Source organism: Rhinopithecus bieti, unplaced genomic scaffold, assembly GCF_001698545.2.
Source record: "Rhinopithecus bieti isolate Rb0 unplaced genomic scaffold, ASM169854v2 scaffold_6945, whole genome shotgun sequence".
In the NCBI taxonomy this organism is placed as follows: Eukaryota; Metazoa; Chordata; class Mammalia; order Primates; family Cercopithecidae; genus Rhinopithecus; species Rhinopithecus bieti.
The window spans coordinates 4,230,164-4,292,194 of record NW_016805531.1 but is presented as its reverse complement, the minus strand read 5'-3'; the positions used below and the strand labels follow the sequence as shown (position 1 = coordinate 4,292,194).

Here is a 62,031-nt window from a genome sequence, read left to right as displayed (position 1 = left end):
TTTTTTTTTTTTTTTTTTGAGACGGAGTTACCGCTCTTGTTGCCCAGGCTGGGGTGCAATGGTGCAATCTCAGCTCACTGCAACCTCTGCCTTCCGGGTTCAAGTGATTTTCCTGCCTCAACCTCCTGAGTACCTGGGATTACAGGCACCTGCCAGCACACCCTGCTAATTTTTGTACTTTTTTCTTTCTTTTTTTTTTTTTTGAGACGGAGTCTCGCTCTGTCGCCCAGGCTAGAGTGCAGTGGCCAGATCTCAGCTCACTGCAAGCTCCGCCTCCCGGGTTCACGCCATTCTCCTGCCTCAGCCTCCCGAGTAGCTGGGACTACCGGCGCCAGCCACCTCGCCCGGCTAGTTTTTTGTATTTTTTTTTTTTTAGTAGAGACGGGGTTTCACCGTGTTAACCAGGATGGTCTCGATTTCCTGACCTCGTGATCCGCCCGTCTCGGCCTCCCAAAGTGCTAGGATTACAGGCCTAAGCCACTGTGCCCGGCCCTTCTGAGAATTCTTTATCTTTTCTACTTACCGTCTCTCCTTCTTATACCTTGCAGGGCCCTCCCCGACAAGCTGTGCCATAGAGAGCTCTGGGAGGAAAGATTGCCTCCAGAACACCTGTGAGGCCACCTCAGTCCTTGCTAAGCTAAACTGGTAACCCAGACAGCACTATGGGCAGAGAGTACTGGTCATGTGCTCAGTTCTAGAGCTTCAGTATCTACCACAACCTCCTACAATTATAGCCTTACCAGTCTGTGGAGCTGAATCTTCGTTCTCTATTTGCTGAACTTCCTGGAAGACTTCCGCAAAAGGGAGATGATAACTCCTTTTGCAGAAGTGAAAATCGAGGCTCAAGGGAGCTAAATACTTTCCCCAAAGTCTCTAGGTCCCTTTGCCCACAGAACCTCTGACTCCAGGTTTTTCCATTCCTTCTATAAAAGTAAAAGAAAACAAAAACCCCAAGAGGGATTAAACCCTGAAATGCTTAATAATAAATAGTTTGGTGGCGGGTTCCTTCCTTATAACTTGTTTTCCAAACAAGGGTGGACTTTCACTAATGGGATAGAATGAGAGGGTCTAGGGGGAGGATCAGGAGTGGGAGACCAACACCAGCTTTCTTAGACTTCATCCACTTCACATTTAGCCATGGAAAATAATTAGCCAACTATAAATCAATGAAGAATACTGGAGGTCAGACTTTTCTAATCAGAACCCAACCCAAAAGTCTCCCAGGAAGTTCAGCAAATAGAGAAGGAAGATTCAGCTCCACAGACTGATAAGGCTGTAATTGTAGGAGGTCGTCGTTGATCCTGAAGCTCTGGAACTTAGCACATGACCAGTGCTCTCTGCCCTTAGTGCTGTCTGGGTCACCAGTTCAGCTCAGAGAGGACTGAGGTGGCCTCACAGGTGTTCTGGAGGCGGTCTTTCCCTCAGAGATCCCTGTGGCACAGCTTGTCAGGGAGGGCCCTGCAAGGTATAAGAAGGAGAGATGGTAAGTAGAAAAGAGATGAAGGAAGGCCAGGTGCGGTGGCTCAGGCCTGTAATCCCAGCACTTTGGGAGGCCGAGGCAGGTGGATCACCTGAGGTCAGGAGTTTGAGATCAGCCTGGCCAACATGGTGAAACCTCATCTCTACTAAAATACAAAATTAGCTGGGCATGGTGGCAGGCGCCTGTAATCCCAGCTACTTGGGAGGCTAAGGCAGGAGAATCACATGAACCTGGGAGGCAGAGGTTGCAGTGAGTCGCGATGGCACCATTGCACTCCAGCCTGGGCAACAAGAGCAAAACTCAGTCTCAAAAAAAAAAAAAAGAAAAGAAAAGAAAAGAAAGAGATGAAGTAGTGTGAGGGAGAGACAGAGAGGAGAGAGGGAAGGAAGGAGGTGGAGAAAAGGAGAATGAGAAAGAGGAAGAAATTAGAAACGTGATACAAAAGCAAAGAACAGGGCTGATGTGGTAGCATGTCCCTATAATCCCAGTGAATCAGGAGGCTGAGGTGGGAGGATACGTAGGATGGCTTGAGCCTGGGAGTTTGAGGCTGCAGTGAGCTATGGTTCCATCACTGCACTCCAGCCTGAGCAACAGAACAAGATCCTATCTCTAATAAATAAATAAATAACAACAAAAAAGTAAAGAGAGGGCAGGAAAGAAAATAGAATCCCCAATACCAGGAGAGAGCATGTGTAGCTCCTTAGAATTTGCCATATTCTCTCTCACTTTGCTTTCTGTGGCTAGATAAATAATATTTAGTTGATCTTTCAGTGAGGTGTCTAGAAATGCTTTACTAAAAAAGCAGGCTCTCCAGCACCTGATCGTGGAATTGGCCAAGACCAGTGCTGCAGTGCTGCGGGCTATTTATAAATTCCCTCCTCTGTTTCCGGACCTTTCATTCAGTGTCATCTCTTGGAAAGGAGCCTGCTATGGGAGACAAAGCTAGAGAGAAAAATATCTTACTTTTCACAGGCAAATGTCAAAAAGCACAGAATTCCATGAGAAATGAAAAACATTTCAAAAAAATAAACTATACTTGGATATATAAGACATTAATATAAAATAAGGGTCACTTATTTATATATAAATATTTAATATGAAATTAACGGTCCCTTGGAAAACACTTGTTACCACCATCCCTTTAAATCTACTGTTTTAACTGCCCCCAGTAATTCAGATGGCCTGGTATTCAAGGCCACCCCTATCCAAAATTGTGAAGTTGAAGAAATGTGTCTTTTTTTTTTTTTTTTTTTTGACAGGGTCTCACTCTGTTGCCCAGACTGAAGCCTAGTGGCATGATCAGAGCTCACTGCAGCCTCGACCTCCCAGGCTCAAACAATCCTTCCACCTCAGCCTCTGTGGAAGCTGGGACCACAGGTGTGTGCCACTATGTCCAGCTGATTTTTCATTTTTGTACAGACAGGGTCTCACTATGTTGCGCAGCCTACACAGTTGAGTCTTGAACTCCTGGACTCAAGTGATCCTCCTGCCTTGGCCTCCCAAAGTGCTAGAAGGATTACAGGTATGACCCACTGCAGCGGGCAGAAACGTGTCTGAAAATGCTTCCCGTCACACTCTACTCCATGCTTCTTTTTTTCCTTCACAAGCTCCTCCCCTGAAGGAACCTCCCCTCTGGTGAGTGGGCACAAAGGCTCAATACCTAGCTCTAGCACAAGACCAGAGAAGGAAAGGGTTAGTAGGAAACAGAAGTGTAAGGAACGCTTTACTCTGCCTGGAGGAGAAGGAAGGGGATTTGGGCAGAGGTGACCTCTGAGATGGCCTCTGAGAAGATAATAGCAGTTTGAGTTTAGGACAAATTGACTCTGAGATATCAGTGGATCCTCCAGGCAGAAATAACCTTCAGGTTTTTGCAGAGAGGAATGTGGGTGAGAGGTTAGGATTGGAGAGAGGGACTGGGTGTTGTCTCCATGAAGTGGGAAGTGTGTGATGGGCTGTCATTGTCACTGAAGCCTGAGTACATGACAAGCAGAGCAGAGGGTCCCTGTTGTGACATGCCCACCAGGCAGCTCCTGCAGCTTCATGACCTGCATTACCACAGTCAATGCAGTTGGGGTTAGTGGGGAGATCTTAAGGTCCATTATACTCTAAGAATCTAAATGATTTGAAGAGGCAACCTGTTCCACACCCCTAGATAACAGCTATTTTTTACCCTGGCTGACTCCAAGGCCAATTGGAACTAAACAAGGAAGGGGCAGGTGGACGTCCAAGTAACTCCTTCATTCTTTGATTTCTTCAACCATCCTCTTGGAAGCAGGACAGTTTCCAAGTCTGTTCTCTTCCTTAACTGATAACAAGATAATTTATCCTCTTAACATTAGCTCAATGAAAAGAAAGTTGGAATTTTCAATTCGTTGGTTCTCTCCCTTTCCTCTAAATGTAATTCCTCCATTTTAAATAAATTTTCTGGATTTTCTCCAAAGGTCACTAAATGACATTGTAGCACTGCATTAACATGGGCTGACCTAAACTTGGAGATAAAGAAAGGGTCACCCATGTGGAACAATCTCAGGAGTTCTAGGAAAGTCCTGATGTTCAAAGCTATCTACCTACCTCCTATCCTTAGGTTACAGCACTATTCCTTCTGTTTTATTATTTATTATCCAACAAGTATTTATTAATATTTGCTATGCCTGCTTTGAAGTGGCCTAGAAAGCACTGTACACTTGAGCTGTTGGTGATTAGCTTTTTAGTTGGTTGGTTTGTTGTTTTTATAAACTTTTTTTTTAGACATGAAGTCTCACTTTGCTGTTGTTGTTGTTCGTTTGTTTGTTTTTTGAGATGGAGTCTTGCTCTGTCACCCAGGCTAGAGTGCAGCGAGTAGTGTGATCTCGGCTCGCTGCAACCTCCGCCTCCCAGGTTCAAGCAATCCTCCTGCCTCAGCCTCCCGAGTAGCTGGAATTACAAGCACCCACCACCATGCCCGGCTAATTTTTATATTTTTAGTAGAGGCGGGGGTTTCACCATATTGGTCAGGCTGGTCTCTGTTGGGGAAACCAGTCCCACACCACCCAGCAGGTACCCTGAGTCCAGCAGAGACAAAGGAGTTAGAAAGAGACAGAATAAGCAATTAAAAGGTGGGTCCAGGGGACCAGAGCATCGGAGGCTTGCTCACAGCCCAGAGTTCTCGGGCTCTGCCCAATTTATTAGTTTACAAGCTCTTTGTTCTTAGGGCAGATGGGAGGGGGAGGAAGGAATGAGGAAAAGGATTAATCAGTGAGGGAGAACTTATGAGTCATTCGATAAGATGTGCAGCAGTGGTGGTTTCTGTGAATTTCCTTGAACAAAGGCGTGTGTCTAAACTACTTAAGATCTTTAACTTATCGAGACTGAAACGGGTGGGAGCAGGTTTCAGGAGGAGCCAAGATGTTTGATGGTACTCCACTGCTTCAAGGGAGTGTTGTCTTCCTGAGCAACCTGTGGCATGCCACTGAGTGGTTATACTCTCGGGGCATAAAGACATGAAGGCAATAAGGAGACTTTTCTCCTCAGAGGCCGCCTATGGCTTCCCATGGGTGTCTCACACAGGAGAGACCAACTCGACTGGCACCCCAGAAACTCTCTTTCCCATGTGTCCCCCTTTTTTGTCTTTATTATTATTATTATTTTTTAATTAATAACCGCCATTGCTATCATGGCTCATTCACAGTGCCTGGCTTCTCTCCCAAGGTGCCGCCCGCATCTGTAGACCAAAAACAAACAGCACAAACAGACACAAACCAAAATAAAATTTGCAATTGTTGATCCACCTATGGTTGTAATCCACGTTAAAGGATTGGTATTAGAAAGGCCATCAGCAGCTCCAGCAAGAATATCAGCTCCAGGCAACATGGTGAGATGCGCCTGAGATGCCTCAAAAACTTGTTTTTTCAGTTTAGCAATATCTAATGTTAAATTATCTTCTTTTCCTTGTGGGTGACGTCTAATCATCTCCCAATGGTGTTCAGTGGCATTATAAGAGCTAGGAGTAACACAAAAATCAGAAGTATTCCAATCACATTGCATTTGAATTCTATGCTCCAAGCTCGTAATCCAATCTCCCATCCAAATTACTGTTTGACGGAGATCATTAATTTGATTTGCCAATTTTTGATCTGTTTGGCTTTGGGAATTCCAAAACTTAGAAGAATTTTTCTGCCAACTATCCACAAAGCCCACAGTTTGAATAGAAGAGTGCAAAGCAATACCAGCAACAGCAGCAGCAATAGCTGTGACAGCTATAAGGCCCATGATCACAGCTATTAAAGTAAGTATGAATCTCTTTGATCCATTAAGTATTCCTTTTAGTACTTCAGTGATAATACTTATGGAGGGAGAGGCCTCCCAAGATCTATTGAGGGAAACAGGTATCCAAACTCCTTCTCGGGCTGTAACCAGTAACACGCTATTATCTTTATTAAAGGTAGAATTAATGCAGGTAAAAAGATGACAGTTGAGGCATGATACAGTTTGAGAGTCAGGTAGGATATTAATTTTTCCCACTGCCAACATAAAAGGAGGTTTAACACAACTCTGCAATGGGACTGACTGATTAGAGGTCATGGATACAACAAACTGAAGTTTTTTACTGTGGGTCTCTGTTTTATACTCTCCTTTCCAAATCCAAATTGGGGTTTGAGCCATCATTAATTTCTACAATTCTGGATGTTCTGGGCTTATAATTGGATCAATCATTTTTGGGTTGTTCTCCTCCCACTTAATAGGGTAATTTGTTTCAATTCTTCTATATAATTTTGGTGCATTATCTGGGTAGTCATTTGCAAAAGGAGTCTCTACAATCATCGCATGGTCCAGTACAATTTACTGCAAAGGGTCCCCTAGGGCCCCAATTAATGATGATTCCATAGGAATTATTTTGCAGTATGGCAGTGCTGTTTGCAATACAATCTTCCCAGGTTAGCACCTCTAGCTTTCCAGGCCATTTAGTGGCCTGCCTAGGGCAGGGCTTCTTATTAGGTTTAAATTTATTAATCTGGCAATGTGTCATAACATAGCTGTGCTCAAGGTATTTAATAGTGTCCAAAGATTGCAATGTTCTTCTACTGATTGCATGAATAGAGGCTTTTGATCCATTATGTGCAGTGACATAAACCATCCAAATTTGTTTATCATAATTTAAACATCATGTTGCCGGCCCCAGGCAGATGGGAGGAAAGCGATAACCAATGGAAACATTCATTAACATTCCTTCCTCCTCTGGATGAGTAGGACCTTGGTTATCTGTTGGCCCAGGCATCCAGACACTATCATTAATATAAACCTCCATAGGGGGCGTCTAACCATGTAACAGGCCTAATCAGTGGGGGAATGGGATGTAGGCCCAATAAGTGTAATTTTGATCTGCCTCAGTTACGGGGAGACTCACCGCCAAGGAGATTACCGCCACCATAGCTACCATTAGATTACTGGTGGTCAGCAGCTTGTTCTGAGACCTCAGGTTCTCATCTGCAATGTGAGCTATTCTCTTCCTCTGCCCCCAGGTCAGTGGAGTTGCTTGGCGAGTTTTACTGGTTTCCATCTGCTCAACAGAGATGTTCATCTGAACCATCTGATGAACTGGGGGTGCAGGGACGTTCCGAGGTCTTTTCCTCTTCCTTGGATTCTGGCTCATGGCACAGCTTGAGATGTCTTGTGGGTGCCCAGACAGGAAGCTGATTCTCTTCTGGTGAGATACAAGCAAACTCTCGACCCCATGTAATGATTTTGCCCTTTTCCCAGGTTTTGGTTCTGACATCCTTCCACTACACATGTTTTCCTTCATGAGGATTTATTTTTTGCCCTGTCAAATGCTGCTCTGCTGCCGTTGTACCCTGATCTCTAGACAAAATCAAAAAATTTAAAGTGGTAATAGCCAATCATAGCTGCATATGGGGAGTAGAGTATTCTCTGATTCACCTCTCAGTCTTTTGTTTTTGTGATTGAGATTTTAAGGTTCGATTAGCCCATTCAACAATGGCTTGGCCTTGAGAATTACAGGGTATTCCAGTACTGTGCTCAATGTGCCATTGTTGAAGAAATCTTATAAGATTTACTACAGTAGCCTGGGCCATTGTCTGTTTTAATCTTTTGTGGGATGCCCATGGCAGTGAAACAAGAAAGTAAATGTCTTTTAATATGAGCAGCTGCCTCACCTGTTTCGCAAATTACCCATACAAAATGAGAAAAGGTATCTATAGTAACATGGACTTATGAAAGTTTCCTGAATGAAGGTACATGGATTACGTCCATTTGCCACAACATATTGGGGGTTAATCCCCATGGGTTAACACCAGTCCTTTCATGTGGCAGTTGTAGTACCTGGCACTGAGGGCAATGTTGCACAATGTCCTTTGCCTGTCTCCAAGTAATCTGATATTTTTGTTTAAGTCCTGCTGCATTAACATGTGTTAGGGAGTGAAAGTCTTGGGCATTAGTAAGTACAGTGGAAACTAGTAAATCAGCTTGATAGTTAGCTCTTACAAGTGGCCCAGGAAGATTAGTGTGTCCTTGAATGTGCACAATATAGAAAGGAAAACAGCAATCACACATTGCCTTTTGTAAAGAAGAAAACAGCTGATAGAGTTGTTCATCCACAACATATTTAATGAGCACAGTTTCTCTGTATTGAGTGGCTTGAACAACATAAGCTGAATCAGAGACAATATTTACAGGTTGCTTAAAGTCTTCTAACACAACTGTAACTGCCTGTAATTCAGTCCTCTGTGCCGATTGAAAGTCAGTTTGAATAATTCTGTTTTTAGGTCCTACATAAGCTGCTTTTCCATTGCTAGAGCCATCTGTAAACACAGTCACTGCTCCTTCCAATGGAGTACCACAGGTAATTTCTGGAAGGACCCATGTTGTTAGCTTCAAAACCTGAAAAATTTTGTTTTTTGGATAATGATTGTCAAGAACTTCAATGAAGCCAGCTAAATTTATTTGCCAATTGACCAAATTAACAAAGGCTTGCCGAATCTGATTTTTATTCATTGGAACTATAATCTTATCTGGATCTGAGCCACAAAGTTTAACAACTCTAAGGCGAGCTTGAGCAATCAAGATTGCAATCTGGTCCAAGTATACTGTGAGTGTTCTAACAGTATTGTGAGGCAGAAAAGACCATTCAACTAAGTCCTCACTCTGAACTATAACCCCTGTAGCAGATTGGAGAGTAGGGAACACAATGAACTATAATGGTAAACTTGAGTCTATCCTATTAAGCTGGGCCTGTTGTATTTTTTCTTTAATCATTTATAATTCTTTGGCAACCTCAGGAGTCAGTTCTTGTTTACTATTGAGAGCAGGGTCTCCTCTTAAAATAGAGAACAGATTAGACATAGCATAGGTAGGGATTCCCAAAATAGGTCAAATCCAATTGATATCCCCTAAAATTTTTGAAAATCATTTCAAGTTTTCAGAGAGTCTTTTCGAATTTGAACATTTTGGGGTTTAATTTCCCTTTCCTGATCCTGCATTCCCAACTATTGGAAAGGAGTGGCCCTTTGAATTTTATCTGGTGCTATGAGCAATCCAGCATTGGCTACCACCTCCTGTAAATATGAATAACACTGGATAAGTCAGTCTTGATTTTCGACTTCACACAATATGTCATCCATATAATGAATGATATATGAATCGGGAAATTGATCTCTCACAGGTTGAATAGCCTTCCCCACAAAAGTTTGACAAATAATAGGACTATTCAACATACCCTGCAGCAGGACTTTCCAATGATATCTGGCTGCTGGTTCCTTGTTGTTTTTCACAGCAGGAATAGTAAAAGCAAATTTCTCGAAATCAGACTCTGCTAGAGGAATATTTAAAAAGCAGTCCTTCAAATCTATAATTATTAATGGCCAGTCTCTAGGAATCATGGTGAAGGATGGAAGCCCTGACTGCAGGGTCCCCATCAGTTGGATGACTGCATTGACTACTCATAAGTTGGTTAGCATGCAGCATCTACCAGATTTTTTTCTTTATTACAAACACTGGTGAATTCCATGGAGAAAATGTGGGCTGCGTTTCCTTTGTTTAATTGCTCTTTGAGTAATTCCTGTAAGGCCCCCATTTTTTCCTGAGAAAGCAGCCACTGCTCCATCCAAGCAGGATTTTGGGTCTTCCATTTTGAGGGAATAAAATTTGGAGGCTCATAAGTGACTGCCCCTAAAAATGGTAACCTAATCCTTAACTGCACTCATTTTTTACAGTAACCTGTATGGGTTCAATAATGCCCATCTCCTATTTTCCTAGACATTTTCTGGGAACATAGCCCATGTTTGACATTATTTTTTGACTAGCTTGACCGTACCAGGGAGAAGGGATTGAAATTTCTGTGCCCCATTGCTGAAGCAGATCTCTCCCCCATAAGTTAACAGGAATGTATGTAATTAGGGGTTGTATTGTGCCTTTCTGTTCTTCTGGACCAAGACAAGGTAAGATAAAAGTACTTTGGAAAACTTCTGAAGCAGTTCTGACCCCAACAAGATCCACTGGGGCCTTTTGTTTAGGCCAGTTTTTTGGCCATTGATAAAGAGCTATGATCAACACATCTGCTCCTGTGTTGACCAGACCCTCAAATTGTTTTCCATGAATAGTGACTGTACAAATAGGACTATTGTCAGAGACTTGATTTACCCAATAGGCAGCCTTGCCTGCTGAATCTGTGCTTCCAAATCCTCCTGTTCTTTTTTCTGAGCTTTCTCCTAACTTAACATGTGGTAAAAGCAACAGTAGAGCTATTCTGTCACCTGGATTAGCACTCCAGGGAACAGTGGAGGAGATAACAATTTGAATTTCTCTCTGGCAATCAGAGTCCACTACTCCAGTATGTACTTGAATTCCCTTTAAGTTTAAGCTGTACCTTCCCAGTATACGTCCCACTGTGCCATTTGGCAATGGGCCATAAACTCCTGTTGGAACCTTCCTAGGAGTCTCCCCAGGAAGGAGGGATAAGTCTTCAGTACAGCATAAATCTATTTCCCTGCTTTTAGCTGTGGAGGGGGACAATTGCTGTACATTTGTACAGGGATAGACTGGCTGGGAACACTCCATTTGGAGTCAGGGATGTCCCATCCTGAATTGGGAATGCCCCGTTTTGAATTGGGGCCTGGGGCTGGCCCCTCTGTCTGTTTCCCAGTGAGGGCTGTCTGCTGTTATCAAACTTTGAATGACATTGATTAGCCCAGTGTTTTCCTTTTTTTACATCTAGGACAGGTACCTGGTTCCCTGCTTTTTCCTACTGAATTTTGCCTTTTTTGGCTTTGTACATTCTCTTTTTGTATGTCCTATCTGTCCACAATTATAGCAAGATCTAGAGAACACTCGTGTGTTTTTTGTTACCCTTAGTCCAGTCATTGCCTGAGCAAGGAAGATGGCCTTATATAAGTGCTCCCTAATGCCATCGCAGGCTTTAATGTATTCACTTAAAGTTTTTTCCTCATTTAGATCTGCCTTTCCCTTAATAGGTCTAATTGCTGCCTGACATTCTGTATTAGCATTTTCATAAGCAAGCAGTTGAACTTTCCTGGCATGAGAATCCGAAATAACTGTTTTTTGTTTGTTTGTTTGTTTGTTTGTTTGTGACAGAGTCTTGATCAGTCACCCAGGCTGGAGTGCAGTGGCATGATCTCAGCTCACTGCAACTTCCGCCTCCTGGGTTCATGCCATTCTCCTGCCTCAGCCTCCCGAATAGCTGGGACTACAGGTGCCCACCACCACGCCCAGCTAATTTTTTTGTACTTTTAGTAGAGAAGGGGTTTCACCATGTTAGCCCAGGATGGTCTCAATCTCCTGACCTCGTGATCCACCTACCTCGGCCTCCCAAAGTGCTGGGATTAAAGGCATGAGCCACCATGCCTGGCCTTGAAATAGCCTTTTGAGCTATGTCTTGCAAATGGGTGATAAAATCTGGATAAGGCTCCCTTGGACCCTGTCGAGCTGAGTTAAAAGAAGGATAAGTAGTACCAGAGTCGTGATTTTTTTCCCAGGCTCTTGGGCATATACTTCCGAGCTGATCAACAGCCTCATCACCCATTACCATCTGTTGATCTATAGTACCCCATGCCTGTCTGATTCCGAGCAATTGATCAGATGTGATATTAACGGGAGGTTGAGCTTGAGCATTTCTGTGTTCCTGATTTGTTGCTTCATCCATCCACCAAGTTTTAAATTGAGAGGGGGACAGGGTGGATCAGGCCAATGACTCCCAATCCATAGGTATTAAACACCAGTTATAAGCCACAGATTGTAACAAGTAATGAACATAAGGAGAATTTGGCCCATATTGTCCTATAGTTTGCTTTAAGTCTTTTAATATTTTAAAAGGAAATGGCTCCTAGCATGCCTGAGCCATTATTCTCTGGGCTCCTCAGCTGGCGAAATAATTACCGGAAACTGCCAAGCATCCAAATCCCCAATTTCTCGTGCTGGGAAAATGGATGCCTGGATTGTCTGTGTGCCATAATTTGTATTTGGGCCAGCTTGCAGCATTCCTCTACTGTAATTAACAGGTGGACAAGTCTGATCATTCCCTCACTGTAATTGGCTGTTGGGCAAGCCTGAAGCTTCCCTTCACTATAGTTAATGGTGGGGTGTGCAACAAGGGAAGTGGCAAGCTGCGTCTCAGGCTCTTGTTCCAAAAATTCATAAGGCTGAGGCAGGGGTGGCTGTTCCAGACCTTCCCCTAAAGGCGCAGTAGGTGGCACTGTTTCTGCAGTAGGTGGAACTGTTTCTTTCATAAGTTTTTGGAGGTTAGCATATATAGCTTCCCGTTTCTCCCCCCTTTTTAAAGTAGACTGTGATGGTTCACTTTGCTGATCACCAGACTCTTGATTATTAAACTTTTCTATGTCATCCTGAAACTCCTCCTCCTCCTCCTCAGTGTGGAAGTGCTCCAGTCCTGTTTTAATTGCTGACCACACAGACCAAGCGGAGAAGGGAATATCGTGGCCCTCTTGTTGTGCTCGTTTTAAGTCTGATCTGACCTCGTCCCAATCTTTTACATTCATGGTTCCATATTCCAGGAACCAAGGAGAACACTTTTCTACAAGATGGAACAAAGATCAAACTTACTTTCAGGCTGACCCATATTTTCCCAAGGTTACCCTGGAATTCTCCGAGTGCCCTACTTACCCATAGAGCCTGAAGTAAAAATGTACTCAGGCATCCTTCATCAGTCGTCCCCCACTTTCCACACTCTGACGTTTCTTCACCAGATTATTTGTAGAGATCATGGGGAGCCCCATGTTGGGCACCAGATGTTGGGGAAACCAGCCCCACACCACCCAGTGGGTACCCTGAGTCCAGCGGAAACAAAGGAGTTAGAAAGAGACAGAATAAGCGTTTAAAAGGCGGGTCCAGGGGACCGGAGCGTCGGAGGCTTGCTCATGGCCCAGAGCTCTCAGGCTCTGCCCAATTTATTGGTTTACAAGCTCTTTGTTCTTAGGGCAGCTGGGAGGGAAAGGAAGGGATGAGGAAAAGGATTAATCACTGAAGGAGAACTCATGAGTCATTCAATAAGATGTATAGCAGTGGCAGTTTCTGTGAATTTCCCTGAACAAAGGCATGTGTCTAAACTACTTAAGATCTTTAATTTACTGGGACTGAAACGAGTTGGAGTGGGTTTCAGGAGGAGTCAAGATGTTTGATTATACTCCACTGCTTCAAGGGAGTGTTACCTCCCTGAGCAACCTGTGGAATGCTGCTGAGCAGTTATGCCCTTGGGGCATAAAGACATGAAGGCAATAAGGAGACTTTTCTCCTCAGAGGCCGCCCATGGCTTCCCATGGGAGTCTGACACAGGGAAGACCAACTCAACTGGCACCCCAGAAACTCTCTTTCCCACAGGTCTCGAACTCTTGACCTCAGGTGATCCACCTTCCTTGGCCTCCCAAAGTGTTGGGATTACAGGCATGAGCCACTGCACCTGACTAAAACAGGTATTTTAATACATCCCTTCCATATTAAATTATGTTAAAGAAGGTAGAGGACGTAATGAGCTTGATGGAGAGATAAATGAAAGACATAAAAAGAGATTTGAAATAGAACTCTGGGCCGGGCATGGTGGCTCATGCCTATAATTCTAGCACTTTGGGAGGCTGAGGTGGGTGGATTGTCTCAGCTCAGGAGTTCGAGTCCAGCCTGGGCAACATAGTGAAACCCTGTCTCTACTAAAATACAAAAAATTAGCTGGGTGTGGTGGTGTGCACCTGTAATCCCAGCTACTTGGGAGGCTGAGACAACGGAATCACCTGAATCCGGGGGCAGCGGTCACAGTGAGCCGAGATCATACAATTACACTCTAACCAGGGCGACAGAGTGAGACTCCACCACAAAAAAAAAAAAAACAAAAAAACAAAACAAAAAAAGAAAGAAAGAACTAGAACCTCTGGATATGAAAAATACAACATCTGAAATGAAAAGTACATGGGTAGGATTAATAGCAGCTTAGACATTGTAGAAGAAAAGATTAGTGAACTTGAAGATATAGCAATAGAAACTATCAAAATGAAAGATACAGAGAAAAAAAGACTGAAAAAAAAAAAAAAAGAGAGAACACTGTATTAGAGATTCATGGAATATCATTAAGTGGCCTGGTGTACATTTAATTTGAGTCCCAGAAAGAAGAGATAAAAGGGGAAGATAGAACTCCTAGGTTCAAGCAATCCTCCCACCTCAGCCTCCCAAGTAGCTGAGAATATAGATGTACACCATGACACTGGGATTTGAGTTGTTTTTAAGTTCACTGATTCTCTTAGTTAAACTGAGTCTACCAATGAACTGTCAGAGCCATTCTTCATATCTGTTACCATGTTTTTTATTTTTAGCACGTTCATTTGGTCCTTTATTATAGTTTTCTTCTCTCCTGACAGTCTTTTTTTTTTTTTTTTTTTGAGATAGAGTCTCACTTTGTTGCCCAGGCTGGAGTGCAGTGGTGCAATCCCGGTTCACTGCAACCTCCACCTCCCAGGTTCAAGTGATTCTCCTGCCTCAGCCTCTTGAGTAGCTCTGGCTATAGGTACATGCCACTATGCCTGGCTAATTTTTGTGTATTTTTAGTAGAGGCAAGCTTTCATCATGTTGGCCAGGCTGATCTCAAACTCCTGACCTCTAGTGATCTGCCTGCCTTGGCCTCCTAAAGTATTGGGATTACAGACATGAGCCATGGCACTCTGTCAGTCCTCATCTCTTTATGCACATTTTCCTCCTTTTCCACTAGAGCCTTTAACATGTTAATATTAATTATTTTAAATTCTCCATATAATAAGTGGATTATTTTAAAGGTCTTCATCTTCACTGTCTTCACATTGAATAGGCTGAGGAGGAGAAGGAAGGGGAGGGGTTGGTCTTGCTATCTGAGGAGCAGCAGAGGCAGAAGACAATCTGCATGTAAGCAGACCCATACAATTCAAAACTGTGCTGTTCAAGGGTCAACTGTATTTGGAAGCTATGATGATAGCTTTAGTGTATACTTTTAGTAGAATCATGTAGTTAATTTTGTATAATTAACTGCATTTGTGAGTCTTCAAACTTAAAAATGATAAGGAAAACTATCTTCTTAGTTTTAAAGTTGCTTTAACAGGCAGGGCAAGGTGGCTCACACCTGCAATCCCAGCACTTTGGGAGGCCAAGGTGGGTGTTCAGGAATTCAAGACCAGCCTTGAGGTCAGGAGTTCAAGACCAGCCTGGCCAACATGGTGAAACTCCATCTCTACTAAAAATACAAAAATTAGCTGGGTGTGGTGGTGGGTGCCTATAATCCCAGCTACTCAGGAGGCTGAGGCAGAAGAATCACTTGAACCTGGGAAGCAGAGGTTGCAGTGAGCTAAGACTGTGCCACTGCATTCCAGCCTGGATGACAGAGCAAGATGCCATCTCAAAGTAAATAAATAAAAATAAATAAATAAAGTTGCTTTAACAGTTTATAAAATAAAAAACACCTACTTTTCAGTTAAAATAAATAAATCTTCCCACGTAACAGTCATAACGTATGGATTATATCCGTTTCTGGTTGGTCGTTGCATTATCTCTTGATAGTGTGGTTTTTTGTTTGTTTGTTTGTTTTTCTTTTTCTGTCCTAAGTATTTTGGTTGTAGGCCAGACATCTTGTGTAGAACAGTAGAGACTGGGATGAATGATTTTTATGCCTGAAAATGGACATATGCTTTTGTGTTAATCTGTTCTTGTGTTGCTGTGGATAAATACCTGAGAGTGGGTAATTTATAAAGAAAAGAGGTTTAATTGGCTCATGGTTCCGAAGCTTGTACAGGAAGCATCATGTTAGCCATCTGTTCAGCTTCTAAGGAGGCCTCAGGAAACTTACAATCATGGCAGAAGGCAAAGGGGAAGCAGGCTCATCCTACATGGCCAGAGCAGGAGAAAGAGAGAGAGGGGGAGGTGCCGCACACCAGATCTCATGAGAATTCACTCACATACAGTACCAAGGGAAGATGGTGCTAAACCATTCATGAGAACTCTGTCCTCATGAGCCAATCACCGCCCTCCCAGGCCCCACCTCTAGCTTTGAGGATTATATATATATTTTTGAGAAAGAGTTTCACTCTGTCACCCAGGCTGGGGTTCAGTGGCTTGATCTTGGCTCACTGCAACCTCCATCTCCTGGGTTCAAGCAATTCTCCTGCCTCAGTCACCATGCCCAGCTAATTTTTGTAGTTTTAGTAGAGACAGGGTTTTGCTATGTTGGCCAGACTGGTCTCAAACTCCGACCTCAAGTGATCCTCCCGCCTCAGCCTCCCGAAGTGTTGGGATTACAGGTGTGAGCTGCTGAGCCTGTCCTGGGGATTACATTTCAACATGAGATTTGGGTGGGGACACAGATCCAAATCATATCAGTGTTTTTGTTTTGTTTTGTTTTGTTTTGAGACAGGGTCTTGCTTTATCACCCAGTCTGGAGTTCAGTAGTGCAATCCTGGCTCACTGCAGCCTGGACTTCCTGGGCTCAAAGGATCTTCCCGCTTCAACCTCTTAAGTAGTGAGTACTACAGGCATGTGGCACCGTGCCTGGTGAATGTTAACCCTTTTTTTTTTTTTGTAGAAACAGGGTCTCACTATTGTTGCCCAGGTTGGTCTCAAACTCCTGCCCTCGAGTGATACTCCTGCCTCAGTTTCCCAAAGCACTAAGATTACAGGTTTGAGCTACCATGATCAGCTAGGCGTGTGCTTTCTTTAGCTAAATCCTTAGTGTTTGGGGTTGAGTCAATCTAGTGAGGAGTTGAGCTGGATTTGTTGAATTGAGTTGGTGGCTTGTATGAAGATTTTTCTCAATACCTGCTTGAGCTTCAGCTTTAAGTCTTTTCTTTGCACCTATGCCTTAGAGAAGGCCCTCTCCACACATTCCCCCACCCGTTTTACAGAAGTAAATGCCTGTTACTTTCTACTCAACTCTTGCTACCCTGGTGTGGAGGAGAGTGCCCTCTGTTTTACAGGCTCATCCTCAATCTTACACAGGTATTGTGTCCCTGGGTCTTGAAGGTGGGGCATTATCATCAGCAATCTTCCCTCTATCAGCAATAGGAAATCTCTAATGGCCTTTGTCCAGGGCGGTTTTCTGCCTCTCTTTCAGAGGTAGAAAATTTTTTTTTCTGTTCACTTCTCTCAGCAATGAATCTTCACCTGTGGCCTGAGGGTGGCAAGTTTTTTCCCCTCTCCCAGTGATCCAAGGCAGTTTTGCAGGGGAGATAGATGAGAACAATCCAGGTAGAGGTTTGTGTCTTTCCTGCAGTGATAGCTGGTCACCTTTCCCAGGCCTGCACCATGAGGGGAAACTATTTTGCCATGGTCTTTCTTTTTTTTTTTTTAACTTCCATTGCCTCTGACCCAAGTCAGTAGCAAACTTTATTACTTATAAGGATTTTAAAACATTTCAATTGTATTTATAACACAAATTTTAGGCAACACACTCCTATGAATGTGATGGTTTTAATGGTTAATACCTATCCAAGTAAAAAAAATTATGCTTTCATGTAGAAAGAATTTTAGCCTGGGCAACAAACATAGTGAGACCCCATCTCTGCTAAAAATAAAAAAATAAAAAATAAAAAATAAAAAAGTTTATCCATAAAACTATACGTGATAAGGCAAAAAAGAAACAGTGGGGCCCAAGTCAGTTAATCGAGGGGAGGTACCTGCTAGGTTACATCTCTTCCTCTTGGCAGTTGGGTTATGTCAATATTTGCATTTAAAATAAATCTGGATCCCTTGGGAAAGTGAGAGGAGTGCCATGGCCTGCACTTAGAAGATGAAGACATGCGTTTTTGCATCTTCTACAAGGAAAGAAAAAGGGAAGAGAGAGGGTGAGAGAAGACGGAGATGTGATCGCTGGCATCGTTTCACCTGAACGGAATACTAGGATCTGTGCCTATCATTATGCTTGGACTTAGCCCTGGAAGTGGCAATTATTTCAGGTAAAAACTGTTGGGGCATGGTGGCTGGAGCCTGTATCCCAACACTTTGGGAGGCCAAGGTGGGAAGATTACTTGAGGCCAGGGGTTCAAAACCAGCTTGGGCAACATAGTGAGAATCCTGGGTCTACCAAATAAAAAATTAAAAATTAGCTGGACATGGTGGCACACATCTATAGTCCCAGCTACTCAGGAGGCTGAGGTAGGAGGACCACTTGAGCCCAGGAGTTTCAGGCTGCAGTAAGCTGTGATCTCACCACTGAACTCCAGCCTGGATGACAAAGCGAGATCCTGTCTCTAAAATAAATACATACATATGTACACAGATGAGGCAACAATGAAAAAAAGATATAAGATATATATCCTTTTGTAATCTTATATATTTTTGTATATATTCTATCTTATATGTATATCTTATATATATATAAGATTTACATGTATATATGTATGTAAAAATACACAAAAAGATATAAGATATATGTACAAGACAGAATGAGCAAGAGACACTTCACAGTCATATTGACATATAGAACAATAGCTTGAAAATATCTGTAAGCAGGTTTACTTTCAACACTGGTGCCTTGTTTTCCTGAATTAATATAAGATCTTACAACAGTGCTCCACAATTGCGAAGTCATGTAATATTTTTCCAAGTTCCTTCTTCTGTATTAAATTACTTAATTTTCATGATAATCTTATGAGATAGTGTAGCAGGACGAGCCGCAGACAAATCTCTCAGACACCGAGTTGTAGAAGGAAGGGCTTTATTCAGCTGGGAGCATCGGCAAGCTACTGCCTTAAAATCCGAGCTCCCCGAGTGCACAATTTCTGTCCCTTTTAAGGGCTCACAACACTAAAGATTTCACATGAAAGGGTCGTGATTGATTTGAGCAAGCAGAGGGTACGTGATAGGGGCTGCATGCACTGGTAGTCAGAGAGAAACAGAACAGGGCAGGGAGTTTCACAGTGTTCTTCTATACAATGTCAGGAACATTGGTTTCTAAGTCATGAGTTGATTTTTAACTACTGGGTTTAGGCCAGGCAGACCCAGGCCTGGTTCCGGGCCTGGCGCTGGGCTGCCTGTCTTTGGTTTTATTTCATTGTTTTTTCTTAAAACAGGTACTGAATATAAAACAATAGAAAACAATATGAGAGGGTCTCTCTCTTTCCTCAATAGGATTAGGCAGGGTGGGAAAGACTGAAGAGGCCCAGAAAGGTAAAGTGAGTTGCTCTAGACCCAGAATACAACACACATCTACTCTGTGAGGGACTGTGTGTACATGTGCACACACATACACACGCAGAACAGGGGAAATAGAAATGTGTCCTTATTTTGGTGATTGGAATCCGCATCTACATACCAAATAATCTAAGCAGAATCTGTGGTGGTGATGTTGTTTTCACATATTTGACAAATATTTATTGATTGCCTAATAATATTGTGGTGGGCCTTGAGCCTGAGGATACAGTGAAGAACAAGATAGAGAACCTGGCCAGGAGCAGTGGCTCACATCAGTAATCCCAGTACTTGGGAAGCAGGAGGATGACTTGAGCCCAGCAGTTTGAGACCAGACTGGGCAACATTTTGAGATGCCCATCCCCACAGAAATTAAAAAAAGACTTAGCCAGGTGTGGTGGTACATGCCTGTGGTCCCAGCTACTCCAGAGGCTGAGATGGGAGGATCACCTGAGCCTAGAAGTTAGAGGCTGCAATAAGCCATGATAGTGCCGTTGCACTCTAGTCTGGGTGACAGAGCAAGACCTTGTCTAAGGAAAAAAAAAAGACAGACAGCTTGTGCTTGAGGAGATCACGGTCTAGCAGGAGATGGTATATGCTCTATAGGGTTCAGCAACAACATGGTACAATCAGAGTACAGGGAGGGATCCTAAGTTTTAGCTAGAGGGAGTCATAGAAAGCTTTCTTTCTTTCTTCCTTTCTTTCCAGGCCAGAATAAGTGTTACCAGCTCTGCAAAGCCTTTCTCTCTTTCTCTCCCTCTACCCTCTACCCCGCCCCCCCTTTTTTTTTAGATGGAGATGGAGTCTCGCTCACCCAGGCTGGAGTGCAGTGGCATGATCATGGCTCACTGCAACCTCTGCCTCCTGGGTTCAAATGATTCTCCTGCCTCAGCCTCCTGAGTAGCTAAGATTACAAGCCTGCACCACCATGCCCAGATCATTTTTGTATTTTCAGTAGAACTGGAGTTTCGCCATGTTGGCCAGGCTGGTCTCAAACTCCTGACCTCAAATGATCCGCCCGCCTTGGCCTCCCAGTGTGCTGGGATTACAGGCGTGAGCCACCGCGCTTGGCCTGCAAAGCCTTTCTTGACACATCTGTCTTTCCTCACTGGTCTGTTCGTTTTTTGATGGCAGAGACCTTGTCTCACTCATTTTTGTATCCTCAGCATGGAAAACGGTGGCTGGCTAATAGTGGTTACTCAATAAATATTTGTTGAATGGATTAATAAAAGAATTCCTAGCATTCATTTGGCATCGAATCATGTACAGTCGTGCTTTCTATTGTTTTCTAGGGCATGTCTTTCCAGTACAAAATGATGGTAAATTTTCTGGGTCCAGAGACGGCTCTTACTTTATTTTACAGGCTACCCAGTGCCTAGTCCCGTGGTGGATAATGCTCCCAGGGATGCGCCTGTTATAAGTTCTTGCAGAATTCTTTTGTTTTGTTTTGTTTTGTTTTCAGACAGCGTCTCACTCTGTCGCCCAGGCTGGAGTGCAGTGGCGCAATCACAGCTCACTGCAAACTCCATCTCCAGAGGCTCAAGGGATCCTTCCACCTCCACCTCCCGAGTAACTGGGACCACAGGTGTGTGCCACCATGCCCAGCTAATTTTTGTATTTATTGTAGAGATGGGGTTTTGCCATGTTGCCCTGGCTGGTCTCAAACTCCTGGGCTCAAGTGATCCGCCCGTCTCGGCCTCCCGAAGTGCTGGGATTACAGGCGGGCGCCACCTCTGCAGAAGTCTTAGGCCTGCAAAACAGTCTTAGAAAGATACAATATTTAACTTGAGAGGTGCAGTCCTCCTCCACAGTGAGGGCAGGCTCAGCGAAGGAGGGCCCAAGACATAAAACTAACCAATGGCTGGAAAGTCCCCATGCCCCACCCAGCTGCCCCTCTTTCCTTGCAGCTTAGCTTTTCTTTCAGTCCTTCACTGTGGAGCCAGAGGGAATCAATTACACAAGCTGGGGTAAGCAAAGGTGTTGGGGGAGGGCAGGTGCCTAATTTCCAAATTTTTAAAGAGATCATATTTAAACTAAATGCAGGTAGTTCTGTGCCTCATCAGGAAGGCCCTAATTTACACACTATAAGTTGGTTATGTGTGTTTAATGAAATTATACTTCATGTGCTTGAAGAGATCACGTTTTTAAAAGCAAATCCATGGGGAAGGGAATTTTCTGCAAAGAAATATCTCAGAATGAACTTATATTCTAATTGTGAATTTCCATGTATTAAATTTGCTTATTCTGAGGCCCAAATGTTTGCTTATTTTGTTTAAAAACTTTACTTGGGATCATTAACATTCATACTAATTATTTTAAATGTAAGTTTCATTAATTTCACTGATGAGTTCTCTCTGGGGCATAAACCATAATTCTTATGCTGCATTATAGTCAGGAATTTGAAGGCTTGTTAATCTTTGTCTGTTCAGCAGTACTTTAGGGTCTGGGTCTTCCCATCTGCCTTGCTCCCCGTTTCCTTCTTACTCAGCAAGCTTAGTGGGGCCTCCCCCGGGCTAAAAGGAGTAGTTACCCTATGACTCTTCCTTTGAGGTTCCAAGTAGGAACCTTTATAGCCCAGATCCTGGGGCCCTGGGCCGCCCACTGATTCATTTCAATTCCACTGCCTTTCATTTCTCTTTTCCTATCTTATTGCCCCTTCCTTAGCTATTCACAAGAGGAAATAGGATTTTATTTTTCATCATGTATTATATAAAAATTACACATCCAATCTTCTCAATTCTCAGTTCTTAAAGAAATCAACTAAGCCTTCAAAGACTTTTAGTTTTGCATTTTCCATGGGTAACTGGTCCTAAAAATTCTCCCCATCCCCACAGGACAGAGTGACCAGTCTTTCAGGCTTGGCCCCGAATTTGTTTTTCAGTTGAGGAGAACAAGAGATGGAGAAAGCAAGTGGAAGACAGTCCATTGCCCTGTCCACAGTGGAAACTGGCACAGAGAACCCGGGGCTGGAACTCATGGTAATTCACCAGTTTAGTTTCTCTTTGCAGAGCTGTGGACGGCTGCATGGCCTCCAGTAGGGTGTTTGACTTCTCTCAATCCTCATCATCCCTGGCAGGGCTCCGTGACTGATTCCAACACTTCCTGTGCTTGTAGGAAAAAGAAGTAGAGCCTGAGGGAAGCAACAGGACTGACACACAAGGACACAGCCTGGGGGATGGACTGGCCCCTTCCACTCACCAGAGGTACTGGTGTTTTGGAATCTTGTTCAGTTAGGAAAGGGCCTAGGGAGAGCTACCCCTTCGAGCAGCTTGTGGTTTTATCACAACGGCTGCACCTTAGCATGTGTACATATATATATGTACCTTATGTAATTAATTGTTACTTAATCCTGTGCCAAAAACAATAGGAGTTCAGCAGTGTCAGTGTTGGTTGGACTGAAAACAAAAATAACAACAATGGTAATAATAATGGCTAACAGATTTTGAGTGTATACTTACTATTTTGCAGATTGCTTTATGTTATACATTTATTTTCACAATAACATGTAGATACTCATTTTAATCCCTTTAGAAATTAATTTACTGTATCATTAAAAAAAGGTAACTCTTCTGGAATACTCAGATTTGGGAACGGTGGAGGGGAAGGGAAACCTGGGGAGAAAACACAGAAGGACCTATTATAAGGATAATAAAGAAAGTAAAAAAGGACAGTGTCTTAGAAGTCCAAAGAGGAGTCTCAAGAATAAAGAAGGTATGTGAACAGGGGTGTTCACAGTGCTACGTGAACAGGGGTCTAGGAAGGAGGAGTGAGAAAAATCTTTGAATTTGTTCATGGATCTGGTCCCAGAAGTAATGTCAAAGAAAATTGTTTGAGTAAAATAGATAATACGGAAGGAAGCAATGTTCCATGGTCTGGAAAAGAGTGGGTATTTATAAAAGAGTGCAGAAGTCGTGCACTAAAAGCTGAGAAGAGGATATTGGATAGCTTCTAAAGGGAATATGGTCATGAGCCGCATAACGATGTTTCAGTCAATGATGGACCGCATTATACAATGGTGTACAATGGTGTATATCAATGGTGTATATCATTACACAATGGTGGTCCCATAAAATTATAATACTGTATTTTTACTGTACCTTTTCTATGTTTAGATATGTTTAGATACATAAGTACCATTGTGCTACAATTGCCTACAGTATTAAGTACAGAAACCTGCTGAACAGATTTGCAGCCTAAGAGTAATAGGATCCACCATATAGCCTGGATGTGTCATAAGCTATACCATCTAGGTTTGCATAAGTACACTCTAAGATGTTCGCATAATTATGAAATTGCCTAATGGTGCATTTATCAGAATGTATCCCTGTTGTTAAGTAACACACGACTATATATGGAGATGATTCAGAACAGCTTCCAAACAAAAGGTTATTTTGTTGTTTTTTTCTCTTTATTATTGAAAGCTACCTCAGTGACTTCTTACAATTTTTGTTTTCTTCACGATTTGCTTCTTTCTAAAACTTTTTGTATTATCATGTTTTATATATACTGAATTGACAGTAAACTCGTTGTAAGTTTTTCATGCTTAAATGATATTTCATATTTTGCTTAGCAGTGTGGTCGTTAATCATGTGAGTCATGCTGCTTGGGTCTGTATTTGAACAGTGGTATGCTGGTAAATGTTTAAGAATTGACTTTCCACCGGGCTAGTAGCTCACGCCTGTAATCCCAGCACTTTGGGAGGCTGAGGTGAGAGGATCACTTGAGCCCAGGAATTCAAGACCAGCCTGAGCAACATAGTGAGACCTGCCTCTACAAAAATTTTTTAAAATTAGCAGGGTGTGGTGGTGCGTGCCTGTAGTCCCCGCTACTCCAGGAGGCTGAGATGGGAGGATCACTTGAGCCCAGGAGGTTAAGGCTGCAGTGAGCCATGATTGTGCCACTGTACTCCAGCCTAGGGGACAGAGTGAGACCCTGTCTCGAAAAAAAAAAAAAAAGAAAAAAGAACTGCCTCTCCGAGTGTAGTTTTTTTGGTTAATATTTTTGCTCACCTTAATGAGGAGTAAGACCAGGGGTTGGCAAACTTTTCCTGTAAAAGACAAGGTAGTAAATATTATGGGTTTTGTGGTTGATGTGGTCTCTGTTGCAATTACTAAACTCTACCATTTTCGTAGGAAAGCAGCCACAGGTGATACTAAACAAATGGGCATTGCTGTGTTTTGATAAAACTTAATTTTTAAAAACAAGGTGAGATGAACTTGGCCCACAGACCACAGCTTGCTAATCTTTAGTCTAGATGAAATAATAAATTAAGACTTCATTTACAGCATTTGCCTGTAAGGTAAAAACTCTCAACATAGCTGATTTCAAGTAACCAAAGGGATATCATTGAACACGGAGTTGGGAAGAGATGTATCAGAGCACATCATTATACAAAATTTCCACCATACACATACAGCAGTCATGAATAACTTCATGAGCTCACATAACAGAAAAATGTAGTAAAATAATTAGAAAATTATTAGTTTTTAGTATTTATTACCTTTGTCTTTAATGTAATTTAATTACATGTTTATATAGTTTTAATTTTTAGTAATGGCTTGCACAATTCCTGAAAATGTGACAATCACCTCTCTCAAGCCAGCACAGGCCAGCTTCCCCTGCACCACTGACTCTACCACTTACCAGACTTTGGGCAAGTTATTTACCCTCTCTAAGCCTCAGTGTTCACCCTGTAAAACAGGAATAATATAAGCACTTAGCTGAAAAGATCTTTTTTTTTTTTTTGCCAGACTTTTGTTGGCACCTTAAACTGCTCTGATACATAACGTGTCCAGTTCCCTTCAATTCTCATCAACTTTATATTTTCTGATATAAACAATGTTAACTAAAATTACATAGATATAAAATCATGCCTTAAGTTTCCTAACTTGCATTTATTCTTATTTTTTGAGAAATGACGTCTTACTTTGTTACCCAGGCTGGTCTTGAATTCCTGGGCCCAAACAATCTGCCTGTCTCAGCCTCCCCAAGTGCTGAGACTACAGGTGTGAGCCATGTGCCCGACCTTCACTTGCATTTCTTTAAGTTTTTGTAAAGCTACACATTTTCCTCTGTTTGCCTTACTTTCTGTATTTCTGTGTGTGATTTTCTTTTCTTTTTCTTTCTTTCTTTTTTTTTTTTTTTGGAGCTAGAGTCTCACTCTGCCACCTAGGCTAGAGTGCAGTGGTGTGATCACTGCAACCTCCACCTCCTGGGTTCAAGCGATTCTCCTGTCTCAGCCTCCCGCATAGCTGGGATTACAGGTACATTCTACCACACCCAGCTAACTTTTTTTGTATTTTTAGTAGAGATGGTGTTTCACCATGTTGGCCAGGCTGGTCTTGAACTCCTGACCTCAGGTGATCTGCCCACCTTGGCCTCCCAAAGTGCTGGGATAACAGGTGTGAACCATGAACCACCGTGGTTGGCCTACTTTTCTTTATCAACTAAAGTAAGTTCTGGATTTTGAACCTCATTTCCTTTTTCCTGACCAACTCAAATAGAAACCACATAGATTTCTTGTTTCCAGTTCTCCCCACCTCCTGCCAACCTGTCCTATATAGCTTCTACCAAAACTGCCTAAAGTATGCCTGAACTCCCTTATTCACAAATCTCTGTGGCTCCCCAGTTGCTCCTGAACAAAACCAAACTCCACAGCCTGGTATTCAATTCTCCCCACAACCACTGCCCCCCAACCAGGATCTGTATCCAACTTGACTTTCCAACATTAACTCTTGCAATTCCCTTTCTAATGCCACCCTATGTTCTAGTGAAAGTCAACTATCAACCGTTCCTTATATGTAATCCTCAATTTCCTACCTCCATGTCATGCATGTCATTTCATCGTTGCTTTTGAGCATACTGTCTTCCTTTTATGTCTTTGAGCTCAAATACAACACATCTTTTAAGGCTCAACTCAAGAGCAATCATGTCCATGAAACTTTCCCTGATGCTGCCTCTCCTCACCTCAGTCTCACTGGCCCCAGTCCTAAGAGGTTCCTTCTTCCTCCAAACTTCCATAACATTCTATCTGAACCTCTCTTATAACACTTTAAGCTTTTGACATTTTGTTATAGACGTACATGTACATTATATCCCCTATACTGGCCTGTAAACACATTAAGGGCGAGATAAATGTCTCCTGTAACACTGGGAACAATGCTTTACCCATAGTTTATACTTAAAATTCCATAACATTCAAAATTCAATAAATACATGTTAGTAAGCTATGTGTATAATCTAGATAATAGACTTTATTTGTAATTTTTTCATGTATACATTTGTCAATTCTGTTTTGTTTCTGTATTGATTTTTTTTTTTTTTTGAGACAGAGTCTTGCTCTGCTGCCCAGGCTGGAGTGCAGTGGCTGGATCTCAGCTCACTGCAAGCTCCACCTCCCAGGTTCACGCCATTCTCCCACCTCAGCCTCCCGAGTAGCTGGAGTAGCTGGGACTACAGGCGCCCGCCACCATGCCCGGCTAGTTTTTTTGTACTTTTTTAGTAGAGACGGGGTTTCACCGTGTTAGCCAGGATGGTCTCGATCTCCTGACCTCGTGATCCACCCGTCTTGGCCTCCCAAAGTGCTGGGATTACAGGCTTGAGCCACCGCACCTGGCCTCTGTATTGATTTTTAAGTATTTATTTCTTTTTCTTCTTATTCTTTTGTTTGATTGACTCTGATGATCTGGGATTCTTTGTAGGGAGTAATCTGACATGTAGCTCTAAGCTGATGCTTTTCCACACTGATACCCACTTTTCCAGCAATAGTTATTAAATTGTGAGTTCTTTCTCTATTCTGATGTTGCTTTGACTTTATTAAGTTAATGTGATAATTTGGATCTATTTTTAAATCTTTTGTTCCATTGACACAGTTCTGAGTACTTAACACTCAGAACTGTGTCATTGTTTACAATGTACATTAAAACTTGATGGGTCACGTATTTGCCTTAGTTTTACCTTTAAAAAATATTCCTTGGGGCTGGGCACAGTGTCTCATGCCTGTAATCCCAGCATTTTGGGAGACCAAGGCAGGCGGATCACTTGAAGTCAGGAGTTTGAGACCAGCCTGGCCAACATGGTGAAATCCAGTCTCTACTAAAAATATAAAAATTAAGCAGGTATGGCGGTGGGCGCCTGTTGTCCCAGCTACTCAGGAGGCTGAGGCAGGGGAGTTTCTTGAACCTGGGAGGTGGAGGTTGCAGTGAGCCGAAATCACGTCATTGCACTTCAGCCTGGGGAACAGTGAGACTCCATCTCAAAAATATATATGTTATATATTTTTTTGTCAAATTTTATTTTATTATTATTATTATTATTATTGTTGTTGTTGTTGTTGTTGTTGTTGAGACGGAGTCTTGCTCTGTCCCCCAGGCTGGAGTGCAGTGGCGCGATCTCGGCTCACTGCAAGCTCCGCCTCCCAGGTTCCCGCCATTCGAACTGCCTCAGCCTCCCGAGTAGCTGGGACTACAGGCGCCCGCAACCGGGCCCGGCTAATTTTTTGTATTTTTAGTAGAGACAGGGTTTCACCGTGGTCTCGATCTCCTGACCTTGTGATTCGCCCGCCTCGGCCTCCCAAAGTGCTGGCATTACAGGCGTGAGGCACCGCGCCCGGCCAAATTTTATTTTATTATTTTTATAAATTTTTTTGAGACTGATTGCATACCATAGTTTAACTGGTACAGTTTTTTTTGCCTTTTAGTGTAATTTTAATAAGGCATAGCAAGCATACAGAAAAATAAACATAAGCCTTAATGAATGTTCACAAAGTGAATACACCTATATGACCATCACCCAGATGAAGAACCAAAACATTATCAGTACCCAAGAACCATTTTATGTTACCTTTCAGTCAGCCTCCCTAAGGGTAATCATTATCCTGACTTTTAGCATCATTGATTAATTTTGCCTGTGTTTGGATTTTATATGGGAAGTCTAATATATATTTTAAAAGAAAATATACCATATATATACTCTTGTGTTTGGCTTCTTTTGCTTCACATTGTGTTTTAGAGATTCTTCCATATTATTGCATATATTGTACTTTGTACATATTTAATTGCTGTATAGTATTTCATTGTAAGAATCTATCACAGTTTATCTGCTCATTTTACTGTGGGTCAGAATTTTAGTAGTTTCTATGTTTTTGCTATTATGGTACAGCTATGAATATTTTTGTGCATGTCTTTTAGTAAAGATAAATACACCTTTCTATTGGGTATATACCTTGGAGTGGAATTGCCATGCTATAGGGTATGTATAGGTTTATGTAGCTTTAACAGATGCTAAACATATTTGTACCAAATTTCACTCCGCTGGCAGTGTTATGAGAGCGTGTCTTTTTTCATTATCTCCATTGTATGTGTGTAGTATTATCACATTGTAGCTTTGCTTTGTATTTCCCTAATGGCTAAGGAACTTGTGCACCTTTTCAGCTTTTTCTGGCCACTGAATATTCTCTTTTGTGAAGTGCCTTTTCAAGTCTTTATTGGCAGCGTTTTTCTTTCTTAGTGTATAAAAGTAAGAGTACATTTTATAAAAGATGAAATACAAACAAGAGTACATTTTAAGTACTTGTCATTAAAAAAATTGGTATGTAAGGTAATGCATGTGTTAATTAGCTTGATGTAGCCATTCCACAATGTATACATATTTTAAGGCATCATGTTGTATACCATAAACATATACAATTTTTGTCAATTTTATTTTATTTTCATTTTTTTTTTTAGAGATGGGGTCTCACAATATTGCCCATGCTGGTCTCAAACTACTGGGCTCAAGTGATCCTCCCACCTTGGCCTCCCAGAGTGCTAGGATTATAGGTGTGAGCCACAGCACTGAGCCAATTTTTGTCAATTTTAAAAAGAAGTAAAAAATTAATACCCTGAATGACGTTGCTACCACTGTAAATGATATTCTGTCATACTTTCTAGCTATCTGTCACAAGCATATAGGCAAATCATTTTTGTGAATTTATCTACCTATCTACCTATTCCTTTATTCAGCAAACTTTTTTTTTTTTTTTTTTTTTTTGAGACGGAGTCTCGCTCTGTCACCCAGGCTGGAGTGCAGTGGCGTGATCTCCACTCACTGCAAGCTCCGCCTCCCGGGCTCATGCCATTCTCCTGCCTCGGCCTCCCGAGTAGCTGGGATTACAGGTGCCTGCCACCACACCCAGAGAACTTTTTGTATTTTTAATAGAGATGGGGTTTCACCATGTTATCCAGGATGGTCTTGATCTCCTGACCTCGTGATCCACCTGCCTCGGCCTCCCAAAGTGCTGGGATTACAGGCATGAGCCACCGTGCCTGGCCAGCAAGCACTTATTGAACATCTATTATGGGCCAGGCACTTGTTAGCAACCTAAGGCAATAATAGTATGTGCTAGGTACTAAGTTAGGCACCAATAATACAAAGATAAAAACAGAAATGCACCTTTCCCTGATATGCTCACAACCTAAGAAAGGCAGATAAACAGAAAAATGACAATATCATGCTATATGGTAAGTGCTAGAACAAAGATGTAAAATGCCACAAGACCACAAGAAAGTGAGCAACTGATTCTGACTGGAAGGAATCAAGGAAGGCTTTACTTAGGAGTTGACATTTAGTTGGATCTTGGAGGATGAAAAGGAGTTTGTCAGATGGAGAAAGGTAATAGTGCATACCAGGCGTGGGGTGTGAATGGTTCTTACGTGTCCCGTGAAGGGTAGGATATTCGGACTGGCAGAACACTGGCTTGTATAATGGGAAAGAGGCAAGCAGTAAGACTGTGAGACAGGAAATCTTAGTTGGGGACATGCTGTAAAGTCCTAACAGGTCTGGTTTTATACTCAAGAGACAAAGGGATTTTTTTTTCTTTTTTTTAATTTTTATTTTGCTCTGTCACCCAGGCTGGAGTGCAGTGGTGCGATCTCAGCTTACTATAGCCTCTGCCTCCCAGGTTCCAGCGATTCTTCTGCCTCAGCCTCCTGGGTAGCTGGGATTACAGGCCCATGCCACCAAGCCCGGCTAATTTTTGTATTTTTAGTAGAGACGGGGTTTCGCCATGTTGACCAAGCTGGTCTTGAACTCCTGACCTCAGGTTATCTGCCCGCCTCGGCCTCCCAAAGTGCTGGAACTATAGGCATGAGCCACTGCACCCAGCGGCCAAAGGGATTTTTAAGCAGGAGAGGAAAAGGAACCATATTGTTTCTTAGAAATCAATTCTGACAGCAATGTGATGAGGGGATTGCAGCAGGGAGAGTGGTGGCAGAAGCTAGTTAAAAGGCTCTTACCATTGTTCAAGCAAGAGATGAAGAGGGCCTAGGCTAAGGCAGGGTGAATAGGGATAGATCAGAGAAGTCAAATCCCAGAGACTTTTGGAGAAGAACGGGCGAGATTGAATGATTGATTATAGGCTAGCCATTTTCAGGAAAAACACCCAGACCCCTGTCTGTATCCTCTTTTACTCCCGTTCTTGGTTCCTCAGGACATCTTTAATCTAATCCTTCAATGCAGACTGATTATCTGCTTTCTTTTCATTATTATTTTATTTTTATTTTTTGAGACAGAGTCTTGCTCTTTCACCCAGGCCGGAGTGCAGTGGTGCCATCTCGACTAACTGTAACCTTCGCCTCTCAGGTTCAAGCGATTCTCTTGCCTCAGTCTTCCGAGTAGCTGGGATTACAGGCATGCACCACCACACTCAGCTAATTTTTGTATTTTAGTAGAGACAGCGTTTTACAGTGTTGGCCAGGCTGGTCTCAAACTCCTGACCTCAAGTGATCTTCCCACCTTGGCCTCCCAAAGTGCTGGGATTACAGGTGTGAGCCACCACGTCTGACCTTCATTATTCTTTTTTTTTTGTTGTTCTTTTGAGACAGTCTCACTCTGTCGGCAGGCTGGAGTGCAGTGGTGCGATCTTGGCTCACTGCAACCTCTGTCTCCCGGGCTCAAGCAATTCTTCTGCCTCAGCCTCCCGAGTAGCTGGGATTGCAAGTTCATGCCACCACACCCAGTTCATTTTTCTATATTTTTAGTAGAGACAACCTCCACCTCCTGGGTTCAAACGATTATCCTGCCTCACCCTCCTTAGTAGCTGGATTACAGGTGCCCACCACCACGCCTGGCTAATTCTTGTATTTTTAGTAGAGACAAGTTTTTGCCATGTTGGCCAGGCTGGTCTTGAACTCCTGACCTCAAGTGATCCCCCCACTCCTGCCTTGACCTCCCAAAGTGCTGGGATTACAGGCATGAGCCACCACACCCAACTTATTTTTTATTTTTATTTTTTAAACCCGAGGCTCAGTTCCAATCTGATATTCTAGGAATAGGTTGTTAATGGGTTTTGCAGAAATGAGTGTTCTTAATTGATTTCCTGCAGTACTCCTGAATTTTAGTTCCCAGGAAATGGTGGGTTGTGGTCAGGAGGTGATGGAAGAAATCTTTTCTAGCCATACGATTTATATCTACTCTTGGACTAGTCCATGCCTGCCTCTTATTTTGCAGGAGGCTTGCTCAACTGGCATTCGACTGCATATAATTTTAAACAAGCTTTATCTAGTACATCAGTTTAGGTCCCAACAGGAAAGAGATGGCATACTTAAGATAATTATAGGAGAATTTATTTACAAAGAGACCATTACAAAGATATGTATGAGGTGTGGTGACACCATAAGAAATGATAGTGCGAGAACCAAAAGTCTTGAAGCAGTGAGCAGTGTCTTTTCCTAGGCCTGAAAGAACAAGATGTAAGAGCACCTGGCAGGAAAGTCAGATTAAAAAGGCCTCCTCAACACACTGACCTCAGTCTTTTCATACACTCTGATCTTCTGTGGAGGTCCCAGTAGCAGAACCCAACTTGATAAGCCAGAGGACATGGGAGTACATTGATGTAGTTTACATGAGTTCAATTCCCAGGGCACAGACTGGGGTGGAGAGTGGCGCTGGAGGAGCACACCAAAGATATCTGGCACACATGGGAAGGCCAGGATTGAAATTAAATTCATTCCTTGATATACTTTGCAAATGATGTTCCAAAGATAATGATGTTCCTCAGGTATGCTGCCCCTTTTACTCACTACTTTCTCTACTAAGCATGGAAAAATGAGGGAGGACCACTTGAGCCCAGGAATTTGAGACCAGCCTGGGGAACATAGCAAGACCTCATCTTTACAAAAATTTAAAAAAAGAAAATTAGCTGGGTGTGGTGGTGCACACCTGTAGTCCCAGCTACTCAGGAGGCTGAGGCAGGAGGATCACTTGAGCCTGGGAGTTCAAGGTTGCCGTGAGCCATGATCACACCATGCCACTTCTCTCCAGCCTGGGCAACAGAGTGAGACCTTGTCTCTTAAAGAGAAGAAAAGCAAAGCAAAGCAGAGTTCTTGAGATCCTAAAGAATCATCTTGAGTTGATCCAGTCAGATGGTGATAAGCATTGTTTTCTCCTTTCTCAGCTTACCTGTATCTCATAGTACACACTCTGCTCAGCTAACATAGGGTCGGGCTCCCTGCAGCAGGGGCAGGAGGTGATGGGGGCAGGAATGAAAAGGAAGACTAGAAACTGGGAGTGTGTTAGATGGGAGGGGCAGCCCTGGAACTCTATGGGCCAAAGGCCCAGGGCATTAGGAGTTAATGGCTGGTCCTAACCCTGGCTAAGCTGCCCTGCCTCAGCATGACTGCCAGACTGGGACCTTCTTACTCGGATCACCTTCTTTGGAGCTTCCAAGATTTTGGAAATTAGAACTTTTGGCTCAGATGGCTGCAGCATGCTGAGCATACTTAGGAGTGGCAAAGACAGGCAAGCCTGGGATCTAGGGAAGACGTGGCATAGAATGATGGTTAAGAGCTTAGATGCTGAAGCCAGAGTGTATATTCTGTGTCTGTTCCTTACAGCCTCTGTGACTTTGGGAAAGTTATTTAACTTCTCTGTTTTTCAGTTTCCACATCTGTAAAATGGGAATGCTAATAGTAACAGCTCCAGGGGTCTTAGGAGGAGTCAATGAGTTAGTATTTGCTAAGTTCTCAGAAAGAGCTCAGCATAGAGAAAGCACCATATACATGTTTGTTAAATCAAACTTGAATATCCCTACTTGCTGGGCCTCTTCTCTCAGGCCTGCCCATCCAGAGCGATTCTTGAGGTTGGTGGCATTTTCCTTCTTGTCTGTCAATGCACATCTGGCTGAATGTTCAAGGCCATAAGTTTGTTTGGTTTTTAGGGAGGGATGGCCAAATTGCCTCTAAGAAGAATAGGCCCTCTTATGAACATGGAAGCTTAGCGATGCCCTGTCCTTTCAGAATGGGAAAGTCATAGACCCCTGACATAAGCAGTGCCCACTTCTATGGTAGGAGACTACCAAGGATATTGCTAGTTCAGGCTGAGTAGGGTATTCTGACCTGCTGCCCACCAGCAAGGTTTGATTTGCCCTTTTTGGCATTGCGGAACACTACCTAACTTTCTCCTGGCTGAAGAATATTCTTCATTGACTAAGAGCTAATTCTGCCTTGTGTTAGGTAATCTGAATTCTGAGAGTTGAATTAGTAGAAATGGGATGGAGTAATTCTTGTATCTTAACTTTTGGGTTCTTATTAGGAGGAGACAGTGGCCTTTCAGCAAAGCAAGAAGTTTCTGCAAAACACACGCCAGCTTGTTCAAGAAGATCCTGTTGGGCCTGTTGTGTTTGGGTGAGATACTGAGAATTCATGAAAGTGAGAAACACAGTTATTTTAGAAATTTGCCTTGTGTAAAGGTGATTACCAGGTGGAAGGCATTTTTATTAAAAACTGATCTAAAAAGCTATTTGATGTATCGACCTTAACTACTTGTAGGTGAACCATAATGTATTGAATTGCACTTATAGGAACAAGTAAAATCTGAGAATAAACTGTTTTTCAAAAATGTACTATTTGATAGATTTAAAATATTTCAGAGAATGTGGGCTTATCCCACATTTAGTGGCTTGATTTGGTGGAGTGCATGATTCTTACAGCCTTTATGACAGAAGCCTGTATTATACCTTACTTATTTGCTGGTTTACTAGTAAGATCAATGATGTAAAATATTCTTAAAAGACAGCAAAGCTCTGTTTAAAACATGTATGGGGCTTTGATGTCAAAATAAGAGGCAGCTGCGATGGTGAGAGCAAGAATTATATTTTGGGATGAGTAAGAGAGCCATGGGATGAGGTCCACATGGCTGCACTTCCTAGTGGTAGCCTTGTTTACATGGTTTGTTCCAGAGGCAAGGTTAAAGTGACTGGGGTAATAAAGTTTCAAGGGGAGATGACTGACTTTTGAAGAGTCTAATGGTGAACACTGATCAAATCTACTCCAAGGGACAGAGAGAGGATATTAGATAAAATAGAAGAGAATGAGATTTCATTAGGGATCGGTGAAAATATGCAGTCTTTGCACTAAGTCAGACCGTCCTTGGGAATCCTGAAGAAGAGGACAGTTAGACATCTATCCTGGCCTCAAGAAGTGCAGCTCTGTCTGACAGTAGGGCTGGGTGGCAAGGTCTCTGGAGGGTTTTTCTTGCTTTAAGTCCCAGGCATTCATGACTGGAGTTCCATTTGCCCATTGGAAGCACTGCCTTGCTGATCATTACTCTGTGTCTTCTCTTTTTAGCCTATGCTGCCTATTTTCTGGCAGCTTGCATCTTGAATTTCCAGAGGGCACTGGCCTTGTTTGTCATCACCTGCTTGGTGATCTTTGTCCTGGTTTACTCATTTCTGAAAAAGCTCCTGGGCAAAAAATTAACAAGATGTCTGAAGCCCTTTGAAAACTCCCGCCTGAGGCTTTGGATGAAATGGTAAGATAAGAATCTTAATACCTGGCCTTACAGCTCATCCCAGTCCACCTCCTTTTTTCTCTTTTGATAGTTGCTGAGCAGTCTCTCAGACCCACACACATGCTTTTCAGAACCAAAGTGCAGAGAAAAATCTGAGCACAGGATCTCAGTCCAGATTCTTGTAGCCTTGGGTCTCAACCTTGCTAGGGGGCAGGAGGAGTTTAGTTTCAGAGAAGAGTTTTAGTCTGATTGTCATCAGGGCCTGTGTCAGAAATGAGAAAACTCATACTCCTCCTCAGTGAAATAATCAGAACACAGAGCCTTGCAGCTGCATTAAGCGATCAAATTGATTTGGTGTTCATCGGTGTCTCCCTTAGTTCCCTGTAACATTTTATGCTTTTTTCTCTCTAGTCTCCCAGACTTCCTGCACCCACTGGTACCTTTTACAATTCCTTAGAGTTTAAAGAGAAAACTTACAGTTATGTATATTCTGAGCTGTATTCTACAGCAGCCACAGCTCTAACAATGGCATGCACATGGCCTTTGATCACAGGCCAGGAGTGAGAGAATAACTTTCAGACTCTCTGTAAGTTATTTGTTTTTCATTCACTGGGTTGATGACATGGTCTTGGCATTCCTTCTTCAGGGTGTTTGCAGGAGTCTCCTTGGTTGGCCTTATACTGTGGTTGGCTTTAGACACAGCCCAAAGGCCAGAGCAGCTGATCTCCTTCGCAGGAATCTGCATGTTCATCCTCATCCTCTTTGCCTGCTCCAAACACCACAGTGCAGTGAGTTTTGGGTATTTGGGATGGGTATAGCAACACATGACCAAGGGCCAAGTGCTAATCATAAAGCATATGCATCAAGCCAAGGGCATAGAACTAAGTTTGTAACAACCCCTAGAATTTGCCTCTTTGGGCCGGGCGTGGTGGCTCAAGCCTGTAATCCCAGCACTTTGGGAGGCCGAGACGGGCGGATCATGAGGTCAGGAGATCGAGACCATCCTGGCTAACATGGTGAAACCCCATCTCTACTAAGAGAATACAAAAAACTAGGCGGGCAAGGTGGCGGTCGCCTGTAGTCCTAGCTACTCAGGAGGCTTTTTGTGAGAATGAGTGTACATACCGGGAGGCGGACTTGCATGATCTGAGATCCCGCCACTCACTCAGCCTGGGCCGACATGAGCAAGTAACTCTTCTCAAAAATATAAAAAAAAAATAAAAGAATTTGCTCTTTGATAATTTGTTTTCTAAGAGATGTTTAAAAAATTCTCAAGAGGCCCTAGACCACTTATTTTCAAACTGTAGATTGTGACCATAATAATTCTTTTGATAATCAATTTTGTAATCTATGTCAGTTTAAGAGAAAGAACATAAAGAAAAAATAAATAAGGAAGTAAAGGAAAATAGAATACAGTAGAAAATCAGTTTGCATTGCAGATAGTACTGTTAAAATATTGATTTATAAAACTTTTATTTGTATGTATGCATGCATATATGTGTGTATAAGTGTCATCTAACCTTTAGACACATTTTTTAAAAACCTTATGAACATATGTGGCTTTTTATATATTACTGCCCTGTTTCTCCCCACCATTGCCCCTGCTCCCTACGCCATCAGACCCTAGACTTACTGTTAACATTCTAGGTTGGTTCCACCGAGAGTACATGTTTAAAACTCCAACCAGGCAAACAAAGCAGAACTCACATTGGAATAATTTTCTTATTGATCCTAGGTGTCCTGGAGGACAGTGTTTTGGGGCCTAGGTCTTCAGTTTGTCTTTGGGATCTTGGTCATCAGAACTGATCCTGGACATAGTGCATTTCAGTGGCTGGGAGAGCAGGTCCAGGTATGAGAAATTAAATGTGAGGGCTTTTCCCTTTTAGAACCCTAGAGAAAGGAGATTTGAGGGGAGCATGAGATTAGGCTGTATCTTGTTAATGACGTGGTGGGAGACCTGGTTGGGAAAGGAGAGAGTGTATTAGGATACAGCTAAGAATATGAATAAAGAGCTCATGGGGACATAGCCTGCCCCTGGGCTGTCAAAGGGAGGCCAACCTCAGTAGCAACAGTAGGTCCTCAGGACGCATGGGGCTGGTCTCGTCTTCCTGTGTGTCCTTTTGGGTTTCATTCTTATTCTCTGTCTTTTTCTTTTTTTCCCTTCAGATTTTCCTGAACTACACTGTGGCCGGCTCCAGTTTTGTCTTTGGGGATACACTGGTCAAGGATGTCTTTGCTTTTCAGGTGATACCTATTTTATGGGCAGGAATGACGGTTTGTGGAGGGGTGGAGGAATAAAGCAGAGGATGAAAGTGTGTGTCCAAGAGATCAGCCCCCCTGTACACCAATTTGACCCTAAGAAGAGGGTTTAACCCCATTAGTAAAGGAAATGGCATCCATCTCCTTCCCTTTGGTCATTGCCATCCTAAAATTAGAAGAAATGGGAATTGGAGGAAAAGGGTCAGAAAACAGCTTGTGGTTTAATACTAGTGGGACAATGGATTGAATACATTTTAAATGTATCCCTAAACTAGTTTGTGTAGGTACTGAATACCTACACTGTATGAGATGCCCTTGGAATGCTAAGAGCTTAACTTAGAAGCCTAAAACACAGTCAGTTTACGGTCTACACAGAGTATGCAATGTAACATCTCACCACCTGCTCACCATTCTCATCACAGGCCTTACCAATCATCATTTTCTTTGGATGTGTGATGTCCATTCTCTACTACCTGGGCCTTGTGCAATGGGTGGTTCAGAAGGTGAGTCATTCTCCTACACCAGTCAGGAGACAGGCCTTCATCTTGTCATCTGTCAGCTTTGGAAAAATGCCCATAGCTAGGGTCTAGAGTGTTAGAAACAATGGAGAAAGGCAGGCCCTCTTAAGCATGCCTGATAGCAAACCGTCGGCCCATGCCCTAGGTAGGCTGAGGGCAGAGCAGAGAGAAGATGAGCTGGACTGCCTTTGATACTGAGTTTTAATGTACTTGTTCTAAAGGCCATGAGTCCTGAGTTCTGGTCAAGGCTCTGTTTATAAGTTGGTTTTTGGCCCTGGGCTTGCTGCTCTACTTCTCTAGGCCTCAGTTTCCTTATCAGTAAAATGAAGGAGGAGGAGTTTTGCGAGACGTTCTCCAAGATTCCTGGTAACATTAATGGTTTAGGTTTCTGTATTCTTCTAGGTCGCCTGGTTTTTACAAATCACTATGGGCACCACTGCCACAGAGACCCTGGCTGTCGCAGGAAACATCTTTGTGGGTATGGTAAGCATCTTGAGGCCTTTTGGTCTTGTTCTCTCTGAGGAACTGAGAATTTGGCACAAAACAAGAGTATGCTTTCCTTCTGAAAAGTCAAATATATGAAGACCGTGGGGCAGCCAATCTCAGATGAGAGAGAACTCAGCAGCTCAAAGAAGACTCTGCTCATTGCGTTCACCCTTTGCACCTAATAACACTTCCCTGGTCATACTTAATCTGGAGGGATAGCCTTCACCACTTCTAATGACCACTTCCTATATAGGAATGTAGGGAATATCCTGGTCCAATTCGTATCCCCTTTCGGAGGCTATGAAGAGTGTTTGATCCTCATTCTGGTTTCTCCCTGTGGCTCCCTGTAGTACTTGGTTTCCACGGTCTCTAAGGAGGAAATCACTTGTCTTGCTCATGGCTAATGCCAAGGCTCTTCCCCATAATACTTGCTTGGTACATTTGCCTGTATGGAGTAGTGCTCCACATGTGCTACTGACCAGCTCAGTGTTGGGGACAATGACTTGTACATTCACAGGGAGTTAGTACTGAGGTCTTTCTCTCCCAAGGCTCTAGGCTGCTTCTGAAATGTTCTCAGAGTACTTCTGGATACTTTACCATAGCACTCCACATTTTGCTGAAATTATTCGTAATCAGCCTAGTTTCCTATGTGAGACTATAAGCTTCTAAGAGTAAGGACTTTGCCTTATTTATATTAATGTCCTTAGCATCTAGTACAGTGCTAGCCACATAGTTGGCATTTGTTAAATAATAGATATCATTATCCTAGGTCAGTGCTGGATATGGCTTACATAGATGGCCCTTCATAATTTCATAACATTTTCACAAACATTATTTCTTTTGATTATTTCATAAACAGGGGGTTTGGATCATCTATTTGTATTTCATTTAATGAGTACTGTTTAATCATCTAATATGTTCTCATTAAGTGCACTGCATTCCATAAGTTTAGTAAGTGTGTGGTTTTAGACATTGAGAATATACAAAGAAAATATGCCATTTCTCTTCTATAACATTTTAACATGTCAATAGATGAAACAAGCATGTATGGAAACATGTGAGAACTATGCCAGCCAGGACATGATTGGGTGCCAGAGGAAGTAAAGCAGATGCTGGATGGGCCTGACAGCTTGGCTCCATGCTCACTAAGTGAAGCTGTGGCTCACTGAACAGTGCTCACACTGGACGGATGTGTGTCTAGAGGGTCCAGCCCCTGGGGCTGGGGTGGGCACTCTGGCGTGGGGAGTTGCACCTTCTTGGAATCTGTTTTCTCCGTGTTTGTAGACAGAGGCACCTCTGCTCATCCGTCCCTACCTTGGGGACATGACACTCTCTGAAATCCATGCGGTGATGACTGGAGGGTTTGCCACCATTTCCGGCACTGTGCTGGGAGCCTTCATATCCTTTGGGGTAGGTATAGTCTGCTTGATCACTCCTGGGTGAGCTCGAGTTGGATTCGACAGAAACACTGATGCCTAAGTCTCGCCTCACAGGTTGATGCATCATCCCTGATTTCTGCCTCTGTGATGGCTGCCCCTTGTGCTCTTGCCTTGTCAAAGTTAGCATATCCGGAAGTGGAAGAGTCCAAGTTCAAGAGCAAGGAGGGGGTAAAGCTGTCCCGTGGGTGAGTCCAAGGAGGCATATACTTTGGAAGATAGTGAGCTGTAGTTAAGAGTGGCACTGTGGTGGCATTATTCCCCTGAAGGGGAATAATGTGATTCCATATTCCTTCTTGCCTATCTCTGATGCTTGCTAATCATGCTGGTTTTCTTCATTTAACCCTCCCCCCTGGCAGTAGCTTCTGCATGCCAGTACTCTCTGCCCTTGCCATCAGTGCAATTACATGACAATTATATCTGATATTGCTTCAGAGTAATTTCCACTAATAGGGTCTCTGAGGAACCCTGTCACCTTCTACATTGGCCTTGCACCCTCCTCCCGCATGATAGGGACAGTGGGATTTCTCTTCTCTAAGGGGCTGAGACTACTGTAGACACCCTACTCTTGCCCTCTGCCCAATAACCACAGGAAGGAGAGGAATGTCCTGGAAGCTGCCAGCAACGGAGCCACAGATGCCATAGGCCTTGCTGCTAATGTAGCAGCCAACCTGGTTGCCTTTTTGGCTGTGTTGGCTTTCATCAACGCTGCCCTCTCCTGGCTGGGAGAACTGGTGGACATACAGGGGCTCACTTTCCAGGTAAAGGATTACATTTGTTGGGCTGTCTCTCTGGGATGTAGTTAGGTAGCCCTTCAACCATGCATGTCCTTCTGACCCACAGTAAGCCGAGAGAGCAGGAATAGAAGGGTGGAGGAGATTGGGCCAAGGCTCTAGAGAAGGTCCTTGGCACCTGACCTGTGTTATTAGTTCTTCCTCTTTCACTGGGACATCTCTCTTTCACTCAGGTCATCTGCTCCTATCTCCTAAGGCCCGTGGTTTTCATGATGGGTGTAGAGTGGACAGATTGTCCAATGGTGGCTGAGATGGTGGGAATCAAGTTCTTCATAAATGAGTTTGTGGCTTATCAGCAACTGTCTCAGTACAAGAACAAACGTCTCTCTGGAGTGGAGGAGTGGATTGAGGGAGAGAAACAGTGGATTTCTGTAAGTGACAATCCAAAAAGCATAAACACCGTGAGGTCTCAACCATGGTTATCTGAGGGTAGACAGAAAGTGCCACACAGGTTTGTTGCAGACCTAACTACAAAGCAAGCAGAACAGCATACCTAGCAGCCTCATTTGCAGCGCCTGAGCTATTACCAGTCTGCATGCGATTTTCCCCCGCCTGCCCCCACCACTGCCCCAACTCTGACCCAGCTTCTCTCTATAATGTAATTGCTGGGTCTTTATAGCTGGGGCAGTCCAGGGCAGACACTATCTTCTGATGGCCTAAGGTCCCCTTCCTCATTTAAAAGTTTAAATTGCTCCAAATTAATATCCTTTTTCTTTCCCTTTGCCTCTTTCCTTTTCCTTTGTAATCCTCATTCCCAGGACTTCTCCTTATTCATAGCCTTCAACAAGAACAGCATTGGGCAATGAGGCCCATGGTGGTTTCCATGTCATTATCCCTACAGTAACTCAGGGAACAGTTATTTTCTGAGCATCCTTTCATGTTCCTTGGGAAACCATGGAAAAGATTGGGGGCTATCAGTACGCTGGAACTTCTCTTGTGGTTATAAAACTGCACGCATGGGACTGAATTTATTTGCTTATTTATTTTTGTTTTCCCTAGGTGAGAGCTGAAATCATTACAACATTTTCACTCTGTGGATTTGCCAATCTTAGTTCCATAGGAATCACGCTTGGAGGCTTGAGTGAGTTCATCCATTTTCCCAGCTCCCCAGTAAGACAGCCAGATCCAAGCTTCTGCAGTGGGCAGTCCTGGTGCTTCAGTACAAGTTGGGATCAGACAGAGAAGCCATTGTGAAATGGACCCATTTCTTAGGCTGCAGTTAACTTGGACCTAAGGCAGTCAGGCCCACCTAGCTATGTATAGAGCCCTTTATAATCTCAACTTCAGTTACTTTTTTTGTTTGGATTGGAGGCCCCAAAAACTAATTTTATTTTACTTTTCTCTATGAGGAAGAAAATATAATGATATTATTTCAATTTTGCCATTAAACTGGAGTAGTGCATATATAAGTAAAGATATTTATTTATTTGAGACAGAGTCTCACTCTGTTGTGCAAGTTGGAGTGCAGTGGTGTGATCTCAGCTCATTTCAACCTCCACCTCCTGGGTTCAAGCGATTCTCGTGTCTCAGCCTCCCGAGGTGGGATTACAAGTGTGTGCCACGATGCCCACAATTTTTTTGTTGTTGTTGTATTTTTAGAAGAGATGGGGTTTCACTATGGTGGTCAAGCTGGTCTTGAACTCCTGGCTTCAAGTGGTCTGCTGCCTTGGCCTCCCAAAATGTTGGGATAATAGGCGTGAGCCACCATGCCTGGTCTTGTATTTTATTCAGTAGTGAAGACACTTTTTGAAATTAGGCTGCTCACTAGTCCTCATGGAAACACAAAGAATTAAAACAAATAAAAGCAGCAGGCACATAAGGCAGATAGATAGTAAGGGAGAGTGGTGTAAAGTGTTGGATTTAAATCTGCAAGTACCAAATATTAAAGGAGTGGGTCTTTGAAGCAGACACAGATATATTTAGACTGTTGGAGATACTGCTGCATGGGGGTGATGGTTGGAGGAATAATATGAAGACAGTGCAATTGTCCTTGAGTGCAGGGGCACAGGGATGACTAGCAGATCTGAAGTTTGGAAGATCCAAGTTAGAAATGGATCTTAGGCTGGATGTGGTGGCTCATGCCTGTAATCCCAACACTTCGGAAAACCAAGGCAGGAGGATTGCTTGCTGTAGGAATGTGAGAGCAGCCTGGGGCAACATGGTGAGATTCTGTCTCTATGAAGAATTTAAAAGTTAGCCAGGTGTATTGGCACATATGCCTGTAGTCCTAGCTACTCGGGAGGCTGAGGTGGGAGGATTGTTTGAACTGAGATCAAGGCTCCAGTAAGCTGTGATCGCACCCCTGCAGTCCGGCGTGGGTGACACAGGGAGGTCTGAAGGAAAGAAGGAAGGAAGGAAGGAAGGAAGGAAGGAAGGAAGGAAGGAAGGAAGGAAGGAAGAAAGGAAGGAAGGAAGGAAGGAAGGAAGGAAGGAAGGAAGGAAGAAAGAAAGGAAAGAAGGAAGGAAGGAAGGAAGGGAGGGAAGGGAAGGAAGGGATTATAATAAGAAATACAGCTCAGTGTGTCCCTTTTTAAAGGCAATTATATTCTGGGGTAGAGTCATTTAATTCATGTATTTGGTAGCCGATTTAATTGAAAGGTGAAATAATTCCCTTTCAGTTTATCTTTTCCCCTTCTGTTAAATTGTTCTAGTCTGTCTAGAACCTGTCTCTATTGTTCTAGTCTTGATGCCTGATTACTGTCCGATTATGAGATTGCCGTCTAGTAGTGGGATATGCACTGTGTGGCTAAGTCTTAGGTGAGTGTTGCTTTCCTTAGCCCTCTGTCTCAAAATAGTCCATCTAATTCTGGTCCAGGCTTAAGAGTGCATATCTCAAGTGGCGAACGCCAGGCATTTGTAGCTGTCTGGAGCAACCCAGAGCCTTGCTTAATCCAGATATGTCTTGGGTATGTTCACAGAACCATTAAAGTGAGGGTCAGACACTCAATCCTTCATCTGAGGAAAGTCTAAGTTAGTGATCCCTCAGGACTAATGTACACACACACTTCTTAAGGCAACACTGGCCAGTCTCAGGTGGATGGTAATAAGGATGCTCGTCATCGGCTGTGTTTTGTTCCTCTGTGTTCTTCTAAGTGGGGGGATATACCTGATAGCCTGATGGGGGAAAGCTGAAGCTATTTTATTTTATTGTCTGCAGCATCAATAGTACCTCACCGGAAGAGTGACTTGTCCAAGGTTGTGGTCAGGGCCCTCTTCACAGGGGCCTGTGTATCCCTTATCAGTGCCTCTATGGCAGGTAGGTGCCTCAGCTCTGATGGAGATACTGCTGCATGAGGGTGATGATTAGAGGAATAATATGAGGAAGTTGGAATTGTCCTTGACTACAGGGGCAGCAGAGATCACTTCCCTAGATCATGACAGGATGTCTTTCAGAATATTGATTTACCCATCCATTCCACAGATATATGGCAAAAGCACCTAATCAACAGTGTCCACAATTCGTACCAAAACAATAAAGAGCCTTGAGAAGCATGTGTCAGATCTTCCTCTATCTCTGTCTCCTTTATCCAGGAATCCTCTATGTCTCCAGGGGAGCTGAAGCTGACTGTGTTTCCTTCCTAAACACAAGTTTCACCAACAGAACCTATGAGACCTACATGTGCTGCAGAGGGCTCTTTCAGAGGTGAGCACCAGGACCCCATTTCCGTGTGAGAACGCACGGCCCTCAGGTCTCCAGGGTAATGCTGTTGAGGTTGAATAGAGTGTATGAAAAGGGCCGTGAGTATTGGTAACGGCCCAGATCAGTGTTCTTTTCTCTTATTGGGTGCATCTTCATTATTAGCTTAGTATGCTCCAGTGACAGGGTCTACCTGTGTCGGTGGGCCACTGAGAAGTAGAGCAGCAAGGGAAGAAGTAAAGAAAAATGGTTTCCCTGATAAGAAATTACTCTACTGGCTGGGCATGGTGGCTCACACCCACAATCCCACACTTTGGGAGGCTGAAGCAGGAGGATGACTTGAGCCCAGGAGTTCAAGACAAGCCTGGGCAACATAGCGAGACTTGTCTCTATTTTATATTAATGAAAAAAAGAAATTACTCTACTTATTGTGATTGGAATACTGATAGGTTATAGGTAGATTTAGCAATGGTTATAAGTGGCTAAAATATCATACGCTTCTTGAGACAGAAATGAAGAAAACTGAGAGAGGCTAAAGTTGAATTTATAAAATCATGATGAGTTCAAGTAGCGTAAAAACGAACTTGTTTACCAAAATCTAGAATATGAAAAGAAGAGGATATGTCATTAATCTAAAAGAACTAGTTTTGGAACACACAAAAGGAAAGATTTCAGGAACTAGAATGTTTGGTGCCTTCAAATCAAAAGGTGTGTGTGTATTGGTGGTGATATGTGCGTGAGTGGAGAGTGGTGGGAAAAAAGGCTAAGAGATTATAGAAGTCTTGTACGAAATACTAAATAATTTAGGTTTTGACCTGCTGAATTCTGAATACTGGCATGATCAACTATGCCATTTCAAAATATCATTTCGGTAGCCATTTGGATGGCAAGGAGACCAACAAGCACCCTACTGTAATAGTCCTAGTGAGAGATGGTAAGAATTGATATTAAGTGGTTGTGAGGTTGGAGATACACTAGATCCAGTAGAATCAATAGGATTGATCATTGGCTAGATAGGAGGAAGAGGTGGGGTGAAGAAGAGGAAGGAGTCTCAAATGACTGTCTCTTTTCTGGCATGAGCAAGTGGGTCTAAGGAGTGCCATTCATGCACAGAAGAGGACTAGTTTTAGGAATGGGAGTAAAAGGGAGAGATTATGGCTTAATTCAGTTTTTGTTTTTTATATTTATTTATTTATTGTATGGAGATGGGGTCTCACTATGTTGCTCAGGCTGGTCTTGAACTCCTGGGATCGAGTGATCCTCCCATTTTGGCCTCCCAAAATGCTGGGATTACAGGCCTGAGCCACCATGCCCACCCTTAATTCAGTTTTTGATGTGTTAACTTGGAGGTAGTTGCAGGACCACCCTGTGAAGGTACTCAAAATCCACCTCAGTATGCTCACTAGAGCATACTAAGCTAATAATGAAGATGCACCCAATAAGAGAAAAGAACACTGATCTAGGCTGTTACCAATACTCACAGCCCTTCTCACACACTCTATTCAACCTCAACAGCATTACCCTGGAGACCTGAGGGCCATGTGTTCTCACACGGGAACTTCAAGAGAGAAATCAGAGCTGGAGATAGATTTAAAAGTTATGGGCTAGACACAGTGGCTCACACTTGTAATCCCAGCACTTTGGGAGGCCAAGGCAGGAGGATCGCTTGAGCTCAGGAGTTCAAGACCAGCCTGGGCAACATGGAGAAACCCCATCTCTACTAAAACAAAACAAAACTAGCCAGGCATGGTGGTGTGTGCTTGTAGTCCCAGCTACCTGGGGAGGCTGAGGTGGCCGTGATCCATACCACTGCAGTCCAGTCTGGGTGTCAGGGTGAGACCCTGTCTCAAACAAACAAACAAAGATTTGGAAGTTATTAAGTGGTCTGTTCACTATATAGGTAGATATTCAGGTGCTAGCTGCTTGACAGGTTACTGGGCCAAGTTAATGAATGTTGCCCCTCCTGTGTTTGGAGGTTATCATCAGAGAAGGCAACTAACATATTTTTTTAAAAAAATCCTTTTGATGCACTATTAAAGATGAGGTATGAGCTGGATTCATCATTGCTCTGGCATAGTTTTGATTCTTTTTTTTTTTTTTTCTTGAGACACAGTCTCACTCTGTTGCCCCGGCTGGAGTGCAGTGGCACAATCTTGGCCCAGACTCAAGCAATCCTCTTACCTCAGCCTCCTGAGTAGCTGGGACTACAGGCCAGGTGCATGTCACCGTGCCTGGTTAATTTTTACTTTTTGTAGACACAGATGTTCGTCATGTTGCCTGATTCTTATGTTCTTGTGGCATTTTGGTGGATTTTCTAAAGCTACATACTAAAGATCATTAGCATCTAGAATATGAAAGACATAATGTTTTTGTCCAATTAATTTATACTAATTAAGTATAAGCTGTTTTCAAGAGGAAGGTGGCCTTGGAATACCACCTTACTTTTTAGAATCAATTCAATACTAAATCATTATAAGCCATCCATTTTGACTCAGGGACATCTGGAAACTTCCAAATGGACTGTGGTTAGGAGTTGGGCAAAGGAGCAGACACACATAGTTTAGGGTTTCTTGCCAGTATTATCTTGGGAATGAATGAGAAAAGAAATATAATTGGGTTCTGTTTATTTGGTCATGGCTGATGGATCAATTTTCAGGTTTTTGTTTTTGTTTTCAGCTGCTTACTATAACTTGTTGATATGTTTTGTTGCTTTGTTCCTGTCTGACCCCGTTATGTAAAACACTCTGGTTTTCGTTGCAGTACTTCTCTGAATGGCACCAACCCTCCTTCTTTTTCTGGTCTCTGGGAAGACAAGGAGTTTAGTGCTATGGCCCTTACTAACTGCTGTGGATTCTACAACAATACCGTCTGTGCCTAAGGCTGCTTGATCTATTTCCATAACAGTTTTGATCTTAACAGCTTTGTGATTGCAAAGGTGTTTATGTACTCAGGGTTCCCACAACTCAAGCTCTTTAACAGTAAATAACAGTAAATGTTAAAAGATTCATTTCGGGCCAGGCATGGTGGCTCATGCCTGTAATCCCAGCACTTTGGAGGCTGAGGTAGGCGGATCACAAGGTCAGGAGATCGAGACCATCCTGGCTAACACGGTGAAACCCCGTCTCTACTAAAATACAAAAAATTAGCCACAGCGGGGTGGCAGGCACCTGTAGTCCCAGCCACTCGGGACGCTGAGGCAGGAGAATGGCGTGAATCCGGGAGGTGGAGCTTGCAGTGAGCCAAGATCATGCCACTGCACTCCAGCCTGGGCGACAGAGCGAGACTCCGTCTCAAAAAAAAAAAAAAAAAAAAAAAGATTCATTTTGGTTCATTGTATCTCAATAATGAAAATAGCTTTTGTTTTCCATTATTTGTCTGAACTAAAAAATGACATTCCTCATGGGCGCTGTCTGAACTTTTATTTGAAAAAATAAGTATTACTATATCAAAAAAGTCTTACAAATCATGTTCCTACCTTAAAATAATGTGATGCAGTGTGCTATAAATGTGATTTAGTATGTAATGTGCCTGGGATGGGAGAGAAGCTATATTTCTTGGCGTTGTGGATGAGCCGGATTNAAAAAACAAAAGATTCATTTTGGTTCATTGTATCTCAATAATGAAAAATAGCTTTTGTTTTTCCATTATTTGTCTGAACTAAAAAATGACATTCCTCATGGGCGCTGTCTGAACTTTTATTTGAAAAAATAAGTATTACTATATCAAAAAAGTCTTACAAATCATGTTCCTACCTTAAAAATAATGTGATGCAGTGTGCTATAAATGTGATTTAGTATGTAATGTGCCTGGGATGGGAGAGAAGCTATATTTCTTGGCGTTGTGGATGAGCCGGATTTATATTACTGATGTTACATTTGAAAGTTATGTATGAGGCCAGGTGCGGTGGTCAAGCCTGTAATCCCAGCACTTTGGGAGGCCGAGACGGGCGGATCACGAGGTCAGGAGATCGAGACCATCCTGGCTAACATGGTGAAACCCCGTCTCTACTAAAAAAAACAAAAAAAAAAAAAACTAGCCGGGCGAGGTGGCGGGCGCCTGTAGTCCCAGCTACTCAGGAGGCTGAGGCAGGAGAATGGCGTAAACCCGGGAGGCGGAGCTTGCAGTGAGCTGAGATCCGGCCACTGCACCCCAGCCTGGGCGACAGAGGGAGACTCTGTCTCAAAAAAAAAAAAAAAAAAAAAGTTATATATGAATATTTAATGATAAGATTTTTCTGGTTGTCAAACATTTGTAAATCTGCAAACTTCTTAACAACATTACACAGTAAACAACAAATACTTCCTGTATACTAAGGAAGACTTCTAAGGAATATCCATTTCTTAAAGGCCATTACTTTGTTGCAGTATTCTGCTTTAGTGCTAGCCACATTTGCTCCAAGTTTATGAGGAAGCCTTTAAAACAGTAATTTTCAGTGGGAAGGGGGCCAGTTTTGCTTTTCAGAGGACATCTGACAGTGTCTCCAGACATTATTGGTGATTAAAGTGGGAGGAGGCTACTGACATCTAGTGAGTAGAGGCCAATATTGCTACTAAAATTCCTGTAACCAAAGGTCAGCTCTCCCACAACAAAGAATTACCGAGTCCCAAATGTCAATTGTGCTGAGACTCAGAAACTCTGATTCAAAATATTTCGTATATTTAATATTATTTATTATATTAATATTATAGCCTTAAGGAAGGGTTTCAAAAGGATATAGGAGTTCCTCAAAAAGTTAAACACAGAATTACCATAGAGCCCCACAATTCCACTCCTACATATATATATTCAAAAGAATTGAAACTAAGTTCTCAAACAAGTACATGTACGTGCATGCTCACAGTAGCACTATACACAACAGCCAAAAATTGGAAACAGTCTAAATGTCCATCAATGGATAAACTGTGTTACATACACACCCGGAATTTTATTCACCCAAAAAAAAGAAGTACTGACTTAGGCTATGTAGAAGAAACCCAAAAACATGCTAAATGAAAGAAGCCAGACACAAAAGGCTTATTATTGTATGATTCCATTTAGATGAAATATTCACAATATTTAAATCCATAGAAGGGAGATTGGTGGTTGCCAGGGCCTGGGGGAGGAGGGATTAGAGAGTGACTCCTTAACGAGTTTGGGGTTTTCCTTTGGGGTGACAGGAATGTTTTGGAACTAGACAAGAGGTGATGGTTGTGCAACATTGTGAATGTTATGTCACTGAATTGTTCACTTTAAAATGGCTAAGTTTATGTTATGTGAATTTCACCTCAATAAAAAAATGTTTAGAAGGATTCAGGTACTTGTATCTTCCCTTAGCTAATCTACCTCCTTCAATTTCCCAATTCTCTGAGCTCTGAACCACTTGGTCGTCTTCTCAGTCTCCATTCCTATTTTCTCTCCCATTTTCCAAACTTGACAGAAAAAGGAAGCTTCAATAAATTGTTTCTTGAACTACAGATGAATATTACTCCATGCCTGGTTTATTTCTGAGAGGCAGCAGAATGCAATGTTTGGACGCCAGATTACTTGAATTCTGATTCAAGCTCTGCCAGTTATCACTAAGGTGATTTTGGACAAGTTCCTTAACTTCTCTGTGCCTTGGCATCCTCATCTATAAAATAAGAATAGTGAGACCCACCTTATAGGTAAAGATGGTGACATTGCTGTAAAGGGATTATCTGTTTTCTGTTGCTCATAACGGAATATGTGAAACTGGGTAATTTATAAAGAAAAGAAATTCATTTCTTAGAGTTACGGAGGCTGAGAAGCCCAAGGTCAAGAGGCCACACCCAGTGACAGCTTCTTGCCAGTGGGGGCTGCAGAGTGCAGGGGCAGTGCAGGGCATCACATGGTGGGGGGCTCAGTGTGCTAGCTCAGGTCTCCTCTTTTTATAAAGCCACCAGTCCCTCTCAGTGATAACCCATTAACTCATGAATGGATTGGTCCATTCAGGACGGCAGAGCCCTCATGACCCAATCACGTCTTCAAGACCCCATTCTCAATATTGCCACACTGGGGATTAGGTTTCAACATGAGTTTCCGAGGCGGCCTTCAAACCACAGCAGGGAACAAGAGTGACTGCTCGCTCCAAGTCTAATGTAAGGTTAGCAATTACTATTAGTTGTTACTAATACTATACTTACTATAATGCTATAGTAATAGTATTATAGATTATAGTAGTAATAATACCATTACTACTATTTAGGAACCTGAGTTCATGGCTATCGATTTGTTGAGTAATGTATGAAATTCAGTTCACACAAGGAAGCATGAGAGAAGGGGGCTCTTTATCTCCCTCCAGGGCGGCGGCCAACTTTTTAATTCGGTTTTAATTCTCAGGTTCCTACTTAAAGTAAACTTGGCCTAAACTCTCCCTCTTAAAGGGCTTCTCTGTAAATGCGGGAAACATGCCAATCTCAACACCAGTGTCTGCAGAACACTGTCAAAGGCAGGAGGGAACAGCAAAAACAGGTGCTCACTGCGTCCTGGATAAACGCGAAGCGGCGAGAGGCGAGCCAGACGAGGACGGAAGTGATCTGAGCGGGTGTGGATCGCCCTGGTTGGGTGAAAGGGCCAGTCAATCCTGGGAGGCCCAAAACGGGGACCAATCGCTCTTCGGCTCCGCCCTGGGAGCGAGGAAAACACGCTCACCCCGCGTTCTGGGCGGTGCCACGGCGCACGCGCGTTCCTCCCACAGCTAGTCTACCCGGGTCCTGATCCCGGAGGCAGAGAGGAAGAGCAGGCGGAGCGGGAGAGTACTGAGAGAAAAACACGGAAGATCGTGGAAAGGCGCTGTGTTGGGGGAGGAGTAGTGTGGAAAGGAGACCGCGGGGATGAAGAGAGGAGAGAGACAGGCTGCGTCACCGAATGGGCAGTCTATTGTCTTAAAGTACACCGTAAAGCCTCTCTTTTGCCTGTTGTTTTACAGCCTGCCCTTTTTGCTTTATGTGTATGGACATTTTTCTAGGCCAGTGCTTACAGAGCTACCTCATTTTATTTATTTATTTGTTTGTTTGTTTGTTTGACACAGGGTCTGGCTCTACTGCCTAGGCTAGAGTGCAGCGGCACGATCTGGGGTTACTGCAGCCTCCACATCCCTTCAAGCAATCCTGCCTCCGCCTCCCTAGATGCAGGGACCACAGGCATGTGCGAATTTTTTTTTATGTTTTGTAGAGACAGGGTCTCGCCATGAACGTTTGTGTCTCGTGAAATTCATATGTTGAAATTCTCCAGGGAGATATTAGGAGCTGGAACAAGAGGGTGGAGCTCTTATGAGAGGGATTAAGTCATGAGGGTGAAGCCCTCATGAGTGGAATTAGTGCTTTTATTAAAACGGTCTGAGAGAGGTCTCTTGCCCCTTCTGCCGTGTGAGGTTACTGTGAGATGATGGCTGTGAGATGATGATGAGCAACTGGCCCTCATCAAACACCAGATCTTCTAGTGCCTTGATCTTGGACTTCCTATCTCCAGAATTGTGAGAAAAGAATTTCTTTTGTTTAAAAGACGCCTGGTCAAAGGTATTTTATCACACTAGCCTGTGCAGACTAAGACAAATAGTTTCTCCATATCTCTACCATAAATTTCTTATATTTCTTTTCAGTGGCACCTGGCTCCATGTCCTGTATATGTCTGACCCCTAGAGGCCAGAGGTAGGCTCAGAAGGATGGGGTTAGGGGATGGGTTAGGTCCAGCTGGTAGTTAATGAGGGTGGCCTGAGGGATCCAGACAGGAAGCTCCATGCGGTGTTTATGGTATAAGGCCAAATTTCAGAACTGATGGAGCTAAATCTGTTCTCAGGTAATGGGAGTGAGGTAAATCCAGGAATGGGGAACTAGGTCATCATATCATTGTTTTTGTTTTGTTTTGTTTTGTTTTTTTGAGATGGTCTCACTTTGTCACCCAGGCTGGAGTGCAGTGGCACCATCTCAGCTCACTGCAACCTTCACCTTCCAGGCTCAAGTGATCCTCCCACCTCAGCCTCCCGAGTAGCTGGGACCACAGGTGCGTGCCACCATACCTGGCTAATTTTTGCATTTTTGGCAGAGATGGAGTTTCGCCATGTTGACCAGGCTGGTCTTGAACTCCTGAGCTCAAGCGATCCACCTGCCTCGGCCTTCCAAGGCAGCTGTACCCAGCCAGGTCATCAAATAGTTTCAACACAATTGCCAGACACTCAGGATAAACATCTGTCATCAACAGGAAAGCATAGTTTAGGAAATTGATTCAAAATTACCTAAATAAAATATATGTTACCTCTTATATTTTCATTAGACTGATTAACCTTGATCAGTTTCTGTTTTTAAAAACTCAGCTCTTGCTTCCAGACAAGCAAATGGTGTATTTCTTTAAAGCCCAAAATTTACTTTGTCATTGTCTCAAGGTTCATGCCTCTCACATTCATCAGTAGATTTCCCTTGACTATAAAAATCCTTTCCATAAATTTGAAGCAGGAATCAAAACATAATATTGAAGCAGTTTAACAAATACAGAGCGGAAAGTTTTTTTTTGCTCAAATCGTATTTCCACTTGTCAAGAGCTGTTGTTCCCTGAAGGGAGGTAAACATTATGACTGTGGCATTGAGTGCCTCATTAAGAAAAACGGGAGGAGAGAGCCCTGTTTTCCATGGTGACAAGATTCAGATTTGAACTATTCATTAAATGAATATTTCTTTATGATTAACCAAACTCAGAGGACAGTGTCACAAATTTCCCACAGAAGAGATATTCTTCAGACACTTGACAGTTGAGGGCTCCTGTATTCATGGTTTCGGAAGCAAATGTATGACTCTCTGAATGGGCAAACTGTCTTTGAGCTATGTGACTATAATTTATAGAACAAAAAGCAGTATCAGTTTATTTTCTTGGTAGACTTCAGAGACAAGCTAAATATTTAAAAGAATGTTTTAGGGTGGCTAGAGAATGGAAGACATTATCACTAGTCCTATTTTTATAAATGCAGCACTCTCCATTGCATAACTCTTTGCTGCCTAGATGGTGGTCGCCATTCTTGTGGACTAACTGCAAAGCCATTTGCTGCCTGGCTGCCCCATGCGGCTGCGGACCACAGCTCATGGCACTGTTGAGCTGCTTAGATTTGGCTGACTGTGCCAGCGTGTGCGACTGAGCACAGTGGCACTGAACAAAGGCTTAGAAGGGGTGGGGAACATGCTCTTACCAGCCGTATCATGTAAGAATCACACACACAAAATTCACTCAATTACTATTCATAATGATAGCTGACATTTACTGAGTGCCTACTAACTGCCAGGCATTGGATATTAATTGAACAAATTCTCACAAAAACTCTATGAGGTATCTCACAGTCATAAAGCCACAGCCACAGCCCCTGCTGCTAACCTGCCCCCACACACGGAGAGGCCCCCGTGTGGTACTGACTCAGGAGGAAGGACTGAAGCACATTGGCCAAAATGGACTGCAGAGGCTCTATTTTCCTGAGAAGCTTCCTGGAGGAGTGGGTACTACAACCCGGAAGTGTGGGAGAGTTCATGTCTAGGGTAGGGTAAACCTTGACCACTGAGAGACAGGAGACAAAAAGAAGCCAGCACTGTTCACCCTTCCTCCCATGAGAGGCAGTGGCTTCATAGATACTCTGTGAAGATGCCCTGGAAGGCCAGGCAAGCATCTTTGTTTACAGTGAAGCTGTGGCCATCTTGATAGCACATCTGTTTGTTTGGTTTTACATCTTCCCTACCTCACTTCTTTTTTCTCCTCATACTTTCTTTCCTGCAATTTCACCAATCAATAAAGCATCCATCACAATAATGTGCATACTTTTGCTTTAAACTTTTCTTGAGACTGTAGGCTCAAAAATGCTAGTACCAGGAGTAGTCTTTAAAAGCAGACCCCTAAAGGTGGGATTTTAGAGACTAGCCCACCTATCTAAAGGCAATCAGAACTGTTTTCCCAGTGGTAAACAGGATAGTAATAACCCTGCCATGCAGAGGCACGCATGACAATTACTAAGGCTTTCACCTCCAGTTGACTTGGATGAGGTGCAGATAGAAGATAAGGAATTAGGATATTATGTGGATGCTGTATTTGATCAGTATGGGAGCAATAATAATGATACAGTGTGGGGAATAGACTGGCTGCTCTTGAGAGCATTGGAAGTCTTGGAAAAAGAAAATGATAGTTCAAAGCAGCATTTTGCCAATTAAGTAACAATATGAAAGCCAGAGGAGTTCTGCGGAAGCCATGAAGGAGACTCATCTCTTGCAGCAGTAGGTTAGACACTGTTGAAAACAATGAGAACACTTGGACACAGGGTGGGGAACATCACACACTGGGGCCTACAGTGGGGTGGGGGGAGGGGGGAGGGATAGTATTAGGAGATATACCTCATGTAAATGACGAGTGAATGGGTGCAGCACACCAACATGGCACATGTATTCATATGTAACAAACCTGCACGTTGTGCACATGTACCTTAGAACTTAAAGTATAATTAAAAAAATAAAAATTAAGTTAAAAAAAAGAAAATTAGGTTAAGGGCTTGGTGCAGTGGCTCACGCCTATAATCCCAGCACTTTGGGAAGCCGAGGTGGGCAGATCACCTGAGGTCAGGAGTTTAAAATCAGCCTGGCCAACATGGCGAAACCACATCTCTACTAAAAATACAAAACTAGCTGAGCATGGTGGTGCATGCCTGTAATCCCAGCTGCTCGGGAGGCTGAGGCAGGAGAATCACCTGAACCGGGAGGCGGAGGTTGCAGTGAGCCGAGATCGTGCCATTGCACCCCAGCTTGGGCTACAAGAGGGAAACTCTGTCTCAAAAAAAAACAAAGAAAGAAAAAAAGAAAAGAAAATTAGGTTCAGGATCCAGAATGGCAAAGCTGCTAAAGGGATTGAATGCATAGCTTCGACAGCTTTCCCATGTGAAGGTATTTTCCAGAAAGGAAAAATGTGAGGTGTTAAGACCTCAATAAGAAATATGTGAGTGGATCAGCCTCAAAATCTTGAGCTCCTAATTGTCCCTAAATCTTCCTGACCAGCAGAAACAGTCCCTTTTCTCTCTTATTTATTTATTTATTTATTTATTTATTTATAATGCCGTCAGCAAAACTCTTTTCTCTTGACTAAGGAAAACAGCTTCCCCTTGCCCATCTGAAATAGGTCATTGCAGAATAACTTTTGTTCTCCCCAAGATAAGCCTCCATTCTCTTCCTTTTTTGCCTCCAGTCTGGTAATCTGTGCCAGAGCTCAGCACAGCCTGAGCAGGGAAGTACAGGTCCTGCTGCAGGAGTTAGCCTCCATTCCAGAGGAAATGTAGGACCTGGAGAATACGTAAGAACTGAGGACTAAACTCTGATTTTTATATCTGCCCAAATTCCTACCTAAGGGGTCTAGGGAGTCATATCCTACAAACCATAAATTCTCATCAGATGGGTTTTATTTGACCCTATATATCATGACTTACTTTTCAATCACTCTGGCATAACATTGAGACAAGGAAGAAATATTTAACCCCAAAATATATTTCCTTACCATACCTTGAAATTGCGCTGCAAAGTCTCTTGTGGGAAAATTACACATCCTGTAGAGAATCCTCTTTCCCCTTTGTTTTCCTTCCTTTCTTTCCAGATCCAGGAGATACTCAGCTAAGAGCCAGGCACCCTTTTAGGTCTAATAAGAAACATTTTATAACCTGCTCTGTCTGAAGTCTGCTGAGAGATTCCTCTGCACAATAAAACTTGGTCTCTCCATAATCCTCTTTTTTAACCTGAACATTCCTTTCCATTGATCCCAGGTCTTCAGATAAACTCAACCAATTGTCAACCAGAAAATGTTTAAATCTACCTATACCGTGAAGCCCCCGGTTTGAGTTGTCCTGCCTTTCTGAACCAAACCAATGTCTTTTCTTTTCTTTTCTTTTCTTTTCTTTTTTTTTTTTTTGAGATGGAGTTTTGCTCTGTTGCCCAGTCTGGAGTCCAGTGGCGCAATCACGGCTCACTGCAAGCTCTGCCTTCTGGGTTCAAGTGATTCTCCTGCCTAAGCCTCCTGAGCAGCTGGGATTACAGGTGCATGCCACCATGCCTGGCTAATTTTTATATATTTGGTATAGATAGGGTTTTGCCATGTTGGTCAGGCTGGTCTCGAACTCCTGACCTCAGGTGTTCCGCCCGCCTCAGCCTCCCATAGTGTTGGGATTACAGGCATAAGCCACCATGCCCGGCCCAATGTATTTCTTAAATGTATTTGATTGATGTATCATGCCCCCCTAAAAATATATAAAACCAAGCTGTACCCCATCCACCTTGGGTACATGTTCTTGGGATATCCTGAGGGCTGTGTCACAGGCCATGATCACTCATATTTGGCTCAGAATAAATCTCTTAAAATATTTTACAGAGTTTGACTCTTTTTGTCAACAGAATCAGGGTAATATAGGTGGGAGCAGATCTTGAAAATGTAAGACTGGGGAGAAAGAGAGAGTGAGTGCATAAAATGAGGTTTTATAACAGAGAATTCATTACATGAAGGCATGTACTCATGAGTGGTTATCCAGTGTTTTGGCAAGAGCACTTGAGGTCACTATAAATAGTTTGTTGTGATGTTTCCTTGAAGCTTGGAAAGCTGGTAGACACACCAGAAATAATCTTGGCATTGTACTGGGGAAGGGATCAAAAGTCATAGGAAAGTGAGAACGTTAGAGTATATTTACTATGTATTCAGACCTGCTAACCCACCACCCGTCTATATACTCCAAGAGGCCAGGGAACTTCCTTGTACTAAGGAATAAGAAATACATTGGTGAAAGGAGACCTGTCAAGGCCAAGAGTGGGAGATACTGCCATGGAACATGGATCTCTAGTATCAAAAGGGATGATGGAATTCCAGAATACCAGAAGCCAAATAATAACACCCAACTAACAGAGCAAAAGTAAATACAATTACCATAATGGGTAGCAATGCCAGTGTGACAATCAAGGTGCCTTGACCCATAAATATTTTTGGCAAAAATCAGTAGATTTGCTTATTCCTAGGGTTGAGACAGATGGACAGCCTTGTAGGATATTACTTAATTTATATAATAAGTGCACGAATTGGTAAGTAGAAGGCTGACATCAGCCATCACAATGGAACATTGCTATCCCTCAGCTAGTTTCCAAATCGAAGTCAGTTTACAAACCCAGAGCCCATTGATTGAAAAGCAGCCTGAGTCCCCTTGAGAAGGAAACTCCAAAACTACCATAAGGATATACATTAATATTTTTAGAATCCCTCTTTAAAAGGACAAGTGACATTTTCCAAAGACAACTACACTGAGTAAGGGAGAATACCTAGATGTTCTGAGAGCTGGAATCAGGGGACCTGAAATGTTACCATGCCCTGTAGTTAGATTGGTGGTTTCCTGAGTCCAGGTGATGAATAGACCCCCTGGCTCAAGATTATATCACAATGTATCCAGAGGTTTTTCAAACTGGCCTTAAGTTTATGTCCCTGGTTTCTGAAAGTATAATTGAGACAGATACACTTAGAATCTGGGAAAATTGTCACTTTGGTTTTCTGACCTGTGAAATAAACTTCTTTATGGTAGAAAAGGCCCAATAAAAGCCACCTTCTGCCCCTGGTTAAGATACTAAATCACAAGTATTACCATGTCCCAAGAGGAATTGCAGAGATTAGCACCAACATCAAAGACTTAAAGTGGACTCGTGACATAATCCTAGCACTTTGGGAGGCCAAGGTGGGAGGATTACTTGAGCCCAAGGATTTGAGACCAACCTGGACGACATAGGGAGACCTCATCTCTACAAAAATTAAAAAATTAATCAGGCTTGATGGCACACACCTGTGGTCCCAGCTACTCGGGAGGCTGAGGTGGAAGGATCACTTGAGCCCAGGAGGTTGAGGCTGCAGTAAGCTGTGATTATGCCACTGAACCCCAGCCTGGGCAACAGAATGAGACCCTGTCAAAAAAAAAAAAAAAAAGACTTAAAACTGTCCTGGGTTGGTCTTCCCAGTCATATTCCCATTCTGTTAGATAGACAGTGCAGCGAAAGTGTGCTGGGCCCAGATTCCCATTCAATTCACTTGTGTTTAAAAGCACAGGTAAATAATGGAGGGTGGTAACAGACTACCATAAACTTAACTGAGTCATTGCCTCAGTTGCAGTTCCTATCTTTATTAGAGCGAAACAACACACCTTCTGGTATTTGATATGTGGCTGTTGATTTGATAAATGCTTTATTCTCAATCATTGGCTAACTTTTCCTATAAAAGGCAAGACAGTAAATATTTTAGGCCTTGCATGCCATCTGATCTCTGTTGCACCTAGTCAATTTAGTTGATTTTGTGTCAAAACAGCAATATACAGCATGTAAATGAATGAGCATGGCTGTGTTCCAATAAAATTTTATTTATAGAAACAGTTGGAGTGTCATATTTGGCCTGGAGGTTGTAGTTTGCCAGTCCCTGTTAGAGAGCCCCATCAATTGGGAGAAGCAAAAGCATTACTTGACAAGAAGAGCAGTACACCTGACAGTCTTGCCTCCGGCCTATGTTAACTCTCCTGATCTGTGTCAAAGTATAGTCAATGGGGATTTTGATTGTCTTGGTAGCTCACAGCACAATATGGTAGTTTCATCATTCTGATTACATTATGCTAATTGGATCTGAGAAGTAGGATGCACCAAGCACTTTACATGCTTTTGACACATTTACTTCTGAGGTTGTGGTTGTGTTTTCTTGTCTGCATTTTTTATTTTTTATTTTTTGAGACATAGTCTTGCTCTGTCACCCAGGCTGGAGTGCAGTGGCACATTCTCAGCTCACTGCAACCTCCACCTCCTGAGTTAAAACAATTCTCCTGACTCAGCCTCCTGAGTAGCTGGGATTACAGGCAGGCACCACCCTGCCTGGCTAATTTTGTATTTTAGTAGAGAAGGGTTTCACCATGTTGGCCAGGCTGGTCTCGAACTCCTGACCTCAAGTGATCCACCTGCCTCAGTCTCCCAAAGTGCTGAGATTACAGGTGTGAGCCACTGTGCCCAGCCTTTTCTCTGCTTTCAATTGCTAAAATGACAATTTTGTACTGATAGGGATAGGAATTAGAAATTACGTTTATAGCCAAATACTGCTTTAGCTTTAAGGCTTGGCCAAAATGTCTTAGAAAACAAGGCCTGCAGCAAATGCTTATATGCTAATGCTTTATTAGGAGTACCATGCCAGAGAAGCAAGGGAAAAGAAGTATGGCAGGGAAGCAGGGAAAACAGAAAGTGTTAGATCCCATGTACACACATCTACCAGTCCTCATTTCATCTGGCATCTCTGCAGCGTGACCCTTCCAGCAACTCCTTCCTTCTTGAAATGTATGTCTGTTTCCTTTACACACACTTTCTTACCTCCCACCTCTCTTGCTGCCTGTTTTCTGCTTGCTTCATTAGCTCGTTTTTCTCCGCTTGCTCTTCACATGCTGAGTATTTTCAGGGATTTTGTCCATGGCCTTTTCTCACTCCCTTACTTATATCTTGATTCACAAAGCAACTCGGAAGGCTTACATTGTTCTCTTAAGCTCCTGTTCCAATAGTTTACCAAACATTTCCACCTGCATGTTCCAATGATATCTCAAACTAAATGTGTCCAAAATCAAATTCAAATAACCATACACCAAGCACTAGTCTATGCTGTCAGCTCTGAGTTATGTTGGAGGAATACGAAGACAAATGACTTCACACTTCCTCCACAGACGTGTTCCTCCTTCTGCATGCCCTGTGTTTTTTGTTTCTTTGTTTTCAGAGACAGGTCTCCCTCTGTCACCCAGGCTGAAGTGCAGTGGAATGATCATAGATCACTGCAGCTTCAAACTCAAGCAGTCCTCCTAATGCTGCTTCCCACCACGCTGGCCAAGTTTTTCTTTATTATGTGTGGAAACGGGGTCCTACTACGCTGCCTAGGATTGGCCTTAAGCAATCCTCTCCACCTCCCCGTGTGGGCGTGGGCCACTGTCCCAGCATACCCTATGTTTTGTAAATATCAGCATTCCCAGTGACCCTGGAAAAGTACTTTTGATCGTCCCACCTCCCTTTTCCCCCGGAATCCTATTGATTCTTTCTCTTAACATCTATTCACTCTGCCTCCTCTCCTCATCCTTTTGCCCCGGTATCATCACAGGTGCTTCCTAATTGGCCTTCAGTCCATCTCTCACACCACTGCCACCAGCTTGACCCTTCTGAGAACAAATCTGGTTATCTCAATACCTTGCTTAAAACTCTTCAATGACACCCCATTGCCTATAGGGTAATTCTAATCTCATAGTCTTGGCAGATAAGGTTTACAGGTTGATGTGGCACCTGTAAATCTTTCCAGGACTTCCTTTTCGCATCCCTATATTCTCCCTGCTTTCTAAAAACATTGCATTAAGCTACTGTGTTCAAAACGCTAGCCTGTTTCCTCTGCCAGAGATGCTGTGAAGCTCTCTCCCATTCTTCTCTCACATGTCTTCTTAGCAAACTTTTCCTCCTTTTCAGCTCCCTCGTCTCAGCTCGCAGGAGTCACAGGTCCAGCCACAACTTCTCCAGAGTTCTGGTTCTAGTTCTTTACTTGGAGATAGTGTGGAATAGTGGAAAGAAGCCCTGACTTTAGTCTGGTGGCATGGAACTTAAAATCCTGACTCTGCCACCTTCTGATGGCCTTGTTTTTCTCCATTAGAAAACTGTGGTAATGGCTGGGTGCAGTGGCTCACACCTGTAATCCCAGCATTTTGGGAGGCCAAGGCAGGTAGATGCCGAGATCAAGAGATGGAGACCATCCTGGCCAATATGGTGAAACCCCATCTCTACTAAAAATACAAAAATTAGCTGGGCGTGGTGGCGCACGCCTATAGTCCCAGCTACTCAGGAGGCTGAGGCAGGAGAATCACTTGAACCTGGTAGGTGGAGGTTACAGTGAGCCAAGATCACGCCACTGCACTTCAACCTGGCAATAGTCCACCTCAAAAACTCCAACTCAAAAAAAAAAAAAAAAAACAAAAAAGAAAGAAAAAAAGAAAGAAAAGAAGAGAAAAGAAAACTGTGGTAACACTTGCCTGGCAGGGAGGCTGTGAGGATGAGTAGCATCCTATGGTGAAGCTGCTGGTAGAAGGTGCTGTAGAGGAAGTAACTTTTTTTTTCCTGTTGTGAAATTCACTTAGACTTATGAACATCATCTCAAAGTCAGTTTTTCTTTCTTCCCAAAGCAATTCCTCCTCTAGACATGTCTCTTTCCATCAGTAGCTCTGTCATTCTTTTAGCCATCCATGCTGAAAACCTGTCATATTGGATTCTTTTTTAACCAGCTAGATCCTTTGGAAAGTTTTTTCTTTCCTTTTGCCACCACTCTAATCTTTTTCTTTTTTCTTTCTTTCTTTTTTTTTTCTTTTTTCTTTTTTCTTTTTTTGAGACGGGCTTTCTCTCTTGTTGCCCAGACTGGTGTACATGCTGCAATCTCGGCTCAATGCAATCTCCACCTCCTGGGTTCAAGCAGTTCTCCTGCCTCAGCCTCCTGAGTAGCTGGGACAACAGGCATGCACCACCCTGCCGGCTAATTTTTGTATTTTTAGTAGAGACAGGGTTTCACCATGTTGGCCAGGCTGGTCTTGAACTCCTGACCTCAGGTGGTCTGCCCACCTTGGCCTCCCAAAGTGCTGGGATTACAGACGTGAGCCACCACACCCGGCCCACCACTCTAGACTTATTTTTCAGAATTTGTGTGTGTGTTTGTGTGTGTGTGTGTGTGTGTGTGTGTGTGTGTGTGACGGAGTTTTGCTCTTGTTGCCCAGGCTGAAGTGCAATGGCACTATCTCGGCTTACGGCAACCTCTTCCTCCCAGGTTCAAGCGATTCTCCTGCCTCAGCCTCCCAAGTAGCTGGAATTACAGGCATGCATCACCACGCCTGGCTAACTTTTTGCATTTTTAGTAGAGACGGGGTTTCTCCATGTTGGTCAGGCTGGTCTTGAACTCCCAGCCTCAGGTGATCCACCCGCCTCGGCCTCCCAAAGTGCTGGGA

At 43.1% G+C, this 62,031-nt stretch overlaps 1 protein-coding gene and 1 long non-coding RNA gene across 7 annotated transcripts; one reads left to right on the top strand and one right to left on the bottom strand.

Moving 5' to 3' along the window:
• Window positions 1-17,723: 17,723 nt before the first annotated feature.
• SLC28A2 (solute carrier family 28 member 2) lies at window positions 17,724-47,319 on the top strand. 6 transcript variants are annotated; one of them, XM_017872828.1, is made up of 18 exons: window positions 17,724-17,898; window positions 22,014-22,110; window positions 22,247-22,335; window positions 33,701-33,792; window positions 34,735-34,918; window positions 35,544-35,685; window positions 36,633-36,746; window positions 37,064-37,141; window positions 37,579-37,659; window positions 38,077-38,157; window positions 39,445-39,570; window positions 39,654-39,784; window positions 40,189-40,357; window positions 40,564-40,761; window positions 41,390-41,471; window positions 43,548-43,646; window positions 43,922-44,033; window positions 46,788-47,114. In XM_017872828.1, exons 2-18 carry the CDS (start codon window positions 22,030-22,032, stop codon window positions 46,903-46,905), a joined length of 1,977 nt encoding a protein of 658 aa, XP_017728317.1. In that variant the 5' UTR covers window positions 17,724-17,898; window positions 22,014-22,029; the 3' UTR covers window positions 46,906-47,114. The 6 variants fall into 6 exon arrangements, with proteins under 6 accessions (XP_017728317.1, XP_017728319.1, XP_017728315.1 ...); XM_017872826.1 differs by lacking the exon at window positions 17,724-17,898 and adding an exon at window positions 21,051-21,099 and having other exon boundaries at window positions 46,788-47,319; XM_017872827.1 differs by lacking the exon at window positions 17,724-17,898 and adding an exon at window positions 21,061-21,099 and having other exon boundaries at window positions 21,967-22,110.
• On the bottom strand, window positions 20,384-24,822 carry LOC108530129 (uncharacterized). The gene is made up of 4 exons (XR_001885766.1): window positions 24,776-24,822; window positions 24,142-24,179; window positions 22,676-22,743; window positions 20,384-20,894 (listed from the first exon to the last, which is right to left on the bottom strand). It is a non-coding gene; the product is annotated as an uncharacterized LOC108530129 (long non-coding RNA).
• Window positions 47,320-62,031: the final 14,712 nt, after the last annotated feature.

Excerpts from the sequence above, each read along its gene's own strand:
- SLC28A2 (XM_017872826.1), top strand. The coding sequence starts at position 22,030 with ATGGAGAAAGCAAGTGGAAGACAGTCCATTGCCCTGTCCACAGTGGAA. Across the intron at positions 36,747-37,063 it reads GGCTGGGAGAGCAGGTCCAG|ATTTTCCTGAACTACACTGT; the intron begins GTATGAGAAATT and ends TTTTCCCTTCAG. Across the intron at positions 40,358-40,563 it reads TACAGGGGCTCACTTTCCAG|GTCATCTGCTCCTATCTCCT; the intron begins GTAAAGGATTAC and ends TCTTTCACTCAG.